The sequence below is a fragment of the Anser brachyrhynchus genome, assembly GCF_964034855.1.
Source record: "Anser brachyrhynchus genome assembly, chromosome: 1".
Taxonomy (NCBI): Eukaryota; Metazoa; Chordata; class Aves; order Anseriformes; family Anatidae; genus Anser; species Anser brachyrhynchus.
In genome coordinates this window covers 180,853,721-180,924,931 of record NC_137694.1, presented here as the reverse complement: position 1 = coordinate 180,924,931, position 71,211 = coordinate 180,853,721, and the positions used below count along the sequence as shown (strand labels likewise).

General features: G+C 40.9%; 3 protein-coding genes and 1 long non-coding RNA gene across 20 annotated transcripts in view; 2 read left to right on the top strand and 2 right to left on the bottom strand.

Moving 5' to 3' along the window:
• The window catches only part of LOC308181624, a 3,395-nt gene extending 3,179 nt beyond the window's left edge, over window positions 1–216 (bottom strand). For both annotated transcript variants that reach the window (XR_013941520.1, XR_013941521.1), the window contains exon 1: window positions 1–216. This exon is cut by the window's left edge. This is a non-coding gene — a long non-coding RNA (uncharacterized lncRNA).
• Window positions 217–17,772: 17,556 nt separating this feature from the next.
• On the bottom strand, window positions 17,773–45,101 carry LACC1 (laccase domain containing 1). Of its 6 annotated transcripts, none has more exons than XM_080564968.1 (7): window positions 44,902–45,101; window positions 36,809–36,927; window positions 23,434–24,023; window positions 22,000–22,181; window positions 21,360–21,525; window positions 19,310–19,535; window positions 17,773–18,847 (listed from the first exon to the last, which is right to left on the bottom strand). In XM_080564968.1, the coding sequence occupies exons 3-7, from the start codon at window positions 23,999–24,001 to the stop codon at window positions 18,673–18,675; spliced, it is 1,317 nt and encodes a 438-aa protein (XP_080421094.1). In that variant the 5' UTR covers window positions 24,002–24,023; window positions 36,809–36,927; window positions 44,902–45,101; the 3' UTR covers window positions 17,773–18,672. The 6 variants fall into 6 exon arrangements, with proteins under 6 accessions (XP_080421094.1, XP_080421090.1, XP_080421092.1 ...); XM_080564964.1 differs by lacking the exons at window positions 36,809–36,927; window positions 44,902–45,101 and adding exons at window positions 24,252–24,698; window positions 27,042–27,245; XM_080564966.1 differs by lacking the exon at window positions 36,809–36,927 and having other exon boundaries at window positions 44,885–45,101.
• Window positions 27,935–44,878, top strand: CCDC122 (coiled-coil domain containing 122). 5 transcript variants are annotated; one of them, XM_080565009.1, is made up of 6 exons: window positions 27,935–29,669; window positions 30,275–30,405; window positions 32,619–33,017; window positions 34,171–34,287; window positions 38,053–38,246; window positions 39,764–44,878. In XM_080565009.1, exons 2-5 carry the CDS (start codon window positions 30,292–30,294, stop codon window positions 38,203–38,205), a joined length of 783 nt encoding a protein of 260 aa, XP_080421135.1. In that variant the 5' UTR covers window positions 27,935–29,669; window positions 30,275–30,291; the 3' UTR covers window positions 38,206–38,246; window positions 39,764–44,878. The 5 variants fall into 5 exon arrangements, with proteins under 5 accessions (XP_080421135.1, XP_080421133.1, XP_080421134.1 ...); XM_080565007.1 differs by lacking the exon at window positions 39,764–44,878 and having other exon boundaries at window positions 27,935–29,556; window positions 38,053–39,455; XM_080565008.1 differs by lacking the exon at window positions 39,764–44,878 and having other exon boundaries at window positions 27,935–29,597; window positions 38,053–39,455.
• A 20,166-nt stretch (window positions 45,102–65,267) lies between the features above and the next one.
• Window positions 65,268–71,211, top strand: part of ENOX1 (ecto-NOX disulfide-thiol exchanger 1) — a 358,808-nt gene continuing 352,864 nt past the window's right edge. For 6 of the 7 annotated variants that reach the window (XM_080592774.1, XM_080592773.1, XM_080592781.1 and 3 more), the window contains exon 1: window positions 65,268–65,668. The gene's annotated coding sequence lies outside the window, so the exon portion shown is untranslated. Of the gene's footprint in view, window positions 65,669–65,771; window positions 65,833–71,211 lie in introns of those variants that run through there. The other variant, XM_080592778.1, reaches the window with a different exon arrangement.

The window sequence follows — 71,211 nt, the reverse complement described above, 5'->3', positions numbered from 1 at the left end:
GGGGGGGGGGGGGGGTGATGCTGAAGGTCCCCGCAGGGGTGAGGTGTCCCGGGGGGGGGCCACCCGCTCGGGGAGCGGCGCGGGTGCCCTGCGGGACGAGGTGCCTGGATGGACGGTGCCGCTCAGCGGCGCGGCTCCGGCACTGCACGCCCCGTGGGGAGGAACCAACCCCTCGCCGGCTCCAGACAAAGGGAAACAAGAGCTTGGAACAAGGGTTGGAAGATGAGATGACCGAGACGGCTCCGGACAGGGGGTTCAGTGCTGCCAGGCTCAAAGTTCAGCCGTTGGGGGGGGGGGGGGGGGGGTCAGAGCTGCTGCGGGTCTTGTTTTTAAGGTCTCATTTCTTGGGCTTTAGTTCTTAAAACAGCAGTTGCAGCACAGTCAGGCCTGAGACTGCAATATCTGAAAATCCAGGCCTCCCCAGGAATCAACCCTAAAAAAATAACATCCCAAGCAAGGAGGACCCCATGGTACAGAGAATCCCAGTGGGCTAAGAACCAGGTGAAATGAAAATTATTATTATTATTTTTTTTTTTTCCCCAGATGACGCGAGGCTTCCGAAAGAGGATGTTTATACGAACCCTTGTTTTGTAAATCAGGGACTAGCAGCCCCCTGTGTTACACTGCAGCTGCTATTTACAGCGGATATTTAAGAAGGCATTTCAGTAAGAGGCTGGAGAGAGATGTGGAGACACAGTTTAGATTTCCTAGAGGATCTGGGCAGAGCAGAGCCCCCCTCCTGCCCTGTGTGTCCCTTACCTGTCCCTGCTGTGCCCCCCCCGCTGCTGCTGGCATGCTGGAGCAGTGCTGGGCACAGGGGGACATGCCCCCAGCCCCTGCCATGGCACAGATAAGAGCAGTGATAAGCTAACAGATGGCAGGTCCGAAGGGGAGCCGCTGCCGCCGATGCAGGCTGGCGGACAAACATTCCTGCTCTGGCAGCTGGAACAACGGTAGCGCCAATGAAACATGAACAATTTCCTCCCTGCCAGCAAAGAAAATAGCTCCGGGGAGAAGCCAGGGAGAATAATTGTCAGCCTCCTCTAGGTATCATGGGAACAGGGGCCGTTCAGTGAGCCCGGCGTAAACAACAGCTCCTTATTTTTGATACGGAATGAAGCTAAAAGCTGAATTCAGAGCAATTGCTGAATCAGCTGCCCCGGTGCCCACCTCCTGCCGATCTTTCCTCGGAAATGACTGCAGCGAGGCACGCAGGAGTTTCACTGCCACCAAAATGGGCTCGTAGCAGAGGGCGACTCTCCCATCACAGTGCGGTGCAGATAGGACAGATGCTTCGCATTCTTGTTGCTCTCTTCTCTGCAGAAGATGCTGATCATTGCTGCAGTGAAATTCCTCCCAGCTCCAGCCCCTCTCCCGGGACTCAGGCAGGTCTCTCTGTCTGTCTTCAGATGCTTTTTTTTAATTTTTATTTTTTATTTTAGCCACAGTTAAAATACTCTGCAGCCTTACAACGTGTGCCACAGGCCTGGGAGTGTGTCCCCATAAGCTTTGGCAGCAGCAAGCAGGGCAGACCCTGGCTCTCACAACAATGCAACGGGCATCTCCACTGATGCCCAGAGAGCTAGACCAAAGCAGAAGCCCTGCAAACTTCGGTAAAGTCAAAATCCTGTAAACACTTGGATGCGTTCGTGATATAACACATCCAAGAACGGTGCTGTTCAGTTTAGTGCGACTGCTCCTCGTGGAGGAACGGCGTCAGGCTGCCACAATAGCTGCGCTCTGCTAGGGCAGGCCTGTCGCACCCAGGCTTTCCAGCAGCAGCTAGTTATGGATGCAAAGGGAATAATAAAAGAATAGGGCAGACATACCCCCCTGATACATTTTCCCAGTTTCCAGTAACATCCTAGCATAGTACCTTGCTTTTTGGCTCCTGATGTAGGGAAGGTCCTTTTACCTCCAGAGGAATTCAGCGGATGCTCCTGTCCTCGTCCCAGCAGGTACCAAGGCCCTCTCCAAGCAGGGACTCGAGCTTTGCTGTGGTCATTTTATGCCTCGTCCTCTACCTCACCCAAATGTGCAGATCAGCCTAGCTGAGAGGTTTCTCTGAAACAAAGGGTTTGTGTATGGATGGTGCAGTAAATACATGGATACTGGCTTCTCCTGTCTGCAGTAACCCACTGGTTCTGGTATAAGAAAATTGATGAATACAAAGCTGCCATGAAGACACACATTGTAAAGAGAACAGATGCTGTGAAAAAAATATATAAATAAAATAAAGTAAAATAATACAAAATGTTTATCTACCCAGGGCTCAGAGAGCAATTTCCTTTCATATTCCACAGCCTGGAACACGCACAGACCGAGAGAAGTTCATAAAAGGCCTGCTTGGCCCTTATCACCCTTGTTTCTTCTCCTTTCTCTTCCTCAGTCCTGCTCACTCCCCCTCAGCCCCTGCTCTCATTTCCTCCATCACAGACACAGCAGAAACAACACCGATAGGAAGCATGTTTTCCTCCGCTGGGCTGCTCACGCTGCTCCAAAATGAATTCTCTAGCCATCATCTCTCCTCAAACCTCAGCTGTGGGAAAAGTCTCATGGGGAAAAAGGAAACCCAGGTGATCCCTCTAAACCTGTTTTTTTTTTTTCCCCCTCATCTGGTTCGGGAGGGCGGGGAGGGGGGGAATCTGCACATTCCTGTAACAGTAAACAATAACTGAGCGTCTCTGGCATTTCTCAGGGAAAGACCTGAACATATTTTGCCAGGAAGGTTGTTTGAATGCTACTGCAGCCCTGTCAGTCTTCATTTCTGTATGTAAGGCCCCAAATCATGCAAGCCTTGGGTGGAGCAGAGGTGGGAAGCGGAGCTGTGGTGCGCCTGGGGTTGGGGTTGGTTTCTGCAGCAGCCATGGCATGATTTTTTTTTTTCCCTCCCCAGAGCCCATATTCCACGACTGCACAGCACAGTGCTATCCCCTGTGCCCCAAGGCTTCCTTTCATTTTCCCCATGCAGAATTTTGCCGTGCTTGAGCGGCTCTGCCTATTTTGCTCTCCCTGGGAGCTGGCCTGGGAAGCGAGGGGAGCCCGGGGATGCCTCCCTCTCCTGCCTCTCCCTCTCCCACCGCTCCACAAAAGCCACAGTGTTCCCTGTCCCCAGCTGACTCGTCCTCGCCCAGGTCCCCCCTTTTCCTTGCCTGTCTCCAGCGATCAGCTCACGCATGCCTGGCTTTGCACAACAGAGCTGGGCTGTGTGTGAGCGCCAGGCGCCCGCACAAAGCAGAAGCGCTGCCCGCAGAGGAAATGTCAATACGGGAACACCAGGCTATTTACAAAACCTGTCTTCATCCTGCTCGGGGGCTGTGAAAACAGCCGTACCTGCTTCTCCTCCTGGAGAATTCTCCTCTTGATTTTAGCCAAACGTGGGGAGTCTCGTGTTTCTGTTGTTGCAGAACCCCTTTTTTTTTTCTTCTTTTTTTTTTCTTCTTTTTTTTTTTCTTTCTTTTTGCCAGCACAAAAGAGAGCACAACATGTTCAGAAATAGCGCGGTGCAGCCACACCAACTATTCTGGGGACTCGTAGGAGGATGTGGAAAGCAAAGATAATTCATTCTTTCACAGCTGATCAGTCACCAGTGCTCCTTTGGTTTTAGCCATTTGACATTTTTCTGCTTCAGAACCACCGGATCCGGTTCTGTCCTCGTCAATACCATAAACTATTTTCTCCCTCAGTGTGGAGTCCACAGCAGGGAAGAGGCCAAATCCTCCCTGACACACTGATTTTGGCATGTTTCCCAAAATACGTACATACAACACATTGCAAGTGTCCACCAATACTACCTATGTCCTGGGAGACCCCAAAAAACACATCTGGGGCAGATGTGCCCCAAGGAGCCCTGCTGACAGGCAGCACCCACCAGCCCGGGCTCAGCATCATGCTGCCAGAGTCCCCTGCTTTTATATCACAGCTGGCACCCGTCCCACTGAGGCAGAGGCTGGCAGGCTGAGCTGCAGCTCATGCTTTTTTGATGCAGGCTAAGTGCGGAGGGAGCAAAGGGTGCAGAGCCCAGCGTGGTGCCTCGGCCTCTCGCAGGGGTCTCAGCCTGTCTGCCGGTGGGAAAAGCAAGGTTTGGCATCTGCCCACACCCAAATACCTGGCAAGAGTATTGTCACTGCTCCTACAGACTTATTCCATCACTGTGGGCAACTTCTCTTTCCCTAAGAGGCTTCCCGTATTGACATCAAGATGTTTTTTTTCACCATTCGGAGGTGTTGTTTATAGTCACTGATGTTTCTAAGCACTTTGAGAGAAGTGGTTTCATCTTTGCTTTTAGGAACATTATTGGACTGATGTGGTGGAAGAGCCCCAAAGACTGCTCTTCATGGCAAGCGATGCTAAGATAAATTTGACCACAAAAATCCCATTAATTTCCACATGTCACTGAGTTCTCAAGTTGTCTTGGAAGAGTCTTTCACTGGAGCACAACATCTGTTCTGGCTCAGAAAGATGGTAGTAAACATCACATCTTAATTAAAGCGGTGCATACAGTCGTGGGAGACATACCTAGAGAAAGATCTCAGTGGCTCTGCTCCCAGGTGCTGGCTCAAAATGTCCCTTACTTTCTCCTTGTCTTGGTGAACGCTGAGTCTCTCACAGTAAAAACAGAGCTGAGAGGAAATGAAGTAAAAGGACACTGCCCCCTCTTGGCAGAGTGTCCTTTTGCTGCAGAAAATAGCAATAAATTTCACCACCAGCTCGCTAAGAAAGCCCCCCTGGACATCACTTCAGAGGTAACAGGTGTGGGTTGCACCTTCAGTTCAGTTTCTGTTGCATGGAGGGACTTGCATTTTGCTCTTCTTTTCACTGCAGTGGAAATCTCCCTCTAAATGCATTGACTTCAGCCAGCCAGGCACAAATCAGAGCAATCTTTGTATATTAGCTACTATCATCTCAGTCAGTCTCACAAATGTTTCTCCTAAATTTCCCTTTCTTTCAGATCTGGCAGGAGGAGTAACACAATAATCATCTCACCTGAATATGAATACAACAGGTTCAAGAAACTGCTTTCACCTGGACCCTTTCAACACTCAACTGGACCCTTGTCCAGTTGAGTGTTGAAATATCCACTGTTGGAAATTTCAGTGCCTCTTCTGGGCAGCACCCTCACTGGGGAAAAAATACACATACTTACTTATATGCAATCAGATTTTCACATGATACAATTGCTTACAGCTGGCTCTTTTCTCTTTGCTGTGTAGTATGATATCCTTTTACTCTGGGTTACCCTGGCTCTGTCTTTCTCTATAATTCTCCTTTAGGCAAGGCTGAAAAGGTAGGAGCAAATCCCATCCTTGGTTCCTTGGTCACGGGGCAACAATCATCTGTGTATTCTTTGAAACCTCAACAGACCCCAAGATGTTTCAGATTAAGTATTCCATGATCAAAAGCCAAGATCTTCCAGGAGAGCTTTCTTTTCCATCAAAAATTTTATATCCAGCACTAGGGTTGAAGTGGGAAGATATAGCCTAGGCTACTAATTTATTTTCTATTTTGGGTTTATCCTTCCTTTGATAGCTGAGCTGGATTTACACCTCTTGGTATAATCTGATGCTGGTACAAGCATGTGTTTTGCTGTTGGAGGCATAACAAAAAGCTTGTCCCACAATCCAGGACATAGCTCATTCCTCGTAGATCTTTTAGTCGCTATAAAGCCCAGCACAACTGAGTGCAAAACAGATAGAAAGAGCATATTGGTCACAACTGCAAGGCTATGTGACAATATAATGAACACTGTGAATGTACTCATTGGTTTTAAGTTACCAATTTTTTTGTTTAGTTCCATTTCTATTCTTCTTCTTCTACTATATTTGTGATCTGCTTGCTGCTTTAAAGAAAAATAACAAACAAATAAAAACAATGCAAAACTTATCCTATTTTATTCCTCTTTCTTGTAGATAACAGAATGAAAGTATAATAAGTCAGCACTACAAGATAAATATGAAAAAGCAGATGTTCAATCAATTCATTTTGTTATGGACAGTGTTGACATGAATGCTAAGCATAATTAAGAGTTCATTCTGGAGCCATCGTGTTTTTGCTGATGGCAAATGAATGATGGCATAGTAACACACTCAGGAAAGTCCAGAATTGCAAAAATGAAGTGGGTAGAATTAATCAAAAATTCAAAAGCTTGGTGATTTGTGTCCTTGTGAAAGCCTAGGCAGATAATTTCATAAGACTTTATTTTAGAAAGAAAATAGGAGCTGCATAAATATGTAAATGAGACATACAAGAACAAGCACGCAAGAGAAATATTATTGCTATTCCTCTGGCTGGCCTGATATATATATATACGTATGTATGTATATTAATAAAAACAAGCTTGAAGTTGTACATGGCTCGTGCATTTTTACACAGATGCATAGCTGCAAGTGTGTGCCTATGCATGTAAATAAGTGATAAAAATATAGATGGAAGCATATGCATTCAAATTAGTTGGCACATCTATTCAAAGAGCAGAGAAATCTGTGTTTTCCATGATTTCTATTTAAATTGGAAGAAACTTTCTTCCTGGACTTGTCTGAATATTCTTAAGCACAAAGCAAATTTTTCTGGGAGACCTTAAACTTCATTGCTATGTTTCACATTTTCTGCCAATAATTTTATTCTCCCTCTCAAAATATTTCCCGTGTGAGACTCTCTTATTCTGATCTTACCAACATACTCTTCCCCAACAGTATTAACGCCTGGATTCATTTCTTGTATCAATAAACTATGTTATTCAGTATGTGGTAGAGTTGGGCCTCTTGAAGATGTCGTTTTGCAGACAGATGGAATTCCAGGTTTTCCAGGTCTTGCTCACAGAGCACCTTCAAAATCTGGGTCTAGTTCCCAGCATAATGGCTTGAATTGCACCATGTACCTGTACCATTTCTGTTTATACCAGATATGATGAAAAAATGAGAAATTAATACTGGGTAATGGAGAATGAAGACTGGAATGCACATCATTAAAGCAAGAAATAATGAGAGTTTATGGGAGATTTCTTTACGATCACTTCCTGGAAAAAAAAAATAAGAACTTTGAGAATGTTAAGGAAATGGAGTGGGGTGATGTGCTACAGTTTCTGGTAAGAAAAGATCAGGACCACTGGCAATACTCAACTGTGACTTAAATATAGCAATTGTTACTGGCAATTCTGCAGGCTGAAATGTGAAAACAGGCATTTACAGGGACTTTGAAGGATTCATTGTTCTAATTTGTCTTAACAGATATGACCACCAAGGGCATTGTAAAACTGAAATGGAAGAAACATGAAGAGTACTTTAGTTTCAAGCAAAGAAATACACTGAAGTAGAAGCTGAATATTGATCTAGATGTGCAGGTGATAGGAAACAAATGAATCTCCTTTCATTAAATTAACAGTATGAAGCAATTTCCCAGGTAGTTCCAGTACAGCAGTCTTAGATATCCTACAATATAACTGATAAATTGGGGTAAGCTTTCATCAGACATTCATCAGTCTCCGTCTGTGAATCCACCTGGATTACATCTGAAGACAAAAAACAGTGTTTAAAAGCGATCTTATTTTGCAAGCATCTAAGTCCTCTCCTTCTCCCACAGGTCACTAACTCATGAGGATAATATCCAGAAGCTGGCTTTTGTCTTTTAATCCACACTTCATTTTGCAGCTTGCCCTCCTCTCCTCCTTTTATGGGTCTCTAATGGCCATCAATCTAATTAGATTTCCCAAGGGAAGTAATGAACTCCAATCTTCAACCAATGCACCACAGAACTTCAAAGTATATGTCCTGTATGACAGCCGAAGGACCAGAACCTGGTTGATTTAATTATAAGGCTTTGCAGTCAAGATGAACTGCCAGCTTTTGATCCAGTATAATTCAATTTTCCTAGTTTAGTAGAACTAATGCCATATTTGTACCATCTACCACAGGCAACTATGGAAGGGATATCACTGAATCTCTCTTTCTTGGGGAAAGAGGTGGGTTTGAGTGAGATTGGCTGCCTTAACAGAGTGTGTGCTGCCCTCTAAGTTTGACCAGGATACATTTTGCCCACTACTCTTTTCGGATCAACTGTGGTACCAGTGGTCTCTTACACTTCTTGCATTAAGATTAAGCTCCATGAGGAGGGAGAAAGGAAATGACCCTTTACATCCTCTGGCCTTTGTGGTCTTTGCAAACTCATAGAGCAACAAGGCACAGCATTGCCCTTCTTCTGTGAGGTCCTTATGCCATCATTAGGGTTTTGGCCCTAATTTGGTACTTTATCCTCCTCCTGTTTTTATGGGAGGTGTTGCACTCTCTAGAAACAAAGTGAAGTTTTCTCTCCAAATTATCTGGGATTATTTTTTCACTTTGATTTTTAAACATACGCACTTTGGAAATGCTTCTGCTCTTTATATTCATGTTTTCACAAGCTTTATTCATTTTTTTCTTGGCATTTTTTCCCTTAACAAGAGAATTTTGAACTTGTGTCCGTAACCACACTTTCAGTTCCCAAGCAGCTATACATGGAGAAAGGTAGTTCACACTCCTCCAGACAAGAAACTAATGTGATCAACCACAGCTACTCAGTAAATTCAAAACACAAACACTGACCTCCATGAAACATTTGCTTGTGAGCCATTCTTAAGGCTGAAAAGTTTAAATAGTGCCCAACACTTCTGTGAAAATTGCAATCTGGAAACAGAAGAAAAAAACACTACAGCAATTTCAAATTGTTCTCCCTATTCGCTTGATAAATAAATAAGAATAAAACATGCTGCTTCCCACAGTGGATAAGGCAGGAAGTAGGAAAGAGTCCAAAATTTCCTGAGATGGTCTGTAGAAACTGCATACTCAGACATAATTTGAGAACGAAATGGTCAAAGTTGTTTTTGCTTTGTTCATTAAACCAGATGATTTGTGAAAACAGTAACCCAGAATGTAATTACTACATTACTGCAACAACACTGATTTTCACTGAAACAAAGGGCCTCACCTGTGGCTGGAAATTTTGACTACTTACATAATAAATTTTTATAGCATGCTTTTTGCTAGAACAAAAATGTGTCCTGACATTCCTATCCCTTAAAAAAGCATGCACTTCACACAGCAAGCCTTTTAACAGCAGCCAGAGCCAGTCTAAAAGCATGAAAGGACGTTGTACTGTCCACAGGTAGACAGGTATGGATTTTGAGAAAGGGGAGGTTCACAAGCTTTTGCACTGCAGATCCCAAACCAATTCTGTGTCCCAAAACTCACTGCAAAACGTTGGGGGTTTTATTTTGTTTGCTTGTTTGTTTTTAGTGTTTTTGTTTTGTTTTGTTTTGTTTTGATTGCAGGTGTTGCACTGTTGGGGTGCCCTATGGCAGATCCAACTGTAAACTCACCTGCAATGCCAGCCAAACACATCTTACACAAAGACATGGGATTTCCATTTTTTTTTTGGGTGTCTCCTAAAAAATTCCCCCCCTCTTTTCTCAGCTTTGAGAGCATCTGAAATGTGTCTTACAGCTCGGAAATTTTGGGATGGTGCCTGCAGGACCTGGAGGTTTGGCACAACCCTATAGGTGTCTTGGTCTGTAAGTCTTACATATTTAGAAGTGAAGATGAGAGGAATCCTTCACACCTTCATGCTGTATCTGAAGAGTTTCCTATCTTGTGAGCTATGCTAATGGCATTACTGCCTCTATTAGCAGCGCTGCCCACACAGAAGAATAAAAACACTGCAAATGTACAGGTCAGAAGTTTCTCTATCATGCTTTCTTGAGAGAAGTGGGGTAAGAACAGAATATTCAACTGACCACCCTGAATCTTAAAGATCCACCAGTATCAAAATATCTGAACCTCTCCCCAGAAGAGGTTCAGACAAGAGGTTCCCAAAAGACACGAGACACAATTTCTGTTGCTCCAAAAGAAGTAGTGGTCAGGGTGCTGGGTAACTTCCCGTTAAGCAAACTAGAACAAAATATGCAGCAGGAAATATGAAAACTATCTACTTTGACCTATTGGTTTCTAGCAGAACCTGGGAGAACTGATACATTCCTCTCTATGTTCTGCATCCTCTCAGCACTGCAGCCTTGCCCATGGTCTTAGGTGGCTACTGTGCAATTAAGGAATAACTTCACTATATTTAGCACCCTTCTCCCCTTTGCCCTCCCAGGACTGACCAGGTCCTGGCTCTGCCCTGTCCGCTGTGAACTGATTTCTGCTGAAGACACATTAGGAATGTTAACAGTAAGTATTCACAGAGGAGAGCACTTCTCCCTTTTAGTCAAGATGTTCAGATGGGGCCCCATAGCAGCAGGGAGCCTGGACTTCTAAGCAAGAAATTTGGGATTTGCTCCATAACAAACAAGAAAAGATTCTTCAAAAATTTTAAACTCTCAGCTCTTGAGCCAAACATACCTCACGCCATTTATTCTCACAGCTAGCTTCAGAGAAATATTATGATAGAAAATCTTCCAAGTCTGCAGAATTGGGCTGTTAGCCAAGCTGAATGAAATTTCAAAAAGCAGCTTCTCTTTCATATCTTCAGTCCAGAAAGACAGCTGCAGTGGGCGAGGACAGATCTGCCCACCATTGCAATCATTCTGGATCTAGCAAGGTCCCAGAGCCCTGCACACAGACAGTACATGCAGTGGTCATTCTCTGCTTCCCTCAATTAGCTGTGGTCTTCCCCCTGCTTGTATACATCGGAAGCTTGTGAGTGCATGTGTAAGCCTGTGTAAGGTTTAAATTAGGGGGGAAGAGAGAAGAGAATGGGGACTGCCCATAAGCACTCAATCATCCAACATTGCCATGTTTGGGGGAAAAATCCTGACTACAGAAAGGTACCTTGGTAGCTTTAGTACTGTGACAAATAGCTATGCATAGGAAGAAGCTTGGCAGCGCTACTTTCTGCCTATGGTGGTGGTGGGGGCACGTTTCCATGTGGATGAACTCTTCTTGCCCTGTATCTCAAATGTGCAGGCGTAGAAATATCTTCATGGTCATAATGCTCTCATTTTCTGCCTCTTCTGTCCAACAAGGTTGCACCATGGATCACTGTTTCAGGCTAGCTGCGTCCCAGGGCAGATTTTTGTTCCCTGCTTCTGTTTGTTTATAACAGCCTCCAAGACTGCTGCAGAGCCAAGGAATGACTGGCTGTTTTCTCAATCTCAAATATTGGCTTGGAAGGAATGGGTTCATCATTAGCTCGAGCACTCTTTAACTCGCTTGCTAACAGGAATGCTGCTGTGTCCCTGCTCTCTGATATCAATTGTAATAGCAGGCATACAATGTCACCTTTTTCTTCCAGGCTCATCCAGCTAGATTAGGAAAAACCAGTATGTACAAAGGCATCCAGTCCTGATGCAAATATAATTCAAGGGATGAGTATTAAGTCTCACACTCTGTTCAGATTTTTTCTTTTTTTCACTGTAGAAACTGGGAAATTATTTCCGTATCTTAGTTTCTTTGTGTCAGCTTTCCAACATTAGGTTTTAAAAAAGTTTTTCCTAAAGTTAAAGATGTTCTCCTACTATAAATCCTATGTCAGCCACAAATACACCAACTATTTTTCACTTGCTGAGTTGAGCCTCCTTCATGAAGATCACTTCTGGAAGAATTTGACGGATTATGAGTTATAGCGAGGAAGCCTAAAATAAATTCTAATTAAAGTGCAATAGGCTATGACTCTTTTGAATAAAAAGGAATAGAGGGAAGCTAAGGTTACTTAATTAAGGCTACTTCAGGCTTTTATTGTACTGAGAAGCACAACTTTGCAAGCCTAAAAGAAAAAGAAAAAGAGAAAAAGAAAAAAAGAAAAACAAACAAGCAAAAAACTAGTCCCTCGGCAAAGTTCAAATGTCATTCTCCTTCTAAAAGAAAATGCAAGTGAAAACTGATTATCAGTGAACTGACATTAATAGGGCAGAATTTAGAGAATTAAGAGCTGGAAGGATCATCTTATGAAAGACTAATGGAGTTAAATACCATAGCTAAACATTTACCAAAAGGAACATAACAGTCTGCAATCTACGAAGGAAATGTTTACTGAAGAAATAAGAGGATTGGCTCATGCACATAGATACATATAAATAGTAAGGCAAGCTCTGTTGAAAGCAGTCTCTCTCTGTTCAGCATGAACTGAGATCTCAACATTTGTTTTAATTTGCAATGGCACATCTTCAGCTTTAAACATTTTATTTCAGCCTGCTCTTAATATTCAAAACAGGAAATGGAGAATGGTTCTGAAAGACGGATGGAAATATGTCATTCTGAAGATGATGAAACTAGCCATCGGCTCTGTTTCAACCTTTACCCTTTGTCCTACAAGAACATTTTAGCCAGAACAGTGTGATCTCCCCATTTTGTAGGGCCTGCATTTCTCCTAGAAGGCTTTCATGTTAAATACTAATATTGATGATATTGATAATAATATATATATTATAAATTATAATAAATAATATAAATTATATAAAATAATAATAATTGATTGATATTGACTAATAATGAAAGGACTTCAGCTAAATTTTGCAGTTACTGGCCTATGTATGTATATGTGGTCAGTCTTCTCTTAGGAAGCCATTCTTAAGGGAAATTATAGAAATCCAAATCCTATTTTTAGAATATAATTGTTCACTGGACAAGACACTAAAACCCAAAGCATGTTGCTCTGATAAAGACAAGTACTAGATCAGGAGAGTGTGCAAAGCTGTCTTTAGCTTTCACAGTTTCACAAAGAACCAAAAGCTGCTACTGATTATAGCCCCTAAAACCTCAACTAAACGTGAGGCTTCTCAGGAGATTTTTCGGGAATATCTCACCATCGTGGCATAACATTTTTATCACAATGTTGTTTATGGTGGTGTCATGAAAATCTGAAGAAATTCTGCAACATAAATGTCATTATCAAGCCTATGTCTGTGTTTCAGCTGTTGCTAGCACAAGGGTACATGAGCTGGGATGTTTCAGTGATGGGAGAACTCTATCAAGTCTAATTAAGAGAACTGAGGAAGATCTAAGCATCAAATGTGGCAGGAAATGTTCACACATCTAGAGAAGCCTCTCTAACTCACTTCGTACCCTGCTCACCTTTCATGTTCTGAAAGCTTTCTTAAGGCAATGATATAAAGCAGAAAGCAGAGATACAGAATAAAATTGTCTGCATAACCTTGTCTTATTTAATACCAATTTTATGAAGCACCTATCAAAAGGACCGATTAAAACATACTATAGAGGTCTGAGTCACCTGTCACAATTTTATTTTTATAACTGAGTTGGTTTTTTTTGTGATTCATTCTTGTGCTGTAAAATCAAGCTCACAGCTTTCAAACAAAGCAAACCAAAGTAGTACAGATATGTTTTGCTTTAGCAGTGACATGCACTTGGATATTCCTTTAGGACAGAGCTCAGTGCCTCAAAGAGAAAGGCAAAGATACTTACATCAGATAGGTAGGGCTTTCCTTAGCTGCCATTGATAAAATCACTTTAAACTGAAACATCTGACCAAAACTATGACTCACTGTCCAAAACATTACATCACGTGAAAAAAAGTGAAATTATACATCTTGAAATGCAAACATTGCTTTTAGCAGCCTTTATAAAATGCTTGTTCAGTTCTATGGTAGGCACCCCCCAAATTTTTACGTTACAATGCATTTCAGATGTTTAGATGAAAAGGTGACACCAGAAAAACAAATGCAGTTAGTAGCAGTGAAACACATTTACGCAAGAACAGAAGAAATGATCCCTTAGATAAAATTAATTGTTAAAATGAACTCTCATAGTTTAGTGGCACATTGATTTTGTCTCAGATCTCTTTTCTGTTGCAGGAATCAAACGGAAATCCATGCCGTGTCCTTGCTCCCATGACTGTCAGAATCCAGGTTGCCCTGGAGACATGATGTCACATTTGCAGAAGGGGAGCAGAGGGACCTCGGCCCCGCTGTCCTCCAGGGATGGCGCTGCTGAAATTCTTCCGTGGGCCTTCTTTGACCCCCGAGAGCTCGCAGACAAAGAGGCGCAGGATAGTATTTGCAACATGAGATGCTACTGTAAATTAAACACTTACTAATGACAGATCAGAGGGATGACTTAAAAAAAATCTAACTTCCTCTTTCTCCACGTGCCTTTGGGAAACACATAATAATGCTTTTTAGCAGCACGGCCACAAGGACTGGGTATTTAAAGCAAGCAGACCAGCAAAATCCCTTGGTTTTATGAAAAGGTGAGATACTAGGTAGTGATTACTAGCATCCTGGGCACAAGAGCATACCCAACTAAGACAGTTCTCAAATCCACGCATATTTCTAACAACCGTTCATCTGGAAACACTGGCTAGTATCTGCTGGAAATGGGAAGTAGAACAAGTCAGGCTCACAGGCTGAGCTTGCAGTCCATCCGTGGAGCTATGTAAATCCCTCGGCAGGTCAATACATTATTTCCTCCATCACATATAGGATTTACTGCTCCCGTCACTGCACTGTCCTGTTAAATTATCGCACAGGAGGTTGGAGTTCAGAGAGGACTTTGGTACTCCGAGAACAAAAGCCTGGCATGCATGACATCAGCCTGCGCACATGCACACACACACGCTGAGCCTCGGGACAAATGAGTGCAGCTTATCTCCCTCTTTGCATCGCCTGGCAGCAAATTGAGCATGCAGTGGAAATGAGGACAGCAAGGAGAGAATCTAGGAATATTGACTTCTTGGCCACATAGGCTGGAAATTGGGAGATCCTGCAGAGAGATGGGAAATGGGAATGGGTTGGAGAAAGATGCTGTGCAGAGGAAAACAGTTTTACGCTGCTGTTAAGAGAAAAAAGGCACATGCATGCGAAAGAAAGCAACAATTGTGCTGCTCTGCACAACATGGATTCTGCTTCCCTCAGCACCCTGTGGCTAGACACAGAGCTCTCACAGGGCAATTGTGAGTGGTGCTGGGTGGAAAGCAATGGGCAAGAAGTAAGCACGAGGAAAACAAGGAGGAAGGCAAAAAAGATGACTTTGCAAACTCTGTTACTGCTGAGGAGACACCTTCCTATAATAAAATGCTTGCAATTTGGATGTATTATTTTTTTCTGGGTTGAGATGTGCCCAAATATCCTGCTGAAGGCCCTGTCCTGTGGCTTTGGAGTTGGCTGCTGCTCACAAGCAAAGCCATCAAACGCAGAACCCAGGGCAAGCAGCTGTCCTTCCCCCTAGCCCGTCTCCATGGAGCATCAGTGGGAAGAGACGAGCTGTCACCGATGGATCTAACCTCTATAAATTTATTACAGACATTTTAAATCTAACTCCCTTGATATTTTTTGCCTTTGCCACACCTGTGGCAGTAAATTCCACCGTTTGGGGAAACATTGTGCTAATTATCTCAGGTTCAGATCTGAGCCTCTGAAGTTGCACACTGCTTCCCCAGGCACTGGAACCAGAGCTGCGGTGGAGCTGCATTTTTGTAGTGGAACAGAGAAAAAAGCCGTTCTCAAACATAGTTTATACACCTCATTTTGATACATAAATGTAACTGAAGAGACCCATATTCAGAATTGACAACGGCAACAAATGTTAATTGCACAATAATATCTATCAAAACCAATATCCAGTGTGATCGCGTACTTGTGCTCTCCTCAGGGCAAACCACAATCATAATTAATAATGTTATTAAATAACTTAATAATGGGATAGAGGCAGCTAATAAATTCTCGGGTGAGGTTAATGAATGGGATCTGGTCATTAGGTAGGCAGAGCTGAACAATTTATGAAGCATTTTAAGAGCTTCCCCAGAGGTGGTGAATCAGGACTGATATGCTCGGGTCCTTTAGTGAGCAACAGTAATAACAAATGAGTAAATAAAATCTCCACAAAACAGATGCAAAACAGCCTTTTCTCCTTTTTATCATGACCTTCCCCTAAGCTTTTTTTTTTTTTTTTTTATACCAGAACTAAAATGTTTTTCTGGCAATGACTTTTGAAAGAAACTCTCTGTACGATACAGAGCCTAGCCTGATGGGAACTCAATATTATTATTTTCTTATTGGTGGTGGAGTTCTCCACCTCAGTAACCCATATACAAAAGCCTGTTTCTTGTCTTGACAGGTTTACAGTCTAGGTAATTCAGTGTAAAAGAACTAATGAACAATGATTGAGGTAGCAATTTGTCTTCTAAAAGGTAATGCCTGTGGTGTTTCTGCTTATTCCCACATGCTCTCCAGCTTGCCTAGTCCTACAACGACCTGTAAATAGTATTTTTCTAAACAGAAAAAGTCTGCTGTCGTTCCTGAGCAGGTAGGAACAAGCCAGGTCTTACTATCAGTATCAGGTTACTGTGACTTACTATTATACTGTTTGAGCATTTGAACAGTGGTAAATAGCATTGCTGCAAGGTCTTTTCACTCACTGCAACACAAAATGTGTTAGTTTAAAGCCGTCTCTGAGGTGAGCTGGGCTAACAGCAGGCACGTGGGCACCTATGATGCTTCAGCTGTCAAGCAGTACCTTGCAAAGCCGAGGGTCTCAGCTGCTTTTGATGGCACGCTCTTAATCCACCAGGGAAGAGGGTTAAGCGAAGGGCACCGACAAGCTGTGTCAGAGCTTTCGGTGCAGGGACTGAAGGCTGTGTGGTGCTACTGCCCCCACACCAGCAGCAGCAGAAGCGAAGATGCCTTAGTCACTCCACAGCTACGTCAATCAGTGCCCGTAAGGTGGTTCAGCAGGCAAAGGGACAGAACCGAGAGGGGAAAGTAGGTTGTTATTCTTTAAGCCAGTGCAGCAAGACAAGCCTTTCCGTGACCATATAATTACATTATCCTATATTTAGAATAAATTGATAATATGCATACATTTATACACATCATGCATATATATGCCATGCACACCCTAAGCTACCGTGAAGTAACATGCTTGGCAGCATTAAGTTGCAGAGCATTGTCCCTGCGGGACCTTGAACCTTCAGTTTGAACCCAGCCATGAACATCACCTCAGTGGTGACCCCCGGAATGATGAAAGCAACGGTGAGGTTTTTAAAAGGTAACTGAAAGTGTAAGAATTGTTTTTCTGAAGGACTGTGGGACTACAGCAGAAGAGGAATAATATTTCTAAAGAAGAAGTAGGAAAGTTGGAAGAAATATTTTTGGTAGATGGTTACAGTCTGGGGTAGCAGTCAGAAGCAGAGTCTTCGCTGACAAATACCATTCACAGGTAAAAGGAAGGTTTTTAAGAAGTCTGTTCTCCCGGAGGACATGGAAAATTTTACTTTGGTCGCTTACGAATTGCACCCCAACAGAATGAAACACGAATTACTCTTCAAGTACAGGTAGCAGACTAACTTGGCAGATGATTATATAGGCAGAAGTGCTGTGCTGTAAAGTGCTTTGCAAAGCGTTGTTTGAAAACCCAGATACACAGTGCAGCCAGAGATGGAAGCACACCGTGGGCTAGCACTGACCTCTAGTGGACAAAAACAGTCTAGAAATGGTAAAGCCCGTTTAAATCAAAATAGGAAATAACGTATGCAGGCAGTTCTTCCAAGACTCGTGTTTGGGAACTGTGCAAGCTACAGCCAGCACGCTATTAGACTTGAAAACAAAAACTTAACTATTAGGAAGGTCTGACTGTGTGTCAACAACTATCACGTAGAATGACAGAACCAGAGAATCACAGAATTATTTGGGTTGGAAGGGTTAAAAACCATGGTTAAAGACCATCTAGTCCCAACTCCCTTGCCACGGACAGGGACACCTTCCACTGCATCAGGGCAGTCAGAGTCCCATCCATCCTAACCTTGCAACATCTAGCGCAAAATCTAGAGTCAAATCATCTATGGCAATAAGAAACCAGTGCACACTTTGAATTTACTAGCAATACAAACATGTCAACAATTGGTCAGTAAAATTAACTGAGGATAAGTTCACTCTCCTTTTCAGATACTTATTAAATAACTGAGTACTGTGGAAATTGTCTCAATGGACATCAGCAGAGCACAAATGACAAAGAAAAAATCCTAGGGAAACATGACCATACAAGTCAAATTATACTGAGTCTTAGTTTTATTTTTTTTTTTTACAATCAGAAAATGCTTAAGTTAACATTCATATGTTTACAATGTCTGCCCCAAAGGACCTTGCTTGCTTCTCACTTTCAAGTTATTTTTGTAAGTGCTTTGAAGCTCTTTTTCAAGCTAATCGAAACAAAAACAATCAAAGGCACATCATTTTTTATGGCTAACCTTCAGCTGAAACATACACTGATGGGCGTACCCAAACTGTTAATGTGCAATACAGGTTTCCTTTCCTTTATCAGCAATGTCAGCCTTAACTTCATTCAGAAGACTCATCCAGAAGGTAATGAAGACTTTTATTTTATTACTGTTTTTGTTTGTTGTTTATTTTATGCTTTCACCACCAGTAAGGTTTATGGGATATATTTGGTCAAAAAGGCAAGAAAATGGGATCTTGCATCTGGCTTTGCAGAAGTGCTTCATTACTGTTGTGAGCTGTCCTTGTTTCCTTTGGAACCTGGCTCACACAAGCCAGGATCCGTATCTTAGACATCTCTTCTTGCCTCAGAATGACAGGGAATGGAAGAAGCAGGAGAATCTTAAGGCCTGTGTACTCTTTCCATCGCAAGTCCGTGAAACAAAGAAGGAAAGAAATCTACCAGGAGAGCAGGATAACAGTCAACACACCAGACTTATTGTCTAACTACTACTCCAGAGCAAGAGACAGATACTATCTCAATCTTTGATTGATATGAAGCCAATTTGTGTGCCGAAGTTAGTGCCATCACGAAAGTGAGAATAAAATTTTTCAGGATGGCATGCAGTACAGAATGTGATATTTTGGTTCTGGTCTGTAACAGAATCATCTTGGATGTTCTCTGGAAGAATCCCACCACTCTCAAGAAGAATCCTTTATGAAAGACAAACAGAAAACAGTAATTTTTGTACATCTTCACATTCCTATCATTCAGACAGCACCTCAAGTACCAATTGAACTAATTGTGCCAATATTGTAGTTGGGACTTTTACTTTTATTTTTCTCCCAATATTAGATTAAAATATTGCTTTTCTGCAACCATTAAAACACATAATTTGAGCATTTTTTTAATATTCCAGAAAAAGTATAACAATAAAATAATAGCTGAAACCCAGCAAAGGTGAGCAGATACCTTTGATTTGAAGGTATCATTTGTTGATCTGCACATTACTTAGAGAGCACTTTAAGATGGTGAGGACCCTCACCATAGTACTGCTGGGTAATACTCTGTTTTGATAATTAATGTGGAATTAACACTACAAGTTCTTTTGCTGTCATCTCTAGTTCAGCACAAAAAAAAAGTGCATATTATGGAAATGCGCTCAGTAGACTTACCGTGTGGCTCTTCTAATATCAATATATGGAGTTGCAGAGTCAAAGTGTCTCACACACTTTGGATCAATTCTGTGAAACTCTTTAGCTGATTCGTGAGGAAGTTTATAGCAGCAAGGTCCTACAGAAGGGCCCAGGACCACAAGGATGTCTTTCACGTTACAGCCATATTCAGATACCATCGCATTTACTGTGGCCATAGAAACTCCTAACAACGTGCCTTTCCATCCTGTGAGAAATAAGAGGTTGAAAAAAATGTATAAGTTTTCTCTTTAACTTTATAATAACTAAAAGCATGTTATTATTCAAAGTATAAATGAATAGATACAGCAATTCTTTATATTAAAAAACAACACATCAACAACTGTCATGATTTTATATGTTGATATGATATGATGATGCGGTATGATTATGCTATCATCATTTTGTGGAGTTGTAGAGAGGAGAGTTTGGATTAGGATTCCTGAATTCCTTTTTCCATGTGTCCCAATTTTAGCAGCTAGAACACATTACCGCTCCTCTGACCTTGGAACATTTCAGTGAGAATACGTCGTAATAGAAATATGTTAGAGTGAGAAACATATAACACTGTAAAAATGTTTTTACTGTTATTATAGAAAAAAAAAAAAAAGAAGGCTCAAGTCTCTAGCCTTACACTTTACACTTTGGCATTGTTCAGAACAAGTAGAAGAAAGTTTTGCTTTGAGTTCTTATATCTCATTTTGAGTCCTAGGCGGTCTTTGCATTGCACAGGGAGTGTCTCATTCTGATGGATAGGATATCCTAATAACTTTTCTCCTGTTTTTCAACATCCAAAGACTGACACGACCTTATACCTAATTGTCTGGATTTGTATGCAGAGCAACACGTATTCAAGTTAAACACGATTTGAGTGGGGCTGGCAAGGAAGGAAAGGATTTAGGCAAGAAAAACTATAAGATAACTGGAAACCTTGCAAGGAATGTGATCTGGGAATGAGGGCCATAACTTGGGAGATGGAATGTGGGAGTTCAGGCGCGAGATGGGAGGTATGCTTGGAGAAGGCAGCAGTGTGGGCTGGGCACAGTATGGTGAGTCAGGGAAGGCAGAACAAGATAAATGAAGAGGCAGCAAGGAAAGGTGCATATACAGATTGAAATATTTTACAGCTACGAGGTTTGATGTAAAACAGTGTAAAACTTCAAACCCATAAAACTTTCAAGAGTGGATAAAATTATTTCCATCCCTTCTCCCCCTTTAAAACCACAATATTCCTCTCTCTCATAGACAGCCATAGTAGAATTCTCGTTCCGCTTAATTTCTCTAACCTAAGCTTACTAGGTTAGAGAAACCTAGAGAAAAAGACAACTTCATTGAAGGAAAATTAAAGTTTTGATTCCCTTATGAAAATTCACAGATATAAAAGTGTGTATATGAAGGTGTGTACTAGCATCAAAGCTGAGGAGAAACTCGTAGCCATGCATTCTCTCTGACCTCATAAATACTTTTTTTCTTTTAATAAAACATCCCCAAAAGTAAAATTTCACTATAGTATACATATTCTAGCCTAACAGCTGGGGCATACACTTCAGACACTTCCCCAGGTTGTCCTAACCATCCCTTACCATCCCTACTTCAGTTTTCTTGTTGTTTGGGTTAACTAAATATTTCTTCTGATTCAGAATCATTTGGGGTTTGCTCTGGTTTTGAGGACATTTTTTACATATTAAGTTTGATGGGGCAAAGAAAGTATTTATTTGGTTTTGGTTACCAGCTCAGAAAAATAAATGTATAAATGCATAAATAATTATTATTGTAGCTATAAAACCAACCAATTTCATAGCTTGGGAAACAAATTATTCCCAAGGCTAGCTTTTTTTTTTTCTTTTTTCTTTCTTTTTTTTTTCCCCCCCCAAGATACAGGCTTAAAAAGCAAAGGACTAAATAGTTACATAATCTTTCATTTATTCATTTTATTTATGCACCTTCAGTTGCTAATTTTTAATTCTTTGTCCAAAGTTCCCTTAACAGGGGTCTTCTAGTTATTTTGATTTCTGTGATTTAAAATTCCTACCAGAATGAGCTGCACCGCAGGCTTTTCTGACAGGATCAGCAAACAGTACAGGTATGCAATCGGCTCCTGGAGCTGCTATTGTAACACCTTTCTGATCCGTAACTATTCCATCATAGCTGTCAGGCTCTGTCTTTCCCATAATATACACAGCATTAGCATGATCAGTCTGTCAAAACAAAACCAGAATGTGCATAGTGATGAGACAGTAAAAAAACATTCTGACTAATGTATTTTTTTTCATGAAACACTCTATTCTGCACCAACTGTTCTGCATGGAAATCAGGCACTCCCTTGTTTAAATGGCATGCACAAGTATCAGTAGAAAGACACCAAAGAAGTGTTGTTGTTTGTTTCCTTTTAAGAGAAACTGTGCTGATCATTTATCAGACTATTCTACCCTGTGGTAAGTCAAATGTTAGAATATACTTGGAAGAAACAGTGCTGCTTCTCCATATTGCACCAAATGGCTGATAGTTTGGATGGCTGTTCCCACAGATAAACTGCCAGAGTAAATGTTTTAATTGCCCTGCCTTTCACAAGTTCTTCCTGAGAAAGATAAGAATAATGCCTACAGTTTTAGCCAGTGATGCATGAAGGAAGATTTGATCAGTTTATGTAAATCTAGTGTTTGATAAGGTACCTTGACTCTGTGAAAAGTCTCTGGGTTAAATCCTGCAGCATTAGCCAGCCTGCGGAGATTTTCTTTAACAACAACTTGTGGGTCCCTCCTCTTAGAACTGCTGAAGAGATTGCAGGAGCTTAGAGCTGGTATGTAGGAGATCCCACCTGTCCTTGTGGTGAATCCATGGAGGAAGATATCATCTGACAAGGCAAAAAGACAACAAACAATTGCTTTTAACAAAAGACCAGTCCAAATATTAGGTGGCTTTATACTGAAGATAACTGGAATTGGTCAAACAAGTTGAGTGCTGCTTTACCCCTTATTTAAATCTGACATTGAAACTGAAGAATTCTAAGTTTCCTTCTTGCTCATAATCATAATCCTCTGCAGTCTAGATAGAGGGGTTTGAGTGAGATGGAGTCCTGGCAGATATTGCCTGTCTTTTTATAGAGCTGTAGTGCAAACCCTACAAAAAAGCCAACTCACAGAGGAAAAGAAGAGTCGATTTCTAAAGCAACATTCCAAGGTGGCATCTCCCAAGCTTTTCTGCCAAATGAATTATTAGTTCTCAAGACTTCACACAATCTCAAACATCTTTTTGAAGTATACTGAGAGGATCAAGAACTAGCGTTTTTGAAAAATCTTCTGTGTTTACAGTGTAGAGACTTTATTGTGGTCTCGTGCACCAAATGGAATCACTGCGGGTTTGTTTTTTTTGGTAGGGGGGAGGGTTCTGCATGGCAAAGCTGAACAAAGAGACTCTTAGAACTGCTTTTTGCTATCTTAATAGCTGACAAGCTCAGTGACATAATCAGAGTTGAGATTCAGAATATCTTTTATGCAGTGTGATCAAAAGTCACAGACAAAAACTTGAAGGACAACAAAGGCAGATGGCTTTAAGTAACTAGAGTGCCTTTTAGGTTCTGGGTCATTTCAGACATTTTTGGGGAAAAACAGTTCCAAATTTTTGCAGTAGGAAACCTCTCAGCTTCCCTCTGAATCAAGAGACCCCACAATTACACTAATTGACAGACATACTGCAGTAAACTGGGTCATTCCACGGCAGGGACACTGAGACATAAGTCTGATTAACCAGGAGCACATAAGGCTGAAGACTGGGGCAAACTCCCATCCTGTCTTTTCAGAACATGATGGTAACTCCCAGAGCGTGTAATCCCCAGACAGAGTGGAACAGATTTTACTGCCTGCAATAATGCTCTCACTAAACCTAGGTTTCTCTTTCCACTGATCATGCCCCAGGTCCGGAACAGACTTGCAGGTCTTTTACTCTATCTCCCTTGACACCTTCCCTATTACAGACATTATCACAGCACCATATGGAGATATTTGCTGCCTGAAGACATTTCCAAATCTTACCCATTTTGAAATTCCCTTGAAGAAATACGCTTGCGAACAGTCTACATAAAATCTATTAGCTGCTGTCCACTTTACCTGGGATCAGGGAAGATTTGAGGATGGTGAGCTCCCCTTTCAGACTCGGCAGGCTTTCCAAGTACATCTGAATCTCACTTTGGATGAGCGCCACGTCCTGTGTGGAAAGTGTTTGCCCTTCACTCTGAGGTTCAGTTATCTGTAGGTTATTACAATCAGATGGCACCTGTAAATCCTCAAATTCAAACTGGTAGACTGGAGTAAAGAGATGGTCTATATATACTTTCATTAATTCTTTCCTTAAGGTAGGGAGAATAATTTTAATGGTGCTTATGTCCTTTTCATCAAGTCTTTGTTTGATGGTGTACAACGCAGCAGCTGTAGTCAGAGCACATACCACCTCAAGTCTTTTCTTCAGACTCTGGAAATCTCTCAGAGCTGGAAGCAAGGAATCTTGCTCACCCTTCCGTTCACTGCCCTGCACTTGGCAGCACATGACATAAACAAACGGAGCAGGGATGGAAGAGCACTTCTCAATAGTTTCCAGAGTGTTACATAGCAGTCCTTGGATGTTGTTCTGCAAGATGGCTGGTAGGCTGAACAGATCAATCAGTATTGCTTCCTCCATAGTCTAGGCAATTTAAAGATTCCTACAAAAAAAAAAAGCCAAGATAACACCATTAGTCCAAACAAATAGAGTTATGTTATTAAAGCAATGTATTTAGTGATGTTGTGTAGATAAGGTGACATAGCTATAATTATTGTCTTAGGATTTCCTCCCCTGAATTAAAAGAAAATGCAAAAAAAGTACTGCAGCAAAATTACAGAAAGTGCGAAATATTTTACATTTATTTAAATTTCCATACCACCACACCTACCTCAGTTTTATCCCAGATCAGAGATGAGAAAAGGTTAGTCCCTGATACTAGATTTATTGATTCAAATACCCCACATTAACATAACGATCTTCTTGGCCTCTGAGTGCTTGGACCTCCTGTAAGGCTAATCAGACATGGAGGTTTTCACGCTATCAGCTTACTGGGACTGGAGGATTTTCTAGAACAATTTTTTTTTGAGGCATTTCACACACGTATCGCTGAGTTGGAGCTCATATCTGATACCCTTCCTGGCAGTATGGGTGTTGGGCTCTGAGCACAGCCACAACTTTCCCGCTGACCTCTGCAAGATTTTTTACGCTTCTCCCTTTTGCATAACCGAAAATACCAATTTGCTCATTTCTGGCTTCTACATTGAGGGGTACATGTTAGGCAGAGTTCTTCTTCTCAGGACACACAGGAACTCAGCACAGGATACCGAAACTTCACCTAGTAACATAAGAAATACACACAACCAAATGAAAACAATAAAACACTGTGCACAGTCTCTGGTTTGTTTCTCCACTATGCTAACTGCAGTCTTTGCTCTGAAATCAAGCTGCATTGAGATTATTCAAAACCATCCTGTAGTTCACGGCTTGTCTTGCGGCTCATGGTGTACTTTCATTTTCTCTGTGTTGTTTTTTCCCCCGCCCCCTCTCTTCTGGGCTTCCTGTCTGCTTCGGAAACCTGCCTATCTCTTTCTTCCTTTTTCTGCTATGAAATATTTTTGAAATATTTTTATGCATATTTTACATATTCCCTTAGAAGCATCTTATTTTATTTTCTCTGTCCTTGATAATTTTTCAGTGTTTCCAGTGAAAGCCTCCAGAGGTATGGATCAAAAGACTGGATCCCTTTTCTTTGGGAACCTTGAGCAGATGGCTGTTTCATGACTAAGCACTGTGCTTTATCTGGGACGAATGTGACTCAGCTTTATCACCAGTGGGAAGACTCCATAGTTATTTAGATTATTCCTTAATACTGCCATTCCTCTGCACAGGAATGAATTGTGCATGGACACAAATTAACACCTGATCAGAGACCTTTGTTTTATTGGACTGTTTATTCAGAGGAGGTTTTACAGAATGCATTCCTTATTTTCTTCATTGTTCTTTCCTCCAGACTGGAAGAAAAACAATCCTGACTGAAAATGGTGTTTTCCTTTGTGCGATTTGAACACTTACAAAGATTAATTAGCAACTATCAAAACAGGTGAACAGAAAGCATCAAAATGTGACAGCAGATAAAAGCATCTGCCAAGGAATTTATGACTCTCGATTTTGCTCAGGGTGTTATTTGCACACAACTGATAACAGATTTTAGAGAAAACAGCTTGCAAGGGAAACAGTGTCGAAACAGTCTCATATCAAACATCATGACTTGGGAAATCCAGAGATTTCTTTCCTTACCCTGACTCTCTCTGTGGGAGGTCAGTAAGAATATGACAAGTCCCAACCTAACTACAGCTAAAAGCCTCAGCAAAGATAGTACAACAGAGGGGTGTAGTGGAAAAACAGATTATTGCTCCACTTCAGATGTGTCAACAGAGGAAAGTAAGTGGAGTTCATTGTTGTCCTCACATTTCCCCATGAGAATACCACCAAAGAAAGTGTTTGCTGAGGGAGAGGAAGCTGCCTGCATTATTATTAAGCTGTCTATGCATTGCAAAAAGTCCACAGAACCAATTATTGAGATGTACACACAAGAACAATGGGGCTGAGTCACCCTCATATCCTTCCAGTTTTGCATCACAGAGCTCTACTGAGGTCAGTGGTGTCAGAAGTAAATTTGCTTAGACTCGTAATAGAAATTCATGACTGCTTTCTAAGTCCCGCAAACAAAACCCTTCTCAAAATATGGGCTTGCCAAGCAAATCAACGCTTTGACTTATTAGAAATGCATTCATGGTTATTCAGGTTTTAAGCAACACGCTCTAGGTTCCGTGTTAAATGGAAATTCACACTGCACATAACTGCATCAGAGATAGAGCATAAAGTGCTCTAATAAAGGAGTTGGGCGTTCCAGTACACAGTGTAAGACAAATAGTTGCACAAACTCGAAGCCAAGGCCACCTGTCAGCCATTCCACTCACTCTCTGAAACTCTGTCTGCACAAAAATTTGGAGAGTACTAAGATTCTCTAGCACAGGCTTCAAGAAAATAAAATCAAAGAAAATGACAGATGATGAGGAGAGAGGAGAGGTAAGGAGAAGATCAAGAGTGAAAAGGAGAAATGCAAAGTGAACATAGAAAAGAAACTATGAAAGACGTAAAACCAAGTGGTGGAGAAGAGACAGCTCAGAAAGACATCTAAAAAGCAACTTTCAGAAAACCCAGAGGTCCAGTCCTGAAAATTCTCTGTCAGTCTAGACAAGATTGCTGGCAATTTCCTGCATCTGTGAGTCCTACAGATCATCTTATCTTACAGAAACTCAGAGAACTGACATTGTTCTGGGAAAATAGAACAGGAAAGAAATATTTAACATCATGCCAGAGAGAGATGCCCAGAGAAAACATTAAAGCAGTCCAAATCAACAGGGATGAGAGCACACTTGCAATAAAGCTTCAACAACAAAGCAAAACAAACAAACAAACAAAAAAACTTTAAAAACCTCTTAACTTGGATTAAAATAAAACATTATGCCTCTCTTAACTTAAGGGTATTTAGGAAAGGTGGAAGAAACAGATATCAGCACTTAAAATTAAAAAATTGAAGTACACACAGTTTTTATAAGTAAAGTCAAGAGTTAAAAAATTTAATAATAAACAAAAATAAACAAAAATTACTTACAACAGGCAGTCAATCCTTTTAACTACTTGCAAGATATCATCTGCTATAAACACACTGCCCGCTTTATATATGTATCTCACTTCTCACTGTCAGTCTTGCAGCTGATTTGTACAAGATGGAAATTCCTATTCTAGGTAAGATTGGAGTGGGAACCTGTATTTCTTCTTCGTGATGAGACCCTGCTTTGTTGCTGTCACTATCCCCAGGAAATAACAAACTGTACTGAAAGGCATCACCGTGATTAAGGATTAAACCCGGAAGCAGCATTAACCCTGCCATGTAACTTACTGCTGTCATCACGCGTGCCAGTGCATTTGCTTAGCACCATCTCAGATTCAGAGACGTATGGCAGAACAAGAATACAGAGAAGTTAAGGGGAAACTTGTGCAGACCAAAAGTTTCCTTTTCTGAGGGATCTATAAGGCAAGGCACGCGTACTGGCATGTTCCAGTGAAGGATTTAGCAGTCAGGCAAGAAAAAGCACAGTCAGAAAGGCTCCGACAGAGGTTAAGAGATGCCAGTCTTCACTGCCACCGCCTGAAATGAGGAAGGAAACTTCTCTTTGGAGCAGTGAGAAATTTTGCAGCGCTTGGTAAAAAAAGCCAGTGTTTTGACAGGGCAATTCAACAGTCAGAAGGCAAGTAGGGGAACGTGGAATTTGTATCAGGGTTTGTCCAAGAATCATATGGTAATAAATACATTTTCTCAGCCTTGCTAAAATCATTGTCATAGCAATGATAAGCATATGACAACTGAAGAAACAGACACAAAAAATTAAAATATTTTTTCCATGAACAGAGGAATCTGTAAAGTCGAATTTCCTACAAATTGCTCTCCTATGACTCCTATCCCTCCTTTCTCTTCAAACTGAAATACACCTACATTTCTGCCAGGTCCAGGATACACCTCTGGAGTCCCCTGCCATTTCCCTTCTTGTTTTGTCTTCCAGCATACGCTGGGCAAAGGGATGAGAGCTGAACTCTTCCAGCATTCAGTCCCGAAGGGAACCGATGTGGGTATCTTGTCCTTCCTCTTCTGCCCAGCGGAGGAAGTTTACATGAAGTACATTTTCAATTTTCATGAAGTTTGCAGAGAGCAGTTATCTTTGAGGCTTTCAGCCCACTGTCAAATGTGTTTGAACTAGGGCATGGCATTAAAAATTAACAGTAGGGGCTTGACAAAGAGAGACCAACAAAGCAATTTTCTTTCCTTTAATCAGACTAAGGAAGAAAAAAAAAGACTTACAGGGATTATTTTCAGTATAGAGTGCTGTAAAGGGATAAAGAAAAGGTCTGAAAATTGTCAGGATACAAAACAATACTGAAAATGTCAAACTGGGATTACTTCTCCAGCTGGTGTATTATACTGAGTTTTCTGCCATCTCATAAAAGGGATGAAATAAACCCACCATATGCAGAGTCGAGCTGTTAAATTAAAAAAATTGTGGAATTCAATGTTAAAATTATTTAGCCTGGAATTGTGAGGAATATGTGTGTAGGCAAGATGGGTCCACGACTGCACATTAAGACTAGAGGGAATGGCCTCAAGTTGCGCCAGGGGAGGTTCAGGTTGGAAATGAGGAGACATTTCTTCTCAGAAAGAGCAGTCAGGCACTGGGACGGGTTGCCCAGGGAGGTGGTGGAGTCACCGTCCCTGGGGGTGTTCAAGGAGAGGCTGGACGTGGTGCTTAGGGACACGGTTTAGTGGGTGACATTGGTGGTAGGGGATGGTTGGACCAGATGATCTTGGAGGGCTTTTTCCAACGTTTATGATTCTTTTTATTTATTTTTATTTTTTGGAACTCAACAGCACTCAGAAAAACTTAGGTCCTCTGCAGTGCATATCGAACACTAACAAATGATGACAGAAAACACAGCGTAATACAACGCCACTCGCTAACTCTGGGGACATAAAGGCGCCAAAGAGCCATATAAACGTGCCCCAGCCGCGGGACAAGCCAGGCCGCCCTTCCCCTCTCAGCCCCACGGCGCAGCCCCCACCCCCTTTCTGACAGGCTGCGTCGTTCCCCACGCTTCAGCTCCGTCTCCTGCTAGGCACGGCCGCCCTCCCCCAGTCCCCTAGCGCCCTTTGGAAACCGGCAATGGCCGCCTCCCCTCACACCGCCTTCCTCCCCGAGCTTCCCCGTCCGCCCCCAAGCGCCTGAGGCCGCGCCGCCCCACGGCCCCATGCCCGGCGCTCCCCGGCGGTTTGGGCGGGAAGGGGCGGGGGCGGCCATTACAGCCTTCCTGAGGGGGACGGAACGTGCGGGGCGCCCGCCTGGCTCCGTTCCCCTTCCTACGATTTTTGGGTGTTTGGGGCTCTGTGCCACAAGGGGAAGGGCTCCTCCGTGCTGAGGGGTGTGAGGGTGCTGGGGGAGCGCGGTAGAGGGGAGAAGTGAGGGATGGCCGCACGACAGTAGCAACAGCCCTACATACGAAATGACAAAGGTGGTTTCCTGGCCGAGCATACCAGCTTGCAGACGCAGTTCATCTGTGTGCCTTCTAATACGCTGAAGGTGCACTTTGTGTCAAGTCATATTTGCATGTTTTCAACACAGTTTAGTTCCACTTTCTATTACAATACAGATTTTCTTCATTAATTTATGATATCTGAAGTGATACCAAGATGGTACTAAAAGCTTTCTAGTCATTGGGGTTTCTTTGTAATGATACTGGTTTGTGGTTTCCAGTGTGACAGCTTTCTCCATTTATTTTCTGTCATAAATTAAGGATAGTTTAACAGATAGTTTTGCAGTATGGTAACTGCAATAATGTAAGCATTCAGGCTAAATATGAAGATATGCTTTAAATTGCATTTAAGATGTCTGCAGTAACATGCTCTATGTCACCCTGCTTGAGCAGAGGAGTTGGACTAGATGGTCTCTGGAAATCGCTTCCAACCTCAACCATTCTGTGATTCTGTGTTTCTGTGATTTAAAAAAAATAAGGACCTGTTCTTTGGAAAAGCCAGAAGAATATTGCAATATTTTATTTAATAAAACTCTGGAAGATAGAGTTCTGATTCTCAATCATCATCTTTGAGCATCTGCCCATTGGTAACCTCTTCTTGGTAATAAAAAATGAACAAAACCAAATTGAGTGTATATGATTATGTACATATAGCTAAACAAAATGTAGCATAGGGAAGTCCTTAGTATTGTACTCATACGTTAACAGTTACCAATTAAACAGAATGTTGATAACACAATTCGCTTCTCTTTTATGTCTTTGTAGGTCAACTCTTCTATAAAATGGCCAAGCAGAATTATCAATCACTAACTGAAGTGGTAAAACAAGTTGCAGAGCAGCAGCATTTACAGTCATCAGAGATAGAAAAAAACAAAGCAGTTCTTTTCCAGTTACAGGTAATAAGCTTTCTTTAGAGGAGTTCAATTCATTTAATTTATTCATTAGTTGAGGAAGTATTCCTGTGAACAAGATAAGGTGATTGTACATTTTTTTCTGAGTGTTTGCATTTAACTGTAAGGCAGCTATTCTATTCCACTGTGTGGTATTTAGGCCTTGCTGAAACTGCATGTGCATCATTATTTGGAAGGTTGCTCCTTAGCTAAGACTTCATTAGAGTAAGTTTTAGCAGAAGTTTTTATTTATTATTATTTTGAGAAAAAATGCTGAAATAGCCACAACATTAAATAATCAACATAAAGTTAGAGCTTTTTGCATTTAAAAAAAAGAAAAAAAAAGATTTTGAAAGCATCCCTTTTATCAGGTTTTCCAAAACTATCCTTTTTTCTTAGCATACAGAATGCTTTTTTTTTTCAGAATATTTTTTCTCTGCGTGTTTAGCGGATGTCCATTTTTATTTTAATTATTTTTATTTTTAATTATTTTGTAAAACGTTAGATATGTGTAGTATTCCTGAAGACTAAGTAATCATTTCTGTTACAATCTCTCACAGAATTTGTTAAGCTTCAATTGTCATTTAAACTTTGAGACCAAAAATGTCTGTCAAGAGACATACATTTAAGTATGAGGAAAACCACAACAGTGTTCAGACATTTTTGAGCATGAGAGAATGCAAAAGGAAATCCTATTATAACATCTGCAAATAGCTCTACAACTGAAATAACTGATATTTGAAATTTTGCACAAAGATATCTTATCTGAAAGAGCAGTGAAGACTTTTATTGGTTAGGAAGGTCTAATAACTGGCCACACCTTGCAAGAAGATTTCTTCTAATAATATACTGTAATATTTTGATAATATTATATTAATAATATTTCTGTGACATACTATGACGATGTAACAATTAACTTATGATCAAGCAATTAAGAGTTTCAGTTTTCAAAAACACACAGAACTTTACAGTCCTAGATAATTAATTTAGCTAATTTCTTTTCTTCCTCTCCAACACCTTTCTTTTTCTTAAAAAAAAAAACTCACTACCATCACCACCACCACCAACAAAAAAAAAACCCAGACAAATGTTAGGAAATTCCGTACAAACATTATTGTTAGCAGAACAACTAAATTAAGTAGTTAGGAACTGAATGCAGAACCGCTTGTTCACCTTCCAGTCTATTCCCATGTGTATGTGTCACAGTAGACATGTAAGACTGTAATTTCCTTTCCAAAATCGAAGATCTTTTCCATTAAGATCTTTTGTTCCCAGTAAATGGTGGCAGAGATACTGATCCTGCTAAAACTGTAACCCAGGATTTCCAAATTAAAAGTTATGCAGAAACATATTGTTCTTAACAGTTGATAATGCCTTATTCTGTTCAAAGCATTGAATAGGATACTTCATAGCACACATAAATGCTTCCATTAGAGAAAAGATAATAGGCAGCATAAATCACAGTGCAAATTCTCTCACTTAATACACAATAGTTGGCTGTTACTTGGGGTGGGATTAATCACAGCAAACTTGCATCACCTACAAATCAGATGTTAAACCCATATTAGTCATCCAGGCTACCTCTGTAGTCAACAAAGGGAGACAAACATTTCTGAGGCAGCAATTCAGCCCTCTCATTTTATGATGGCACGAAGTACTGCTTCCTGGAGCTGTTTGCTTCTCATCAGTGAGAAGATGTAGAGGCCTTTGTAGGACTAGGTGCCTATTTCTTAGAAGTTTAAAAATAGCTGGGATTAATCTTAATCTCAAATTTCCAGTGATGAAGACAGGATAAAGACTTCAGCAGAACAGGCTAGTTAGGCTCCATCACCCATCCATGTGTTTCTGTGCGTGTGTGTAAGTGTGGGTTTGGTACCATGTGGTTTTAGTCTGATTTGGGCTAAAAGAGATTCGGTCTCTAAACAAACTTTAAGATTGGGTTTGATCCGTCAAGTACTATGTATCTTGTAAATATGGGGAAGTCAAAGTAATTTGAATAATACTTCATTTCATATTTTAGACTCAATCTAAGGCGGAAGTCTAAGCTATTCCTCCATTATGTCTCTAAGGTGATGATTTTAGGAAATAATAACTTTAATTCAAACCCCGTTAAGAAAGTGAAGTTTCTGTTAAAGAAATATAAATTACAGTGCTTAACTAGATACCTGGCATCCTCTCAAATAAAAATACTCTTAACTGAATGCTGAAATATTTTACAGGCTAAGTTTCAGGAACTAGAAAAAGAAATGAATTCTATCCTGTTACAAACAAAAACAACAGAAAGGGAAATATATCTGCAAGACGATGCCATAGTAGTGACAAAGTATCACTGCGAAAACCTGGAGGCCCAAGTCAGAGCCCTATATTCTGAAAATATGAAGCTGAGGTTTGATGCAGAAACAATACAGGAAGAGTATGAGATGACATTTGCAAGAAATAGCGAATATCGTGAAAAAATAAAGGCTCATAAAAATCTCTTTTGGGAGATGGAAAGTAAAATGCCAGTTATGATTGAGCTTGCTAAAAAGAAAGCCATCGTTACAGAGCTGAGGACAAAGAAAGAGCAGTTAATGCGTGATCTCCAGAATCCAGAAGGCTCTGTTATAAGGAAAGTGCAGGTACTATACTTCCTCTTTGATTGATTTCATTTTGTGTGAAATAATTTTGGCATAGTTTAATATGATTATTTTGTCTGATAAGTTTACATCCACGATGAATTGACTAGGGGAACAGAGATTCATTTAAAAGGATAGATTAATTAAAGAAATTAAGACATCAGTCTGCAGTAGAAAAATCATCAGCCCCAGTTACTTGTATATTATTTTAAAGTGTTCATTCTATGAGATTGAATGAACTCAGCTAAGAAAAAAACTACAGGGTTGTAAATTAAAGTTTATCATTGCCAAGTGATTTGTGGGATTATGTGGGTTGTTGGATAAAGTTACATGTACACTTTTCAGCATTCATTTTTCAGCAATGGAATATAGCCATGTTTTTATACTTTTTATCTAAGAGCGTAATACTCATTTAACTTTGTTGTCAGGTAATGAACTACAGCTGAGCTGTTTGCCAACGGGAGGTAGGTTTGATAAGGTGATAAAAAGGAGGAGGCAGAAAGCATTCATTTGTTTTGGTGTTTCAGTCTAACACTGTTTTTGTTAGAGCCTAATTGCAAGACTTATTATAAGCTAAAATGTTGGAAGTCCTCACCACAAAATTTTGCGAATACGTGAGCAAACATGTATGAATTTGAAATGAAGTCACAAATTGCCGCTGTGATGCAACTTGTGTTATTGAAAATGTGGTGTTACTTTATTCAAGGATAATGATGAAAACTTTGTTGTACAGGCAACTTTTAAAATCTCAATAAAAGAAGACTATGATCATTGTATTTGCCTGTGAGAAAGAAAACTATCTCAAATATTGCAGTAAATATTCACAGATTTTGCATTAAATTAAATTTAAAACAAAATTATAAGCACCCAAATGAATTCAGATTCCTGTGTTGTTACAGTTGTTTGTATATTTTAGAGCAAGAGAATATCTTTTAAAGTGTATAAAACCATATTATTAAGTATTTTAATAATTTTAATTATGATTCTTTATTAATTTAATTCCTAACGATTATTTTAATGTGCAACTGTGTAATAGATATTTATCTCACCTTTATTAATGAAGTGAGACTATTAAAAGGTGACAGTTGTAATAAGATGAGCAGATGTATTTCACAACCTTTTAAACAAGGGGATTTTCTCTATCTTAAACCCGAAGGAAGAAATTACACTTTTAAAAAAGGAGATCACATCAGTGAAAGAGTTCATCAATAAAAAAACAGATTTGCTGGAAGAAGAAAAAAAAACGCATGCTAAGCTTAGAAAAGAAATTGAGGTGAGTCGTTTCAATAAAATATAATTGCAGTTCTCTGATAAAAGGTGGATAGTGCAGGTGAAGTTTGGAGTACTTTATACAGGGTTGCTGGCCATACATTATTCAAGTACATATAGTGACCGTGCTTTCTTAAGTTCTTGGTATTGCTAGTCTTTCTAAAGTTCAGAATTTAATTGTTATGGTGCGATAAAGTTATGAACATTTTTTCTAAAGTCTCCTAAGAAGGAGTTCAGCTTTTAACTTTTGGAATGAAGTTCTGAAAAGAAAGATGTCACTGAATGGTAGTAAAGTAAGATGTCTGTTTTGTTATTTCTGTAATACTTTTGAAATATTTTAAATCTCACTACTGACTTGATTATTCATGACTTTTCTCATGGTTCCTGATACCACATTAATGTGAGAATCAATTGCACCAAGAAAATGGTTTTCCAATGAATCTCTCTAATTTAAGTTGACATTAAATTAAGGATAACAGAGCAGCTAATATGTAGCTGACAAGATAAAATTCTGATAAATAGTTAAACGCTTCTCTTTTTAGGTAATTGAACTGTATTTTATGTTTTGTTCCGTACTAAAATACTTTGCATGTCTGCAAGGGTTTTAGTTTGGAACTTTCACATCATTTATCTTGTTAATTCAAATAAATTGCACAAAATGTAATGATAAAAGCCTGATAATATAAAGATTAACAGAACTGAGGTTAGCTCTATTGCCACTGTAAAATGCAGGAGGAAAAAAAAATTATCGTTCATGTTATGGGAAATGGCAGAGAATTTTTAAACTGAAGAGCAAAGCACAGCCACTTTAGTCTCTGCTATTCAGTGTCTGAAAAAATAATTTATTACCAAGGCAACAGCTTCCTAATAAAGTTCTCTAAATCCATGCTGAAATTAGGCAGCCTAAAAATAATGTTCTGTTCTGTTATCAGAACCAATTAAGTAGTGAAGGTTAATGTATTTTTTCAGTTGTTTGGATTATAAGATCTTTCTGTCTCAGAATGAAGCAGGATTAAAAATCAAATGTTTCAGGATATTATTTTCTATTAAGAGTTCTCTAAAAAATAGTCCAACTTTCAATGTATAAACTAACAATGGACAAGCAGAAACATTAATACCCAGCAGCCCTCAGCACAAGCCAGGAAAGAATACTTAGTGCAAGGATGTGAATAAAGGGAGATATTGGAGACGTGGATGAAGATCCACTAAGCTGCAAGGTTGGAATTCGGCTCAAGACACCTAAAAGTGGTTGGCTGAATGTAAGTGGCTACACAAGTCAGACAGTTCCCATTATAATCAACGGAGGTGTAGTCAGTCCAGCTGATAAAGAGATCAGTTCAGTTGACCAAATGTAAGTGCTCATGGCACCTACAGCTGAGCCACATAATCTAGTCTTTCTGAACTTTTATAGTATGTATAACACTATAGGTTTCTAGTGATCAAACCAGGAATGTAGACATGTAGGGTAGGTCACACGTACACCTCGAAAGACAGTTGTCAGTCTACAAACTGACCCCACCTTGAGGTGTCAGAGTTTGTCATAGTACTTTTTTTACATCTTGTATAGATTGTGAGCTTCTAGCAGTGCTTGGGCCAAGAGTAACTGGCCTTCTCTCATTAATTTGCAGAGAGTATCTGTGGTCCCATGTTTCTGAGCCTTCAGATAAAGGAAATCATTATGTCTGATTAATATGTTTGTTGTTGCTAGAATTTCTGGAGCCTTAATTCAGCAATGATTTTAAGCACTCGTCAAAGTTTGCCCCTATACAGCCCTATACTTAAATGCCTACAGAACTCCTATTGAAGCATCATTAATGGCTAGAGGTAGTACTCAAGCTGAATGGACTGAACTCCCACTTTGCCTAAGTGTTATCTCAGGTTTCCCACAAAGATTTCCCTGCCTAAACACATTGTCCATGAATGTGATTTGGAATGCCTTTCTAAAGCAGACATTCTGAATCATTTAAAAGATGAATTTTGGAAATTAAAAATAAATTGTGGAAGAAACATCTTTCTGCAAGGAAATTTGTCCCTTAAGTTTCCTTTCTTCCAAGGAAAGTCTGTGCTCTGACATGGCTAATTCGTATGCCATACACTTAGTTTATAACAGGGATGCTTCCCCTGTTTATAACAGGGGTACCAGTGAACTTCTAAGTAGCCTGTAGGCCATGTCTCATTCTCTTTCCTGAATGACTGCCCCAATACCTATCTCTTAAAAAGCCTAGCCAATTCTCAGGTTTGGATAGGGAAATGTCAATAGATGAGGGTGATTAGCTCTGTAGAGATGAGGCTTCTGTCATAGTAACTACTACAAGACACCCACAAATAATAGAAAATAGGTTGTTATATTAATTAATTAGAAAAGAAAAGCTCTAAAAAATGTCTATTCTCCTGCTGCCCTCTTTTCCCGACATCATTGTGCAGCTTTATTATTCTTAACAGATATTTGTCCATCCTATTAAAGGACTCCAGTGGTAGAGATTCAAGAAGTACCCAGACAACGTATTTTCTAATGATTAACTTACATGTACACGATGCCAAATAAAAGAGCAAAGTCCCCTTCTCTGGTTTTCACTAAGCATATGAGTGTTCCTTGTCTTCGTGGTTCCAGACAGTTCCCAGTAAAGAAGTTAGAGACACATTTCTAAGAAGAGTAGATAACGTTGGTCATAAATGTTTCAAAGCTGTGTGACACAGTCCTGGTAATGTTCAGATCTGGCAAGCACTCATTGGGATGACCGAATCTGACTGTATCCATAGAAAAGTTGTGAAGGATTATAGTAGACAGCCAAGCAACCCATCACCAGTAAAACAGGGCAGTGTAATTAATGAAACAAAAGTGAAGAAGTTACTTAGTTATATGTGAAATTTAAGCAATGAGACTCACAGAAGTCACTGGCAATGTAACTCCATTGCGGCTCTATGCCATCATGTGTGGATTTAATAAAACGTAATAATGTTTCAACAAGCAGACACAAGAAGAGTTAAATACTACCACTCAAATGTCATTCAAATTAGGGTGAGGCCAGTTTTTCCTTAAGTGAATAGGCACTATTTACATTTTTATTACAATAAATGTCTTACATTTTTACACTTCAGAATGCAAATCTCCAAAGGGTTGCCTGCAGCAGCAATACTTCTCAAAATAATGCAGCATCAAGGGCAAAATTGGTATGGTACCGCATTGTTACAGTTTTGCCTTACTAAGCAAAAAATACCTTTCTGAGTGCATTGCAACAGTGAAGGTGCTACTACAGCCGTTTAGGTTACCTCGTTTGTATTCTAACTTATACACAAGCACAGTTGTCAAAGAATGAAAATTTCATCCTTTCTCACTCTGGAACCTGAAATGTTTCACATTCAAAGTCTTGCCACAGCTGTAAGATGCTCACTTATGAATCTTTGGGAGGGATTTACTTTGTTAAACATCTACAAACCAGGTATCCACACTGAACTGGTCACTTAAGCTGTTAGTGGGAGACAGCCTTAGTTTTTTTTTCCTTTTTTTTTTTTTTTCTGGGAGAAAGAGGCATGACTGATATTGTTCTAAAGCAGATAACCGATACTGTCCTAAAGCAGATAACTGCAATAAATCAGATGAGTGACTTCTTACATGTTTCTGTGTTTCTTCAGTATCTATAAAGTCATCATGGAATGACACAGTCAAATGTCAGAATCTACACGTACACAGAGTTAGGTGAAGTGAACCCACCTCTGTAAATACTGTCTTGAAAGAACATTTGATGTGTATTTTATTCTATTTTATCAGGTACAGAATAAAAGATACGATGCTATTCTAAAGCGTTTGCATTGCCAACTGAACAAACTCCATTCAAATAAAAGACAATGGCACTGGAACATTCAGCAGATGGAGAAAAAGGCAGCAGAACTAAGAAAGTGTCTCGGAGTAGTGGAGTTGTAGAGTAACCATAGCCTAATGAAGCTACAATGGGGTACAACAATGTGGGTAATACTTTCCAGACAAATTAGGTTTTTTTGTTTGTTTGTTTGTTTGTTAGTTTTCTTTTCTTGTGGGAATGCTACAACAGTAAAGTAGCCCAATATCTATCTATCTATCTATCTATCTATCTATTTATTAAGTTTTTTTCACTTTAACTATGTGGCCCAAACTAAGCAGAGCTCAATCTGTAATGCTTTGGAATAACGTTTTTTTCTTCCTGTGGCCAGAGGCAGTTCAGGAGAAGAATATCAGTATTACCAATATTATGTTATCAATAATTATATGTTATCAGAATTTTCAGGTGTTTACAAAGTATGTGCCAATTTTATTTTAAAACTCATTTAAAGTCAACTAAATAACATTTGAGGAGCTCTTTTTTATTTGATTAGATCTCTGAAAATTGAGGTCTACTTTTCTTTTCCTACAGAAAAAAATAGTATCAGATATATTTGCGTTCTTGGGATATCAAAGCTCTGATGGCCTATATTTTGCTGAGCAGGGAATTCGTATAGATGATATTACAGCCTGTTTGCCCTGTGTCTGCCAGAATGTCCTTGTGTGGGGTACAAGGTGGACATAGGCTTTCCTGCTATAAAAGGCTTGGGAACAAGTATATTCAGATGTGGGTTACAAACAGGCTGGTTTCAACTGGACAAACATATGTCTCCCAAGTAATTAATAAAGAGGAATGAATAGGTGAAGAGCTTTTAAAAGCTCCAGACAGCTTTAAAAATGGAATTCGCCATCTAGAGACAGTAATGCACTGCAGATCATTGATTTTAGAGGAACTGACAGAGTAGAGGATCTTAACTAACTAATACTAGTCATCTAACACCTAAGTGCTGAATATTAGGTGAGATTATTCTCAACATAAATGACCATATATTAAAAGCTCTTGTTAAAATAGTGAGTAGTGGATATTTTTCTTTGCCTTGTTTTTATTATGTGCTTGGCATTTGAGGAATTTACAGTACTTTGTCTGTTCTTACACTTATGGTAATAGTTCTGTCTGGTTGAAACCTGTAACGTTTATCTGTTCTGTGAATGTAGTTAGCATTTAATTTGAGGTATTGTCTTACATAATTTAAATTTATCTTTACAACTGAATAGAAAATGAAGATTTTAGTGAACTGTTTACTATTAAAACTGTTAAACTGCCTATATGTTGTCGGTGTAGGAAAGCAAATATTAAAATGAAATACCAATATTAATTTATTTTGGATATTTGTATATTCATATACACTTACATTTTCCTGTGTATTTTACTTAATATAAAGAGATTTTAAGCAACACACTCACTCATGAAGGCTCTCTCTCAACTTTAACTGTTAGACTCTCAGGTTAGTTTTGCATGGTCTTTTTCCTTCTTGACTTTATCAAACAAATTACTGTTGCCATCCTGATAATTTCTCCAGAGAGGTTTGCTGCCTACCTGGGACCCGCATTCATGATATTACGAAGAGGCTACCAGGCTTGGTGAGGCCAGAAGTCTACCACCCATTCCTATTCTTACTTGTAGGGTCAAATGAGGCTGCAATAAAGAGGCTCCAAAATACCAAAAGGAACCTTATGTCCCTCAGAAAGATGTTGAAGGGATCGTGAGTGCAAGTTTATGTTCTCCTCTGTCTTCCCAGTTGGAAACTGGGACCCAAAAAGAAGGATACAAATGGATCAGGTGAACTATTAGCTGCATGGCTGGTGCCGTGCTCAAAGTCTTGGGTTCTGTGATCTCAGATGCACTTCTTAGAGATCGGGCATACTGACACTGGATGGGGCACACCTGACCAGGTAGGGCAAGAGGGTTCTGGGCAGCAAGGTGGCTGAGTGTATTAGCAGAGCTTTAAACTAGATGCGGTGAGGGAAGGAGATGTACCTCCAAGTGATGGAAGTGAACCTGGGAGCATTATCACTTTAGGAAACAACAGGGAAACACTTGTGAACTGTCCCAAAGCAATTAGGAAGGGTTCCTCTGAAAAGGTGATGCGACTGATAGCCCAGCTGAAGTGCCTCCACACCAACGCACACAGAATGGGACACAAACAGGAGGTGCTGGAAACCACGGTGCTGTCAAGATGACTCAATTAGAAAACTATGACTTGATTGCTATCATGAAAATATGGTGGGATGAATCACACAACTGGAACAGTGGAATAGAGGGCTATAACCTTTTCAGAAGAGATAGGCGGGGAAGGAGGGGCAGGGGCGTTGCCTTCTATGTTAGGGAATGGATTGATTGCAACGAGATACCTCTGAGAAGCAGCCACGGATAGGTCAAGAACTTGTGGGTAAAAGTTAAGGACTGGACCAATAAAGGACACCTTGTGGTTGGGGTCTACCACAGGCTGTCCGATCTGTTGATGAGGCCTTCTAGCTTCAGCTACAAGAAGCATCATGCTCGCACACTCTCATCCTGATAGGGGACTTCAATCACCCGGGTGTCTGCTGGGGAAGCCCCACAGCAGGCTATGAGCAATCCAGGAGACTCCCGGAGTGCATTGAGGATAACTTCCTGGTCCAGGTATGAGACAACCCAACTGGAGGAGAAGCGTTACAGGACCTGGTGCACTGGAGCAGATGAACTCATTAAAGAGGTTAAGACTGGAGGCAGTCTGGGCTGCAGTGAGCATGCCCTGGCTGAGGGTCAGGACCCTGAACTTCCAAAGAGCGACCGTTCAGCTGTTTAAAGACCTAGTGGATGGGATCCCCTGGAACACTGTCCTTAGGGACAAAGGAGCTGAGCAGAGCTGGCAGCTCTTTAAGGATGCTTTCCTTAGAGCACAGGAAGTCTCCCTCCCCCTGTGTAAGAAAACAGGCAGGGAGGGCAGACAGCTGGGAAGGCTGAGCCAGGAGCTACTGGTCAGACAGAGGTGCAAGAAGGAAATGCACAGGCAGGGGAAGCAGGGACGTGGCCTGGGAGGAGCACAGGGATGCTGTCCGGGTGTGCAGGGATGGGGGCAGGAAAGCCAAGGCATGGATGGAACTGAGCATGGCGAGGGATGCAAAGAATGACAGGAAAGGATTCTCTCAGTACATTAGCCAGAAAAGAAGGGACAAGGTGAGTGTGCCCCCTCTGATGGGTGAGAGGGGAGAACTGGTAACAACAGACATGGAGAAAGCTGAGGTACTCAGCAATCTCTTGGCCTCAGTCTTCACTGCCAGTCACGTTTTCCCCGTCTTGAGTCCCTGAACCTCTGGGCAAGGTTTGGTTGTGGCATCAAAGTCCCTCCCACTGCAAGCAAAGAGCAGCTTTGAGACCACCTGATGGAACTGAACAGGTACAAGTCTGTGGGGCCCAACGCCGTGCATCCCAGAGTCCTGAAGGAATGGGCTGATGGAGTTGGCCTCTTCCCATCCTATTTGAAAAGTCCTGGCAGTCAGGTGAAGTTCCTGGTGACTGGAAAAAGGGAAACACCACTCCCATTTTTAAAAAGGGTCAAAAGGAGGATCCAGGGAACTGCAGACCTGTGAGCCTCACCTCAGTGCCTGGGAAGATCATGGAACATTTACTCCTGGAAGCAATGTCAAGGCACATGCAGGACAAGGAGGGGATACAAGACAACCAGCACGGCTTCACCAAGGACAAATCGCATCTGACTAATCTGGTGTCCTTCTGTGGTGGAGTGGCTGCACCAGCTGACAAGGGAGGACCGACCAATGTCATCTACCTGGACTTCTGTAAGGCCTTTGAAATAGTCCCACATGACATCCTGATCTCCAGATTGGAGAGAGATGATTTGAAGGGTGGACCATTCAGTGGGTAAGGAATTGGCTTGAAGGCTGCACCCAGAGAGTGGTGGCCAATGCCTACATGTCCAGGTGGAGACCAGTGACGAGGTGTTCAAGACCAGGCTGGATGAGGCCCTGGGCAACCTGATCTAGTGGGTGGCATCCCTGCCCATGGCAGGGGGGCTGGAAGGAACTAGGTAATCTTTAACATCCCTTCCAACCCAGGCCATTCTATGATTTTATGAAACAGGCTACTTTCCTTAACACAATACTGTAGAAATAAAACCATCAGTATCCTATGCTGTAGTAACTGTAATGTGATAGGAATAATTTGATTGGTTAAAACTTTTTAATCTGATTTATTTTAAACGAAGACAAAGATAGACATCTGAAAATTTACCCCTAATCTTAGTTACCTTTCCGTTCTGATGTGACTCAGACATTCATTGCTTGTAAGTCCGTCCAGAAAGCACCAACAGAACTTTGTCTGGTCATGTATGCTGCACATTACTGAAACAATAACAACTGTCTTCCCTATACACAGCAAAACAGCTAACATTTGATTCATGCATATCTTCCAGAAAGGGCTCTAGATGAAAATTTTGAGAATTTACTGCCTTTCTGTTAGTTTCAGTGATTAACTGTTGTTTTTGTTTATTTGTTTAGTATCATTTCAAATTTGAATTTATTCAGCCATGCAGTGAAGTAAGTGTACTTTATAGCAGGTAGTTTCTCTCCATTAAATGATTAAAAAAAAGAAAAATCACTGTCTGCTTGCTGAATTGAATCGATCAAGCCTGTCAAAGTTATTGACTGTCAAATCTGAATGAGAGCTTTATCTTAATGTATCTTCTCCAAAAAGATACAATATCCAAAATTCTCACCCAGGATATTAAGGCGACATGCCCTTACATATGCCTTTTATAACATACATTTTCCTGCTTTCACAGATAGTTTCTAATTATTTCTGTACCAGGACAACCAATGCATGGAGATATATTTCTTAGCAGCTACACAAAGTAAAGTAAACAGAATTTACTTTGATGCTTACTATTGTGTTAACACAGTTACAATGTCACAGTTTGACCTTGTACTTTACTACCAGTTTAAAACAACTCTAGACAACAATCCAAACCTTCTAACTTAACGAAAATATCACACCTTATTTTTCTTTTTGACCAAGAAAAATTTTCATTATTATTTCTCTGGGTAATAGGCAGTTTCTCTGTATCAACACACTTTCAACACATTTCACTAATATCAAAATAAATAACTTAGTAAATAACTTAGGCATACATTTTAACTGTTGTTGTTTGTTGTTGTATTTTTTTTTTTAACCTGTTCTCAGTAAATTTCAGTATCTCACTGAAACTTCCATGCTTATTTGCACATCTTTTTAACTGGTTTAGAATCATTTAACAAAGGTGAACACATGAAGTGTATGTAATATTCCTGTTAGCTCTATGCAGAGGAGAGGTTTCCTTCTCCTACATAGACTTTACTGTCATCCAAAGCCTAAAGTTTCTAATACACCTTTTGACTCTGTTCTTCCCAAGAAAGCTCATGCTCTTATTTACTGGGGTGCTTAATATTTTTAAGGTACCTCAGCTATCAAATGTGTTTCTCAGTTTTCTTGCCACAAAATATAGATAAAATTCAAGCATTTTGTTTTGCTGGGTATGTCTATGCTATGTACAACCGTTCTCTCATTTTTGTGTCATTAACAAATTATACTGGAACTAAATTTATCTTCTATTCCATATCAAATAAAAATACTAGTATTGGTCCTAATAAATATATCTGCAGAGTGCTAGTATGAATACCCCCTAATATGTTGGAGCTTCTTTGACAATTGCTTAAGGGAATGTGTTAGTCAGTCCTTAATCCATTTTACTTATGCTTTTCCAACCACATAGAGTATGAACTCTTAAATACAAAAGTTGTGTAGTATGAAGGCCACCATCTTCCAGAAAGTCTGTTCCATCTCTGAAATAATTTATTAGAGGATATAAGCTCCAACTGTTATTGTCATCCCATATCACCATCACATTAAATGCCAGTTGAGGGCTCTTATCCCACATAAACATAGTATTTGTGTGTTTCATTCAACTACCTGGACACCTAAGCAAATTTCATTTCTCATCTTTGAAGCTTTGTTATCTATCTTCACCAAACTTGTACAACTTTAGTCACTGAATACAGCTGAAATCTACATCTGTTTTTTTAGTGTACTAAGAATAAGTTTTTACAGGATGAGATGCATTTGGCACACTTCTGATTAAACAGAACTTTGTATCGCACAGTATTTACAGATTTTCCCATGTACAGCATTCCAAATTTAGAGTTGTAATATTTAACAGATAGATAATAAAAATTAGCAAGGCATAAACATTTTACTAGTGAATTCTGCTTCACCAGGCGAAAACTCATCAGGGAAAAAAAATCAACAGAAACAGAGAAATAAAAATTACTGTCTTCTCTAAACTATCAGCATTCTATACAATATATGAAAAAGGAAATATATGCAGCTTTCTGTAAGTGTCTAATTCTAGCAAATCCTGGAAGCCTGTTGAGGCAGATTTTTCTTGGTACAGTGACGTTGAGCAGTAGTAGCTTGATCTCAGGGCGTTTTTTCCCCTTAACGAGCAAACACAGACAGTAGGAGAATGATTTATGATTTTCGGGGAATAGCTCAGTGAATGCACTTTGTGCTCTTTACATAAGGCTCTCCCAGCACGGAAGCATGCCGCCAAACCCATATCAGTCATTTCTGAGGATGGGTGTGGGGCTAAGACGGGAACTTTGGGCTTTGGCGCTCTGCAGGCAAAAGGAAGAGGAGTGACTGCCCACTCTGAAGGGCAAGACAAACAGCAAGCAGCAACAAGCATGTTAATAAGAGTGTGGGAAAACTTACCAAGCGATGAGTCCTACCTGCCACTTAGCAAAAGTTTGAGGAAACTGTTGATCGATTCCAACGATATAACGTAAACAAGTAGGAAAATATCACGGAAACTCCACACTCAACAGGGAAATAATGCAGCCTTCTTTTTTTTGATCATGTCACATGATGCAGGAATGTGTATGGATGGGTGCTAAAGGGAAGGATTTCCCCATGTTGTAAGCTGACACTCCACATGAAACCGTTTCACGTGACCCAGCAACAACCTCTGATGCTGAAGCAGAGGAAGTGTATTAGAAAATATGAAAAGTATCTGCTAAGATCATCAAGTTCCCATCAAGGATACGTCCAGTAAACAACAGAAAAGGGAAGGTGGGCTGGAGACAGACACCAATGTTATGTTGCTTTGCCTCTGGTGCAGAATTTACTTTGGTCATCAAAACAGAGGACACATTTTCAGAGAGCAATGTGCATGAGGCCGTGACAGTATGTAATGCCTGCTCTTCTGCGGTGGTTCATACGTGAAACTTCAGAGGAAGAATTGTGGCTGCACCATATATCAGTGTAAGAGTGAAAAAATCTTTCAGAACTCTTACCCAGTTTTCTGAAATGTATGGATATATCTTTATCAAAGTAATTATTTGATCCTTCATTAAAAGGATCATATTTGCAGCTGCAGCATATAGCTCTGAGTCATGTCGAGGCAGTGTCGTCTTGAGGAATTCCAAGCAGCGCTGAAATAGTTCTCTTTTAATTGTCTACTTTGCAGGAGGCAGAAAGTTTTTCAGAGGCACTGCAACAAACTTCCCCAGAAACGTGGATGTAGCGAAAACAGTTCACTGCCCACTTGGAAGTACTAAGCTCAATTCTTTCACTTTGCTTTTTCTAGCATTTAGAGGAAGCAACATGTAGTAACCTATCAAAATGGAAAAAAAAAACCAACCAACCAAAAAAAAAAACCACACAAACGACAAACTATAAAGGACAAAGCAAGATCAACAAGCAAAATCTCTACCCTCCCTAGCCCCTCCAAGAAGGATACTTCCACTGCGTATTCCACAATCTGGAGGAAAGAAGGAAATAACAGAGGAGACAGTTTTATCGTGTCACTAAATATACTTCTAGTTGAAAACGGTTTGTTAAAATAATGAGCAAAGGACAGTGCTCTGTGTTGAACAGAGGGCTTTCCCATGTTAGGAAATTACATGAGTACTTCTACATTCTATAATGTCTTTTTATTTAACATAGTCTAGATTTACATATTTCGGTAAAATCTCTAAATCTTTCCAAGAGAAGCAAGCTTCTTAATCTCTCTTTTTATTTAGATATCATATACCACATGTTCAGTGCTTATTGACTAAATGCCACTCAAAAGCTCCGGTGTTTTGCTATCATCTGCACATTACAGTGTATCAACATAATAAATCACAGAGTTTTCGGTGAAGTTACAAACACTTTTCTGAAGTGGAATCAGCACCATCAATTTGAAATGTAGCCTTTCCCCCCAGCAATCAGGTCTAATAGTTCCCTCTAGTGGAGAAATATATTTTTACACAGTAAAGGCATCTTTCGTACTTGTTGCGATTTGAAGATCAATATTTAAAGTGGGATTAGTTAATACTTCTACAGAATATTGTAAATACTCCTAAATACTATTTTATTTCTCAAAAAATAAGATGAAAGGGAGATGCTGACTATTCTAACTTTTACTACTGAAAAAAACAGACGGAGGATTGGATTTATACTTAATTATTGGCCTGGTTATAAAAGAAGAATTGGGCAAATTTCCCCAGACCTTCTGTTCTAATCTGAGTTATAATGCAAAATCCACTAGAAAAATATGTACTTCATATTTTTTTCCTTAAAAAACATTAATTTTTTTTTGTGTGTGTGCTAAAAGCAATCCTCTACAAACTTTTCCCTAGGTCACTTTCTTCTTAAAACCATTCTGTTTAAGGCCATTGGCTCCCTGCTGTTTCTTGAAAAATGCATTTCAAAAAGATTAGATGCCCTAAAAAAATTTTACAGCTGACTAAAACTGCCTATGGCTGGTAGTTATGGATTTACAACATATTATAAACCCATGTTTCCAGGCTTCTTAAATAACCCTGCCTAATCTTTTGGGCTGAATCTTTTGGCCTGAAACTGCATTTCTGTCTCAAGGTCAGTGTTCTGGAAAGCTTAAACATGAGGTATGAATGTCATCGCTTGAGGCTCCCCATATGCTTGACAAGAGAAAGGCATCCCAGAGCTGATTCAGTTCTTGCGTGCCCTGTGGCAGGGTCTGGCTTCATTCACTACAAAAGGATGGAGTGCAACTACCCTTAATTTAAAAGATTCAATTAAATGCCTATCTTTTGCCCAGAACCAGCACAGGCATTCTGTTGCTTACCCTTATTAAAATGTTTTTATTTTATGGCTATGCGCTTTGGAGCAAAGGATTGAACTTTGGCAGGGGCTTTTTGGTGGGAACTTTTTTTCAGGCTAACCAGCATCTAGTTATCCATTTTAATCACTTTTCTATTTTTTTAATATTGACACGGAATTCTAATCTATTGAATCCTAACATTATATCATTAATATAAAATTTACACCAATAGGCCAGTGGCCTCCTCAGTCAACTTGGATAAAAGTTATCTATGATTAACATTTTACCCACGGATTTTGTCATATCTATCACAGCTAGTAAAGGATTGGAACATCGTGCTCTGGTGAAATGCCAATATACTACCTACCTTTTGTGCATCTCAACTAAAAATATTACTGTCTCTATCAAATTATGAGTTCATACCATTGCCTAGGATTCTTTAGTTGCTAATGCGTCTGTGTTAGGTTAATTAATACGTTTGGAAAGCCAAGCAATCATTTCAGCAGAGAAGAGCTTGGGTATCTCAAGTTTTTTCTCAGTTGTATCTGTTGGTTCTTCCTTTATAGTCATGGAGGGAAAAGAGCACTTCTAAGAGGGGGTTTCATCTGAAGTGTTTTACATGATTGGATTAGGATGACAAGAATCATGCCACCAAAATTCTTATTTCTGCCAGTTGAGTGTAAAGGGAGTGAAGGGTCACTAGTTCAGATGTAAATAAATAACTATATTCTTTTGATGTCTAAAGTTAGGTAAGATGTATCCAAGCTCCTTAAGCCAATAACAGCATTATTAGTAAATTCTCAATTTTTCTTCTTTTTGCCCTTTGTTGTCTTACTGCTGGCCATATATTTTTCTTCGTATTACTCTAGCTTTCCCTATTGATTTCCTGGGCTTTAAGCTTCTCATTTATTTATTGCATTTGATGGACCTCTTCCATATGGTACGCTGGGGAGCAGTGGGTGGCTGGTTCTAACATCTATTTCCATTTGCCAGTGAACCAGAGTAGGCTTTTAGCTAAAGATTTCCTCCTTCTTGGTGGAGTACTCTTTGCTTTTTCAGCGCTTTTTTAGTTTGTGTTACAGACCTCTCATTTTTCATTTGTCTTTTTCTATCTGCTTTTCCCCAGTCAACTTCTCTCACAATTTTCATCAGCCATGGGAATTTAGCTATTTTGCAACATCAATTACTGTAGAGGGGATTCACCTTGCCTCTTTTAGACACCTATTCAAATGTAATAACTCACATTCTGGTGGTGCCTTGCCCCTTGCATTGACTGTGAGAGGAATTTGGATGGGAAGAGATCTAACTTTTGGATAACTAACATGAGATGAGATGAAACCGCCTCAGGCTCTAAGATAGGTGTCATGACTTGCCTTCTAGCACTGCCTGTTTCCCTCTGTTGCCTGCAGAAGGAGTCCAGGGCAACTAGATCTAAACCCCTGGTAGATAATTAAAATTACATGACATAAATCCCATCTATCATCTCCAGTTATCCCTCACCGACTCAAGGCCAGGAATTAATACAGCTCTATCCATCGCAGTGAGACCCATAATTGAGTTACCCTGTATTGAGAGCAGTAATACTTTCTGTGTTAAAGGATCACAAGGCATAATTTTAGAAACTTTAATAAGTTGTGTGACCTCCACGCTACATTTCTGAGATTGAATTCTCCCATGGCAAGACAATTGCTTCCTGCATTCTGCCTCCTACCGCAGACAAGCCATAAGAAGTAATTCTGATATAGTTTATAAAGACTTCATTTTTCCCTTCTGCTGTATTTCTTGTCTTCTATGTTTTAGCACATTGGTAATTAGCACTGAATTATTAGAATATACACACCAGCTAGGAGTGTCTTCTTAGTGCTACCGCTACATCATTCACTACTGTCACCTCTTCCCAAAAGATATTTTAACTAAATTTCTTTAGCATTCCAGTCATGTGAACTATCCCAGCTGCCAATAATACTTGTATCAGAGAGAATTTCTAATCTAGTGCTTTTTTACCTTGACTTTTAAAATTATTACCTAATGACCAGAAATATGGTGAGTGGTTCCTGAAAAAGAGGATGAAATTGGAAATGTAGGTAAAAAACACAGGTTGCAATGAGTGGAAGTGAAAGAAATTTGGGAAGGGAGAACAGTTAGTACATAGGCCTGTGTTCATTTCATACTACAGAGCCCATAGTGGAACGTGAGGTTCCTGTCTGAATAAACCTCCACTGTCTGCAGATAATCTCATCTTGCTCCAGGCACTGGGGAATCAGTCTACTGTCACAGTCAGTGTCTTATTACCTCAAGTAATAAGATAAGATAAGAGATCTGTGCAAAAGATCTAAAGTATCAGTCCTGTTGCTGACCCTACGGATATTAGTAGAATCTCACTAGATAACTTTTTTTAAAAAAAAAAAATCCTTTTTTTTTTGTTTATTTATTTATTTTTTAAACCAAGCTGTGAGATTTGTTTGATTTACGTGTTCAGTTTCCCATGGAACTTCTCTCTTGTCCTCATTGGCACCTGTAATGCTTCTTCACAGGGTACAGTCGCTGCTAACTTATTTAATGTAACGAGTATGGTACTTATGGAGGTAGCACCTAGATCCTGTTGCAGCTCAACGCTGCAGGTACTCTTTTGTTGTGTGACCTAATGGCATAAGTGTATTCAACCATCATGGGACCCAACATTTTGCCATCTTCTGCACCAGAAAATAAATCACTTGAAAGTCCAAAGTGGAAGACAGTTTCTCATTTAAAAGTTTATTCTGCTCTTCAGTGGTATTCAGACCCTGCTGCTCTTCAGTTCCTACACCTCTAACACACTTGAGATCTCTTTTTTACAGGCAGGGAACAGAATTTGAGTTCTGGTGAGTTACCTGTAATAACAGAGGAATTGTGCAGCAAGACTTTGAATGATATCAGGATTCTTACAGTAGCGTGTGGGGAAGAAAGTCAGCCCTGTGCAATTGTTGTCATTTCCTGTCCTACCTCTGAGAGAAACTGTATGCACAAAAGATTTGATCTAGGTAGGAAGAGAATTTTTTTCAACAGATTGTTTGCATGGCTGTACACACACCCTCACTGAATTGCTGGAAAATCTCATTTCCATAGCCAAACCCATTTTAATGAACTACTCCTTTGTAATTATTCAAGTATCCATCCTGCTGCTAAAAAAAAAACACAGCATAGCGATGATTTAACACAGCTCTGCAGCAATTAGCACTCATAAAACAACAAAGAAGCACCTCACAATTCACAGAGGAATCAAAGTATGACATCAAAAGTAACTCATTACAATCACCACAACACACCTCAGTTTTTATAGTAGCAATCACAATGTTTTGGTGGGTTTGACTCCTTCTGTTCTTAAGAATTATACCTAAAAAGCAGCTACAGAACATACTTATTGCATTTTCAAAAGCATATTAATTAACCATTTCAAAGCTTTTTTTTTTTTGGGGGGGGGGAGGGGAATAAAAGTAGGAACTAATAGTTTAGTTGCTTATTTGCTGCAGATTTTATTTAGTCTAACTCCACTCACTTTAATAAGCATGAAGTTGAAAAAGGAACCATACACTCACAGTTACACCTGTGGCTAGTTTAGTCATCACTTTTATAGCTGAATCAAACTCACTTTGCCTTCCTGTTGCCCAGGCATCTGCAAATGGCTTGCTTTCCATTTGAGTGGCTTTGTGATGGTTGCTTTTTTCTTTTCCTTTTTTTTTTTCCCCAATGCTTCCTCTTTTTTTTTTTCTTTTTTTTCTTGGCATTATATTATATTAGTAGCTGATGGCACAGGGGATTTTGACTACTTTTCAGGTTATTGCCATCAGAGACATTCTTAACCACGCTTATTAGACCATCAAGAGTGCTAATTTTCTTGTACAAAGGCAGTTCTGAACTTTCATTAGTGTATTTCCCAGATGCTTTAATTTTCTGATACCATTTAGTATAATAATGTTTGCTTTTAATACATAAGTGTGGAAAATAATGTACATTGGGAAATGGACAACAAAAAAGCTGTCAGAAAAGCATAAAAGAGCAGCAGATAAGAAAAACAGCATTGCAACATTGTTTTTAGAAGCAATGGAATGCATGAAGAGCAGACATATTGTGATGCTAACAACTTTAATTAATGATGTATAAAAGGTTAAGTATAAATGAGAAAGGGAAGATCTGTTAACAGAAAACATGCGCTAGTGTACTAAAATTAGAGTTTAGAAATGTGCAATACAAAAGCAGAGGACTCTGATGATATGTTTGATTGGAAATACACTTGTTGAGATTTTTTTTCTCTCCTGAATGTAAAATGAGGCATACTTGCTAGAGGTAACAGAAGTGAAATTTTGGCTATTGAGTCCAAATTGTTAGCATGAAATGCATACTCCCTTTATCTCTTCCTCGCTCATGTATGACAGTCATCTCTAGGATGGAGTTCAGGACATGTTTGTTTAACCTAACAATTAGGCTGAATCAATAGCCAAGTGGGAGCACTTTTTCAGTGGGGATTTAGTGGTCATGAAAGTGAATGGTCTGTTTCATGGCTGTTAATTCTCTTCCTTTTGCAGATGTGCCTAATAAACACCAACTGGGAATGATGTTCCTTAGCAGATACACTAATGCAGTTCTTCAGTGGTGGAGTTCCAAGTAATTTATCTGCAAACCATCTCTCTCCACAGCCTGCACTTGCATGTTGTATTAGCTGATCTGTTCCCCTCACCAGAATGGAAAAGAGACTTTTAGTAGAGCAATGCACAGCAAGGCAGGGAACCACTTGCAGAGAAGCTTGCTAAATCTCTGTGTGACTTTTCTTGCCTAACCTTAACCACACCAAACATCTAAACAAGTAGGCTAGATTTCCTGTGCAAAAGACAAGTACCTTAAAAAGATGATTTATCCTCTCCTCAAATAATATTTTGATGAAATGCTCTAGGAAAACAGGATTGTCCCACAGTGATGTCTCTCCATAGAGATGCTCCAGTTGACTGTGTTGGAATTTGTCTTCTCTAATAATTAACATCTAAATATTAGATGATGTAAGCTAATCATCTAGGCTTCTTAGACTGAGAAAAAATACTAGTCATGTGCATACTAATATTGATGATGGTCCCAGGTAGCATGAATCACGCTGGGGATGTGACTCATTCTTTTTCCATGCACTATAGAAGGAACCAACTAATCTACCTTCAGTTGGAATAATGAAATCTAATGAGACTCTTTCAGGTAAAATAGGGCATGGATGCAAATTCCTAATTTCTAGGCATGGAATATCTGGGTGTCTGGTGTAAATAAGACCACTATTTTCACTCAGTATATCTTAGCCACTTATTTTTGGTAACTAAAAGCCACGTGGAGGTGCTTGTCACTTTCCCTCTGTAACGGAGGCCTAAACATGCAGATATTAAATAGTTAAGCTCTGCTGAGCATGTTAATATGTTCAGGGCTTAGAAATTGCATTGATGGTGCAAGTGCATTGATGGTGCAAATTGGATGAACTGTTGAGGAAGATGTGAAGCTTTCTCTTGGCTATTAGAGAGGGCCACAGAAAGACTACTTTAGCCAGTGATCTGGAGAAGGTAAAACAAGACCGTTCTATGGATGCTACAAGGTTCTTGTTTTGGTCTGCTCAGGGTGCTTGTATTTACTCAAAGCTTAGCCTGATGGTAGAAGGTGGAGATGGGTCTTTAGCTTTTAGGCTTTTAGTATTTACTTTTTCTATGAGTATCTGCAAAGAATTCTTCTTAAGTAGAAGACATGGAAAATGCATACAGGAAAGCAATCCATGGAGCAGGTGGCACATGAGAAGTTTCTGAAAGCTACACCATCAAAGGACTCTGCATCTCCTTGTGTTGTTGCTCGTATCTTGTGCAGAATTCTGAGAACAAATCTAAGGCCACTGGATTTATATTAGGTGGCAGATGTGAACCTGCCCCTCTAAATATTATCTTACTATGGTGCCATCCTCAAGGATTACAGTGGCAGTGAAGGAATATGTGAAATAACACCACATTAGTAATAGCACCATAGGCTGGTCCTTGATGTTTATTACAATATTTGTTGTATTGAATCTTCTGGTCACTTCAATCAGCAGATAGGTATCTGTTTACCCCTGTCTGTCTGGTCACTTACTATCAAAAATACCACAGTGAGCAGACTTTCTTCAATGTGTTTGTCAGGAATAAAGGTAGTGACATTCAGAAAAGCCAGGGCAAAACAGATGCTTTTAAATTTTAAATTACCTTTTGTGTTGAGGTACTCTACTGATGATTCTGCCAGTGTATCTCCTCATGACCTCCCATATATAGAAATATATGGCTCCACCAACAATGAAAGAATGGAACTTGGCCCTCTAGAGGGTGACATTTTTCCATATGAGGTAATTAAACAGATCCATGTAGAGAACTTTTTAGACACTGGTCACTTAAGAAGAAATTTTATGTCACTTCCATTCAAAATCATTTTGGTTATTTTACTGTATTGTAAATGGTTGATTTGTAACGAGTGTAGCAGTTTAATTTCCTTTCATTTTATTTTTAAAAATTAACAAAAAAAATCCTTAAAGATAGAGAACTTGGCAACTATGCTCAAAAGTGAGAGGGACACAGAATCTCTGATACAGTTCCTCCCCCAGAGCAATATAATCACACTTGTTTACTGTCCCAGAGCATGTAAAATATGGCAAGGACATTGCAGAACACAAAGCCACAACTGTTAACACAAAAAATACTAAGATTTGTAGCCAGTAATCTCTAGAGAAGAAGTAAGTGTGAGAGCAGCACTTCTACATAACAAAGATTGCAATCTGATGCCACTATTTAAACTGGAACAGTTTAATGGAACAGTTCCCAAACTTCTTCACTGATTCCAATGTGTTCCTGAATTCCCTTCCAGTTGCAACTACAGCCTTTTGTTCCTGTTTCTGGTTGTGAATCCTACTCTTTCAACAAAACTTCTGTCACACACACAAATACTGCACCTTTGTTTAAGAACCGCTGCTCTCGTATTAGTTTTCCCCTAGTGTATTTCTCCCATGTACTCTAGGCCATTTTGCTTTTCTTTTGTAATGCTCACCAGGCTTTTAAAGAAAGCAGCAAAAATGCATCAGAAATGATGGCACTCATGTAACAACAACTTTGCCACCTGACACCGTAAGAAGGATGAATCACTTGCATGCATCTGTGAGTTCAAGCTGCCTCACAAAGTTCTGCAATTAATTTGTTTGGCACGGTTGAGGATAAATGATTGTCTGCACTGAAGTGATTGCTGTTTTCATTTTCTTTGTTATCATTTCCGTATCTGTAGCTCTTTGACATGGCAAATCACGGCTAGGAGAGAAGTGTGAGGTGTCTGTTAGCGGATGGCCCAGCATCAAAAGAGACCAATTAGCAATGTCCCCATCTGCTGCCTAGACTCGTGCTTGCTTCCTGCCGGTTCCTGGAGCCAAGAATTGAACTGGAAGCCTTGGATTTCATGCACAGCAGCTGCAGTCAATTTCTCCAATGTCACACATTGTCCTGAGAACTCATTATAGGAGCTGAAGAATGGAAGTCTTGTCAGTGCCTTTCTTATTGAGGCTGGCCTTCTTCTCTTAATACTGTTCAAGAGACCACCACAGACTAGTTGAGATCTATTTAAGACAGAACGTTAGAGATGGTGCCAAAAAGAGAGCTCTTACTCTTTCACACCCACACTGTGTCAGAAACTGCCCTGCCTGGCTGGAGGGACCAATGTGCTGATATCATCTTCATTAGGTTAAAATCATTAAGTTTTGAACTGAGACTGATGAAGAATTTCAAGGGAGACTGGTGAAAGTCTGCTACAAAACTGACCCTTTATCCAGTGGGATACTAAATCTATAGAACTTCATGTTTACGTTATCAGCCCATTAACTACTGGGTAAACTAAACGAAACAAGAAGAAAATGTTTGTGCACATACACTTCTCCTATCAATATGGAAACCGTCTGTTAGATTGGGTCTGCATGCACAAAGTACATGTCATTTGTTATTGACATAACCTCTTTGTGGCCCTCAGTTACATCCTTTTGAAAGTTCTGACTACGTGTGGCAACAGAGTTTTCAACTTGTCTTACGTAGGTTTTTGAGGGCCCATGGATTACTTGTAAGGGATCTATTAAGGCTGCTGAGAAAAGGAAATCTCTGCTTGGTTAGCCTAAAGGATCCTCAGGTTTGAAAGGGCTGAAGGCCATTTCACTGGAGATAAGTTCTGTACAGCTAAATGAAAAATATCCCAGAAGCTTGGGGAATACAGGGACCCATGGGACCTATTCTGAAAGAATCATTGTGAAAAATATGTGGCAGAATAAAAACAGAATTTATTCCCCCTTCAAAGCATAATGATTTTACTTTCCAGCTCATTTAAAGGGCTTTCCACAGCAACTCTAAAAAGACTCCCAGTCTTTTCCAGCACAACTCCAACACCTAACTTAGGTTCTAGGGGTGGAAATGGGCTATGCTCTGAGAGCTGCTGACTCTCTTTGCGCTTCTCATTCAAGCATGGAGAAATCTACATCTATGTCAGGGCATGCTGTCCATGATCTTTTGTACTTTTAAAGTCTAAAAGCACTCTACAAGACACAGATAAGCATGGTCTCCATTGATAGGAGATGAAACTGAAGCCCCAAAAGCTGTAACTTGCTCTGATGCAGGTTACATTTGTAGCAATGAAAGCCCTGGTAATCTGCACTTCCTCCCAGTCCTGCTTATCTGCTTCTTAGCAGGTGAAGACTATCATGACACGCAAGTATTTTATGAGAAGATGAACTGAAGGAGAATACCTTCTATGGATTTGCATCTGGCGGGGTTGTCTGATGCCTGAAAAGAGCTTCCCCTTGTGCTTTTCCCTCCAAAGCAGTTCTAAAAGCCACTATGCTTTCATGAAGCACTTGACAAAATTGTGCATTTTTGATACTGCTTCCCCTTTGCCAGATGCTGTGATTGCACTGGTCTCTTTTTCTTAGGAAATAGGACTAAAATAGCTCTACAGCTGATTTTGCTTTTTCAAGCAAATTACATAGATAAATTAAAAGTAACAACAAATAAAGAGTATTCTGTACCAGTTCCCTTACTCAGTGATACCCATTTAGCCCTGCAAGAGGTGCCAAGATTGCTTAGTTCAACTAGGAGTAGAATCATGGAATCATAAAATCATTTGGGTTGGAAGGGATCACCTGGTTCCAATGTCCCTGCCCATGGGCAGGGACACCTCCCACCAGACCAGGTTGCCCAAAGCCCCATCCAGCCTGTCTTTGAACACCTCCAGGGATGGGGCATCCACAGCTTCTCTGGGCAACCTGTGCCAATGCCTCACCACCCTCTGAGTGAAGAATTTCTTCCTCACATCCAATCTAAACCTACCCTTTTTTAGTTAAAAACATGACAGTGTATGACAGTGTTCATATATCTCTCTGAGGCATAAGTCAGAGTCAATGCTCATTCCTGGTGTAAATAGGGAAAAATATTGAGCTCTGAGAAAGAAATTGACCTATAACTTCTATGTCTAGGTGTATATTTCTTCTGTCAAGGCTGGTTATGTTTTCGTCTTTGTTTAATAGTAGAAACTGGAGTGGGTGGAAGGAAAAAAACAGCATGATCGGCTGTTCTTTTTCCGAAAGAAAAATAATTGGGAGGGACTGGAGAAGCTCTCCTCCTGTCTCTGAGGAGTCTCCTTACTGATTTGTCCAATGGGATGCCTGCGTCTGGTTCAGTTTAGCTCAATCTCAGCTAAATCTGTCTTCAATATCGACCCTTCATCCAGTTTCACGTCTGCTGGAATGCTGCCTTTTCTCCCTTGCTTGCATCTTGTCATTTTTCTTTCTCCTACTGCTCTTATTTCATTTTGGACTTGTTTGCTTTACGGAAACCCCTGTAAATCATTCCAAGATCCATTGTCGGGAAGTATGCTAGCTACAGCGATGTTGGCTTGATTTCTTTGGTGTTTTAGTGCTACTTGCAGTAGCTGTACCGTACAATCAAATCCTGACACTGATCAAAAGCAGAAGAGAACCAGTAGATGGCACCATTTATTATATTATAGAAGATTCATAACCAAAGCCTGGAGGGTTTTTCCCCCTTAAACCTGGTTGCCAGTAAAAGATAAATCAACCCTCCATTTTTAGAGATGTTACTTACAGGCTTAGCAGAGACCTCACTTTATATCCTTTCCCAGGCCTTCCTGGGAAGGATGCAGTGGCAATGCCTTAAATGGAAAAACATTTTAGAAACAATAATGGAACTAGAGGTCAATAGGATACAGCCCAAGGGAGCTTTCCTCTGCTTTGCTCTTAAAAATACCATGATGTTTCTTTACTTTCTCTGTTCTGTTAAATAACGAATTTGCTTTGAGGCGTATCTCCAAAACCAATGACTTCGGAAAAGATTCAGGCAATGGTCAATTACGAACATGGTGTAGCTCTTCTGTTGAATATGAATAGTACTATTTTCTTACAACATATAGCGGCTGTTATCTAGGTCTCTCAGAGTGCTTCTGAACACTAATGAAGTATGCCTCACAACTCCTCTGTCAGATAGGGAATATTAATTCCCCAGGAGTCCCACTGACCTCAGTGGGTGTTTGTGTGGTTCGACTTGTCAGAGAAATAGATACTCAGGTGAGTAAAGACTGCAGAACCAGGATTAAACAGGGTAATATATCTTATGCCATTTCAATTTTTTTTTTCCAGAAGAAGAAGAAAAAAAGAAAGTAGTTTTGCTTTACAGGAGTTAACCACTGCAACATTTTTGATAGGGGATCAGTCTGCTTGCTTGTCAGTTAGCCACAAGTTTCCAATTGGTAGTGTGTGCAGTGTGTGTACTCCAAAGACAGATTTAGTGGCTTCAGCATCACTTACTATTAAAGGTTAAAAGCAGTTGCTCTTTCTAATCTCCTGCTGCACAGCCAATGTAATTTTAATACCATGTGCAGTAGAAAAGGGAAGAAATGCAATGCTGAAACATTTAACAGGATATATTTTTCCATCTTTATTTTAAGTTATGAAAACTGTCTGCTAAAAGCTAGTAAGTGTTTCCAGTCAATGATAGTTTCCTGGCATCAAAAGATTAAGAAAATGAAATGAAATATCTAGTGGAAAATACATCAAGAGAAGACAAAGAAAAAGAGAACAATTTGGATTTTCTATATTTATCTGTGTGTTATGTGTATCTGCTTCACTGGTCTGTCAATTTTAATTGGTCTGCAACCTACTGTAGTTGGGTTCACACTGGTTCAATTAAAAAATCCTGTTGTTACTTTTTTTTTTTTTTTTCCCATATTGCCCATAAATAGGAGTATTGTAGGAGTAATAATGTTAACCCCAGTGTCCTGGCAAGATGCCAGTTCAGGTAATTATATTCTGCCTATGTAAATTTCAGTTGCCGTTTCAGCTGAATACATTAGTCTTTATTTTCCATTCCTGATCATCATGTTATATAGCACCGTTGGGTATTGTTGAAGAGCCACCCAGATGTGGCTGCATTTTAGTGGTCACTAAACTAAGTAGGACAAAATCAGGATCTCTTCTCCTTCTGGACTATTTACAACACATAATTGCAATGTTGGGGGTGAGAGTTGCTTAATTTAAGGATTGTTTGATGAAGGTTTGCAGCCTTTTTGGATAGACTATATCAATAGTCAATGGCTTGTGGAAACCTTACATAGTGGTATGGGCATGACAAAGAACAGCAAAGGGATTTGCTCATCTCCCTCAGGAAGGTCTTTATAAACAAGTTAGATCAGATTGAGTCTTTAACTTAAAAAAATGGTATAGCTTGGGATAAATATTTCTTTAGCAGCCTAACCACTAGGCTTGCACAAGAACTATCTAAGGCAAAAAGAAGAGGGGTTTTGCTGAAACAATGGTAATATTGCCCTCAGAGAAGAGTGTTTGGAAAAGGCAACATCGTTTTCTGAGTAGCTGTTGGTTTTGACTGATTAAAAAAAAAAAAAAGCCACGCTCCCTACTAAAATAAATAAATAAACAAGTAAATAACTAAATGAATGAAATATGCACAAAACACATCAAGACTAGCCACCTGGAAGGGGTTCTTTCAGAATATGTACCTTTGGCTCTTTTGAAAAATGCACATGGTGTTGCTGAAAAGCAGACACTTGTATACAAAATGATCTCTGGCAGCTTATCTCAGCATTTATTGATGTTAACGTGGGAAAGGTTGAGCAGCTTGGTGCTTTCAGTGCTGTAACCCCCCTCCCCCCAACAGTAATAATGTCTAGATACCCCCTATAAGGGTTAATAACAAAAATTACGTCTGCTTTGGGTGCCTTCTGAATGAAGCAAAGCCTATGTTACAAAACAAGCACAATAGTGCTGCAGTACAATGGGTGTTCAGGAAACCAGCAGAAAAGAGACAGTATAATGGCCAAAACACCAATCTTCTCTTTCGAAAGGTCTCTGAAGTGAGGGAGGTGTGTGCTGTCACAAACAGCAGAGATGTATCTAGTCTTCACAGGCTTTCGATGACAATTTGACACCTACCTGTCACTCGTGCCTCGGGGACATCTCCGACTTACAGATATTAACTTTTGCTTCATTAAGGTGGAAACCGAAATTGCATTTTGGAATTTGTCGAGCTGCTGTTTAGCTTCTGTTATCCACTCTGTCTCTCTAACTGTGTTTAGTGAGCAAAGATAGTGTTGCCTTGTAAATTGCCCTCATATTTTCCCCTTTGGGATTATAAAGGCCTTGTTCAGCAGACTTTCCTCATCTAAGTAATTCTTGCGATAAAGAATTTTGATTCTTTTATTCTTTTGATTGTTCTTTTGATGAGTCTCCTTGAACTAACTGGAGTTTCAGCAGGACTGGACATGTGGTGGAGAATTACCTACGTGACTGCGGATGAGAGGCTAGGCCTACATCTTCTGGTTCTGGTGGGTGGTTGTTTTAAATTTCTCCAAATTAAATTTTCCAGATTATTAGGGGGGAACATTGTTGTTTTCACTTTGTGATGGCGATCGGAAGATGAAAGATGGGCTGGTGACGGTGCCTAACGGGTCTCAGAGCTGACAGCAGTAGCTTATGCATCCAATCATACAGTAACGATGCAATCCGTTAGCGTACAGTACGTGGGGAACTGTCAGGTCTGTAGCAATCCAATTAAGTTACATGGTTTCTAAAGCTAGATGATTTGAGGAAGCTTAAAAGAGAGTTAACACTGTGCTGGCTCAACGGCTGTGTCAATTATCTGGTTGGATGTGTTTTGTAGCTCTGCCTGCTGAAGCATGTGGACCCTTTTTTTTTTAACCCTAGAGCAATACCAGGGAGAGCACAATTAAGAGTTAATTACTAACTAGTCTTATTATTATTTATTAAATGAGGATCCTAATATATATTGGAAAGAAATGGTCATACCACTTGGGAAAGAAAAAAAAAACACTCAGAAAAAAAAAAAAAACCAAAAAAAACACTCAGAAAAATAAATGAATTGCATTATACATTTTTCAGGCTTTCTACTGAAACTGAAATATTAAAATTCCTTTACAGTAGCTGAAGTGCTATTAATTTGTGTGAAGCTTATTGTTTGACCTTTGCTGTGGGAAGCTCAGGCAGAGCCTATGTGGTTCTTGTCAAAACCTTTTCCTTCTAACCTTTAGTTTCAGATACCTGCCTGCATTTCTGCTTATGCTATTTCCATTATCTCTGCATCTGAAATACGTGAGACAGAAAAGGAAAGCAGCTCCATGGCATAGAATCATAGAATTATAGAATATCCGAGTTGGAATCGAGTCCAACTCCTGGGTCCCTAAAGGACCACACACACACAGAAAAAACAAAAATAAAAATCAGACCATGTGTCTGAGTGTTGTCCAAATGCTACTTGAACTGCAGCAGGCTTGGTATCTATCTTTATATATGTATATATATATATATACACACAGATCCTGTTTTCATGGCAAATTAATCAAAAGCCCTGTGGGAAGCCTCCTATGAGCTGAGCCCTCAGCCCTTTCCCCTTGGCAAAACGCCTGAGGAAAGAGAAGGGTCACGCATTGTACACTAGCAGTAGCCGGCCTTCTTCCTCTCATCTGGAAATTAGAATCAGTGTCCAGTTCTCCAAAAATACTTTGCTGCCAGTCCTGTGAAGGAAAACCAGGGCTGTTACAAAATCAATGACAAAATTCGTTTTGATTTCACTGGGACCGTGATTTCAGTGCAGATACATAGATCTGGGAAATTAATAAGTTGATCTCATTTGTCACTTCAGGGAAGGAAGGGGGAGAGCTGGATGTGTCTGTACCACACTGAAGACGATGCAGCCTGTCAGGTGCTATGTGTCAGGAGAGGTGGATTGCAAGAACGAGGGAAGGTCTACAAAACAAAAGCAAAGAGGGAGGAACAGTGTGGCTGCAGGTCAGCTTTGGAGATCCCCGAGCCCAATCCGTCTCTGAAAGTTCTCAGAATTTACACTACCAGAGTTGATGGAAGTGTTTAATTTCTATACCGTACAACAGAGAACAAATCTCACTCTTGTATGCCATATTGGGATATATGCCATATTTTCTGATGGAAAATGAAATGCTAATCTTGACAGTTCAGTTGGCATGAGTGCTCCCATCAGCTCCTTATCTTGTAGAAAAGGTCCTTGGTGAAAGGTTCAGTGGTTGGCCAAGTCTGGCCTTTTATGACAAATATGTCAATACAGGTGCTGATATTGGTGGTTGCTTTTTTTGGAATGGATTTTAAAGACTTGAACTGTAGATTGCCTCTCATTCAATTGCTCCCTCCACCTTTTCAATACCAAGAGACACGCCAATGCATAGTGATGTTTCCCTTCCTAATGTTCTGTGGGCAGGCCAGCAAAGCTGACCCATGAAGGCAGACACATGAATGTCTTCTAGCACAGAAATTACATTTTTGGTACAAATTAAAGTCTGTTGCCGTGAACTCAAGCACACATCTGTAAGAGGGAAAGGTTGAAAAAAAAAAGGACAAAAATGGCCTGTCTATAGTAACTGACAAAAGTCCCAAGAGAAAGCTAGAAAGAAGAAAGAGAATCAGAAGTATTTTTAAATGCACAACTCCCCCTTTTATCATGTTTCTAATCCCATTTTCTTTGCTTCTTTTTGTCTTGCTTTGTTGTTGTTTGTCTCTAGCACGTACATTCTCCAGGCTTTATAACGCTTCATCTTAAGGGGGAACCTGAAGAGTGTATTTTGTCTGCCAACTAATAACCTGAATTTTTTCATCACAGAAGCCAATCAGTGGAGGGAGATTACAGTAGACGGAGCAGTGAGATTTGCATATTAACAGCGTCATTACTGAAGAATAGCTGGCTCGTATTTAGACCAAAAGGGTGCTCTCCCATTAGCCAATAACAGCTGCCAGCCAATGCAGATGAGGGATTCAAAGGTCGTATGTTGTCTATTTTTTTGTCCTTTTTTTTTTTTTTTTTTTCTTCTTCTTGAGAGTGCTGCTATAAATCAGATACCGAACTCAGCGAGCAGGCTCCACTCACCCGTTTGGCTATGGCTCTGTAACGGCACGGCAGCACAGCCCTCCCATTGGCTCGGGCTAGTCTATCCCTGCGTAATGTATCATATTGTGTATATTAATGTTTCGGCTTTACAGTTCTATTTCCATTAGGGGAAGATTGCCTGTGAGCCTCTTAGTGGATAAATAGGAATTTACAGCTTTCAGAAATTCTCTTAAAGCTTGCAGTATCCACAGAAGAAGGAATTACACATGACTATTTTTTGAAGCTTTAAAAGGTCCAGAGGGCCTAATTGTGCTCTCAGATGTGTCTGTGCAGCTCCTGTTGAAGTCTTTGGTTATAATGCATGCTTACGAGACAGCTAAAATGTGTCTTTTTAAAATAATAATAATAAAAATCCTTCAGTTATTAAAAAATTAGACTGTAAAGTCTCCAGGGTCAAGCCAGCAACTTCCTGAGAGCTATTCAGAACCAAACACAGTGAGATCTTGGCTGGGACATGGCAGTGTACTGACCTACAAATAGCAAATACATGAGGCAAGGAGCCCGTGTTGGTGAAAATCGTGCAGAGCAGACACCACCTGCTTCTGCAGATTTGTGCATGCACACACACGTGTGGGTGCATGATCATGTTTGGGTGCCTGCTCTCATCCAGACAGTTCTATGGGACAGGAGAAGAGGACAAGCCTAAACTGCCTTAATGAAATGACTTTATCAAGTTTTGACACTTCAGTCAGGTATGTTAAAGAGGACCGATATTGGCAGAGATATTTTTTACCTCTATTTTATACCAGCCAAGGCTTACACAACAGTCAAGAGGAGTATGCTTAAAATGCTTTATTTTTTTTTTTGTTTCCATAGTAGTACATGTGTGTGTTTCTAAGTACAACTACATTCAGTGTTAGAAAAAAGCAAATTCAATGCAGATAAGTGCAACAAACTTAAATATATTCAGACACTGGAAGTGATGTGATTTATTAACTAGTCCTTCATTTCCCAAACCAATTTATGCTAAAGGTGTAAATTGTGCATGTAAATTGTGCATAAATATGAGTTGTGCATGAACTTCTCCATGAGTTTTCTGGAGGCTTTTTAAAAGTAGGTGGTTGCTTAAGAACGAATGGGCTTAATGTCTGTGCTTTAAAGGACTAAATAGATGTGTTTTACTGTAAATAGCATAGAATAGGATGCCCAAGTTATAATTACGTCTTACTTTTGTCAGGGCTACATCTAACAGAAATGCCTCCAGAAATTTTTCCTTTATATAGCTATCTGTATCACAACTGAAAAGCAAAAGAAACAAACAAAAAAGCACGAAGAAATAAGTAATCCACATCTGCACAGCTGGGCAAAGAGCGGCTCCTGCTCCTCAGCAGAGGTAGTTAACACTTACCTACGGTAGTGCATTAGTTCCCGGTTTTTGTCCTCTATGTGTATGCCCTTGCATTGCTCGGTATAATTTGTGTCAGTATTATTTGTTGTCACTTCTCAAACTGAAGCTGTGACACTAACCCTACCAGCCAGGGGAAAAAAGCTACTCATGGAGGCAACACAAGCCAGCGTCGTTTAAATCAGATGAGCCCAGTGGTGTGGAAATTGCTTCTGTTGCATAAGCATGTTTGCTGGTAAACCCAAAATGATGGGCTGGTGAGCATACACAATTAGCCCAATACCTGTGGATGTAATTCAGTGCCACTTTGGTGAAAGAAGTACTGTGAAAAAAAGGAGAGACTGGAGATTTTTCTATCAGATTTTCTTCCTACTACTAGAAATCATAGCTGCCGCGTGCAATATTTAATATCTGATGTTAGTTTCCACCTTTCAGCCACAGCCACTTTTCACTTACCAACTAATCGTCACCCAGAAGTGTGCTGAAACCTGTTATAAATGGGCATTCAAAGGCTTTCTCCAGCACTAAATCACAGCCATCTCTACCGCGCAATGGGGCCGCTTCCAGCAGCCTCCCATGGCAGCTCAGGCCAGGAGAAGAACAGGCTTTTCCCAAGCAGCACGAAGAGTTCAGACTCGCAAACACCCCTTGTCAGGGATGAAATTCAGCCACAAAGGGCTTGGCTAAGTCTCTTCTCCACCGAGGTGTTCGGTGGCACCTCTAGGAGCAGCTCGGATTTTGGGAACTGCTTATTGACACCGGTTCCCATGAGCAGGGATGCTCTGCCCTCGGCCAGCTGCCCCTTTCCTGAAGGAAAGCTGAGCCCAAGGCCCCCTCCCCACCCTGTCCCCAGCCCCGTGTCCGACACCGGTACTTCTCGCAGGGGGCTTTCCGTAGGGCGCACCGGGAGCCCACCGGGTGGGATGCAGCTCCCTAAGCCGCGGCTGGGGCAGTTTGAGAGGAGGCTTGGGGGACAACTTGGGGCACCTCCCCCAGTTACCCTGGGTTCCCCGCTGCCGCTTCTTCCTCCTCCTCCTCCTCCTTCTCCTCCTCCTCCTCATCATCCTCTTCCTCCTCCTCCTCGGGGCTGCTCCCGCCGCCGGGCTCCGTGCTCCCCGCCCTCCTCACCGCCCACCCCCGGCCGCCTCCCCCCACTCCTCCTCCTCTTTCTTCCTCCTCCTCCTCATCCTCCGGGAGCCTTGCCTCCCCTGCACACCTGCCTTGCCATTTGTCGGCGGCTTCGCTAGGAGGGGAGAATTTTCCCTCGCTCCCTTGCAGCATCCCTCCCCGCCGCGCGCACACACACACACACACACACACACACACACCCGCACCCAGACAGACAGACAGACAGACAGACACACGGACACACCGCTCGCTCCCTTCCCTGTGCATCGGCGGCCGCCGCCTCCTCCCCGGCCCCCCGCTCCCCGCCGCCGCGGGGCGTCCTCCGCCCGCTGCAGCGCCGCCGGGGAGGGGAAGGGAAAGGAAAAAGGAAAGGAAAAAGGGAAAAAGGGGAGGGGAGGAAAGGAGAGGGGGCGGGCGGCGGCTCCCGCTGCTCCGCGGCCCCGCACCGGCAGCCGGTAGGTACGGGGAGGGCAGGGGGAGGGAGGGAAGGAGGGCGAGGGGAGCAGGGCGAGCCGCGCAGCCCCTGTCCCTGATCCCGGTCCCGGTCCCGATCCCGGTCCCGGTCCCGGCTCCGCTTCCCGGGGGCCGTGCACGGCCCCCCCGGCACCGGCTCTCCCCGGTGAGTCGGAAAGTTTGCTCTCCTGGGCGCCCGGCTTCGGCTCTTGTTTGGGGGCCGGCTGCTTTTGGGGTGTTCCCACACCCTCCCCCTGCCCTCCCCCCCCCCCCCCCCCCCCCCCGCGCTCCACTAGCGGGCCATTTATTTATATTTGTATATTTATTTATTTATCCTTTTTTTTTTTTTTTTTTTTTTTTTTTTGTAAATTGCAATTGCCGCCGCCCCCCACCGGGCTGGGCTGGGAACCCCCCTTTTGTCTCCCCCCCACACAGGGGAGCACCCTCCGGGCCCCGCAGCCCTGTCCTGCAGGGACCGGGGACCCTACAGAACCCGTGTCCCCCCTCGCAGAGCCCTGCTGGTGTCTGCGGGGAGCCAGGCGTCCCCAGCTGCGGCAAGGCAGCCCCCCCTGCAGCTCCCAGAGCGGTGGCGGCTCCGGGGGTGGCTGTCCCGTCGCTCTCCTCCTCTGTCCCCCCCGGTGCCCGAGCGAGCGGGGAGGAGGTGTCGGGGCGATGCTGCCCGCCCCAGCATCCCGGGGTGGCAGTGGGGTTACCCTAGGAGCTTCCCAGCCGGGGAAAAGCCGTATCCTACCCGGGATTGGCTGCGGGTCGTGTCCATCTCCCGTTGCTTTGATCTAATCTTGCTGTTGTCTGGGCTGCGAAAGAAGCTGCCTTGCCTTTTACTCCCGGTCTTTCATCCCCAGGGTGGTTTTGGAGAGGGCTGGTGGCCGTGAGGAAGGTTGGAGTCTGAGGGAGTCCATCCCTGGGCAGGGGAGGCGAGAAGCCTTGGTGTATTTTCTGTCTTGCCTGTTGTTACTTTTCTCTTTTTATCGCTGGAAGTTCTGCTGTAGCGTGTCAAGAGCTTTGATGCCTTTTGCAACGTGCCTCATTCATTTTTTTTCTTCCGGAATTTAAAACAGAATGATAAAATGCGTCGACAATAATAAATAAGTTGAAAGGACTTTGAAATAGCGCGTGTTGTGCATGGTGCGAAATCGCAGATATGCATAAAAGAGTAATAACTACTATGCAGGTTTTATTTGAAACCTCTTTCTGTAATGCATTGTACAGAAACCTCTCCATCTCCCTCTCAGCTTTTTAAGTGTGATTGTGTATTTTTTTGGTGTTGAGGTCTCCGCGTGTGCTGTGGGGATGCCTTCATAGAACCAAACAAATGTGGTGCCTAATAATGTGTTAATCTCTTGCTTCACAAAGATGCCTTGCTGTAAAAAAGAGGTGAAATGTGCTTTTGTGGCTTTCAATTCTAGATCTCTTTTCCTGATGTTTTCATTTATTTATTTATTTGCATTACAGCCAAAGGGGGGGAGCAAGGGGGGTAATTGTCTCAGACTCTTCTCTCTGTCCGAATGTGCAAAACCGATTACATAAAGAAATTAAAGCACCAAAACAACCCTCAGCTGAAATCTGGAAAAAATGACTCCAGTGTGTTTGCTTGGCGGCACCAGGCGTTCTGCAGCATGTGGTATTTACAGAACTTGCAGCGTACAGTAGCTCTCCCGTAGTAAGGGAACGTTTTGTGTCCTCGGAGGCGAGAGAGTCTCCGACAAGTCCACAAAACTATAGGTACAGTAAGGGAGCGGTGATGCACGTGCGAGTGTGTATGTACATAAATAGCACCGGGCTACCAGAGTTCATTTTTCCGGGATACTTTGTCTTCTTTCCCCTGAATTTTGAGGCTTTTATTTTTTTTTTTTTACAATTCGTCTCATTGCATACATGTGTTTTAATGTAAGTCTTAATCTCCGTGCAATGTAAAATAATCCGGCGATAGCTTCAGGAGACGCTCTCGCCAGGCAAACCAGGCAATAGATCATGAAATCAGACAATAGTATTTTGTTTCCTAGCAACCCCCTACTGTGAACAGAAAACAAAACGGTGGTGGATGCTTCCACATCATGAGAGCTGTGTGTCAAAACCCCGAAGTGGGCACAGAACTGCCAGCCGTGTAGTGAGATCCGCTCCTGTGCGTTTCGGCTGCTTTGTTAGGGTTTTCCTTTTGTGAGAAAGGGACTTGCCAGGCTAAATGCAGTTAAACGGTTAAAATTTCACGCTGCTTTCTTAGCTTGATAACAGTGTCTGTTAGAGAGAGGAGGGCACAAAGTGAGTAGTATTTGTAGATTTTTTTGCCAATGAGAGTGATTTGAAATGCCCTTTTTTATTGCTGGAATATTTCTAAATCTATACTGTTACTGACCTCAGAGAACCAGTTTTATGATCTACTGTGTCCAGTATGCAGGATCTCCTACTTAGTCTTGCTAATCATCTTTTAGCTTTGTGCTTTAAAACCATGTTTGTTAGAATGCATTAAAAAAAAATAAACAACCCCCTTGTCACTCACAGGAATGGGAAATAAAATCCAAAGCTCTGCTTTGCTACTTTTATGTTTTTGGCACCCAGTTCACCCCTTCAAAAGAGCTAAAGCTATCCCAGTGCAGCAGGACAGGGTCTGAAGCCATGATCTTTCTAAAAGCCCTTTTGATAATGCAGTAATTCCCTTAGTTAGTGTCTGAGCATTGAAATGGATTCTCGACCCTGGACCAGTCTCATATGCACTTTGTGCACTGCCATCTATCCGAAAAAATCCATTAGTGCAGGCTGTGGCTCTAACCCTGTATCTGTACTTACTGCCTATCGGGTTTCAGCTTTCCAGCAGGTGTTAGTGCTTAGAACCGCAGTGGGAAAAGGAGATGAGCAGTCACAGATGAGTAGTTGTATGTACAGTGGCGCAGAGGAGTTTCTACACTTCTGCCTCTTTGCCTCCTGCCCTTCCTTTATAGTAGAAAGTGGCAAAAAGTTGTTCAGAGTTTTACCTACGGGTCTTGGGTATCCAGCAGCATTTACAGTGGTTGTGCTGTAAATGAACACAGGGGTGATTTTCCTATTGGTTGCACCACTGAATCTGTGAACGTGAAGATATCATTTCCATCTTAGAAAACCTAAAATCACAAGATGTATTTGCTGTGGGGAAAACAGCAAATGTAATCCTTTAGTAATCATTAGTAAACAATGCTATTTGTGCTAGGTGTGGGAACTACATCTCTGAGTGGCTTTTGGGGTTTGTAGTGCTATTTAAGAGATACGACAGGTGTGATTATATATATTGTCTATATATATGATCATATATATTGTCTATAGGATTTTTAGGGCTCATTGTAACTACTGAGGGACAAAAGACTTAAAACAAATGTCACTTCAATAACAATGGTTGAAATGCAATGGTCAGGGAATATTATAATTCTGATAAATATCAATGAGCAGCTACTTTCTTATATACATTTGTAATTAAACATTTTAGTGCCATAGCATGTGTTGACAGTTTAGTTTAGAACACGTTAATTGAATTTTGGAAGGCTTTATGGTTGGAGAGGAAGTAGTCATTTTCCATTTTTTTCTTCGTCATTTCTTTCTCAGATGGCACTCCTCCCAAACCCAGAGACTTACAGTGGGGTAGTGCGCAGATTACTCTTGGTATGGCTGCCTAATTCCATTCCATGTAGCCCCTACCTGTTGTTACCAGGCAGCAGAATGAGGGAAGGCAAAAGAAGCAAAACAGTACAAATAAACAAAGCAAAACAAACCAAAAAATAATTAAGAGAAAGGTCATGAAGTAGTCTGCATGTAAACAATGGAAGACATTTGGAAGTGATTTTAAACACTCTCCACAAAATTCCTGTTATGCCAACTGCATTTGTTGTTTATCGACGTGAAATCTTACATCTGCTGTCATGTGGGTTGGAGACTGGTAGAAGTAGTCAACCCATGACCAAAACCAAAGACTGGTAACTTCTTGCCACTTCTCCCCCTTAAATCTTTCTTGGAGCAATGAGTTAAATCCATTTTATTTAAATGTGTTTAGTTAGAAAAGAATTAAGAAATTGACAGCTTTTTTCTCACCATTTAACTAAGCAATGATGGTAGTGGCTAACGAGCTAGCAGGGAACATGCTGCTTATCTTACTGAGATGCACGTGCGGCAAGTCTTTTTTAAACATTTTCACATGGCTTTTAAATTTTATTTTATCTTTTTCAGAGGGTACTGCAGTAACGAGAATGTAGAGTCACTGTGTGTTTAAATCCTAGAGGCTTAATGATTGTCGTACTGTAGGATATTTGCTTAAGTATTTATTTCCCTTTATTATTTTAAGAAAGGAACAAAAGCATGATGTCAGTTTTGGACTCTCGAGAAGCTTCATTTTTAAATCCTGTAACATGAAAGCATTGAGCTGTCAATTCTTGCCAAAGATGGAAAATAAATCATCCATGTGATTACAGAAACTGAGGATTTGGTTCAGCAAAGCATTGACTTGCATGCCTAACTTTTTTTTTTTTCTTTTTTAACATATGCTTAAGCTCATCTCTGCTTGCTGAGATCAATTGGATTTAAGCATGTGGTTAAAGTTAGGCATGTAATTAAATGCTTTGTTGAATAGGGGCCTCAAGCAAAACCTGTAACCTTTGAAACTAGCAACATCTTTGCTTTGGAGTAAACTGAAGTTAAGTAGAATTGTTACAGGATAGTAGAGCAAAGGGAACAAAGTTCATGAAAAGGCAGGCTCATAGGAGAGGAGGTCTCAAATTGGGAATTTACTGATGGATAATAGCAATGCTCGAAGTAATCTAGAATTAAGACCCAGCGGGAAGAAATACACAGGTTCGCAGTGTGACTTGATTACAGAACAGCACAGTTTGTAGTTGAGCTGACAACAAAAAGGTGCTATGCCAGTGAACAAAGAAGTGGGGTTCCTCAAATGTGTTGAGAGCTGCCCTGTGGAGAAGGACCTGGAGGTGTTGGCTCACGAGAAGCTCACCATGAGCCAGCAATGTGTGCTTGCAGCCCAGAAACCACCCATATCCTGAGCTGCATCAAAAGCAGCATGGCCAGCAGGGTGAGGGAGGTGATTGTCCCCCTCTGCTCTGCTCTCCTGAGACCCCACCTGGAGTGCTGCGTTCAGCTCTGGGGCCCTCAGCACAAGGATGTGGGGCTGTTAGAGCGGGTCCAGAGGAGGGCCATGAAGATGGTCAAGGGGCTGGAGCACCTCTCCTATGAAGACAGACAGGCTGAGAGAGTTGGGGTTGTTCAGCCTGGAGAAGAGAAGGCTCTAGGGAGACCTTACAGCGGCATTCCAGTACCTACAGGAAAGCTGGGGAGGGACTCTTTGTCAGGGGGTGGAGTGATAGGATGAGATGGAATGGTTTAATACTACAAGAGGGGAGATTTAGATTAGAAGTTTGGAAGGGACCTTAAAGGTTAGAGGTTAGGAGGAAATTCTTCCCTCAGAGGGTGCTGAGGCACTGGCACAGGTTGCCCAGGGAAACTGTGGATGCCCCATCCCTGGAGGTGTTCAAGGCCAGGCTGGATGGGGCTT

Bases quoted from the DNA above. Each gene is read 5' to 3' on its own strand.
- LACC1 (XM_080564966.1), bottom strand. From the start codon at position 24,001: ATGGAGGAAGCAATACTGATTGATCTGTTCAGCCTACCAGCCATCTTG. The intron at 21,526-21,999 runs GTACCTTATCAA...TTGTTTTGACAG, and splicing joins AGACTTTTCACAGAGTCAAG to ACTGATCATGCTAATGCTGT. The intron at 18,848-19,309 runs GTAAGTCTACTG...TCTTTCATAAAG, and splicing joins GATATTAGAAGAGCCACACG to GATTCTTCTTGAGAGTGGTG.
- CCDC122 (XM_080565009.1), top strand. From the start codon at position 30,292: ATGGCCAAGCAGAATTATCAATCACTAACTGAAGTGGTAAAACAAGTT. The intron at 33,018-34,170 runs GTACTATACTTC...TTAAACCCGAAG, and splicing joins CTGTTATAAGGAAAGTGCAG to GAAGAAATTACACTTTTAAA. The intron at 34,288-38,052 runs GTGAGTCGTTTC...CTATTTTATCAG, and splicing joins AGCTTAGAAAAGAAATTGAG to GTACAGAATAAAAGATACGA.